General features: G+C 44.6%; 2 protein-coding genes and 1 long non-coding RNA gene across 7 annotated transcripts in view; 1 reads left to right on the forward strand and 2 right to left on the reverse strand.

The window, feature by feature from the left end:
• LOC121057411 (organic solute transporter subunit alpha-like) overlaps positions 1 to 9,889 on the reverse strand; it is an 11,081-nt gene extending 1,192 nt beyond the window's left edge. Inside the window, exons 1-8 of one of the 3 annotated variants that reach the window (XM_040531578.1) lie at positions 9,652 to 9,889; positions 8,213 to 8,364; positions 8,024 to 8,097; positions 6,369 to 6,527; positions 3,491 to 3,602; positions 2,763 to 2,909; positions 1,321 to 1,426; positions 1 to 871 (exon numbers count right to left, since the gene is read on the reverse strand). The exon at positions 1 to 871 is cut by the window's left edge and continues 1,192 nt beyond it. In XM_040531578.1, the coding sequence (XP_040387512.1) occupies positions 684 to 871; positions 1,321 to 1,426; positions 2,763 to 2,909; positions 3,491 to 3,602; positions 6,369 to 6,527; positions 8,024 to 8,097; positions 8,213 to 8,364; positions 9,652 to 9,730 (1,017 nt within the window). In that variant the 5' untranslated portion in view covers positions 9,731 to 9,889 and the 3' untranslated portion in view covers positions 1 to 683. Of the gene's footprint in view, positions 872 to 1,320; positions 1,427 to 2,762; positions 2,910 to 3,490; positions 3,603 to 6,368; positions 6,528 to 8,023; positions 8,098 to 8,212; positions 8,365 to 9,050; positions 9,423 to 9,651 lie in introns of those variants that run through there. The other 2 variants (XM_040531596.1, XM_040531587.1) reach the window with 2 other exon arrangements.
• Positions 9,890 to 34,185: 24,296 nt separating this feature from the next.
• Positions 34,186 to 57,433, reverse strand: ZFX (zinc finger protein X-linked). Of its 3 annotated transcripts, none has more exons than XM_040531627.1 (8): positions 56,650 to 57,433; positions 49,435 to 49,523; positions 48,422 to 48,988; positions 40,739 to 40,888; positions 40,398 to 40,541; positions 40,171 to 40,305; positions 37,453 to 37,593; positions 34,186 to 35,980 (listed from the first exon to the last, which is right to left on the reverse strand). In XM_040531627.1, exons 2-8 carry the CDS (start codon positions 49,493 to 49,495, stop codon positions 34,794 to 34,796), a joined length of 2,385 nt encoding a protein of 794 aa, XP_040387561.1. In that variant the 5' UTR covers positions 49,496 to 49,523; positions 56,650 to 57,433; the 3' UTR covers positions 34,186 to 34,793. The 3 variants fall into 3 exon arrangements, with proteins under 3 accessions (XP_040387561.1, XP_040387551.1, XP_040387542.1); XM_040531617.1 differs by lacking the exon at positions 56,650 to 57,433 and adding an exon at positions 55,481 to 55,783; XM_040531608.1 differs by lacking the exon at positions 56,650 to 57,433 and adding an exon at positions 54,041 to 54,808.
• On the forward strand, positions 56,082 to 58,443 carry LOC121057437. Its single transcript, XR_005813791.1, has 2 exons — positions 56,082 to 56,672; positions 57,389 to 58,443. It is a non-coding gene; the product is annotated as an uncharacterized LOC121057437 (long non-coding RNA).
• Positions 58,444 to 60,948: the final 2,505 nt, after the last annotated feature.

The raw sequence follows: 60,948 nt of genomic DNA on the forward strand, positions 1-60,948 counted from the left end.
ACCGGCTCCTACTTTCTTTTTCCAGACCAGTGACAGAGATCTCCCTTCTCTAAGAGAAGCATCAGCTAATGACATATTTAAAAACAGCAACTGTGTATTTACCAAGTTAGGAGGTGAATTGACAGGGAATGTAAAAAGTCTTCCCATAAAGAAATTTCCATTTATATAGGTGGAGAGCCCAGGCAGGTTTGGGGATTTAAGAACGAACTTGCAAATGTATTTACTGATCAGAATTAGCTACGGTGACCTTGTGACAGAGTGAGAGCTGATAAATTTTAATGGAGGAAGGATAGGAAAATGTGGCTTGGGACATATGACAGCAATCCAGGCTACCTGAAAGAGGATTAAAAGAATTCAAAATAGATGATACAAGAATGGCTCTGGGTTAACTCTAAACCACAGCAATTCTAATAGATAAAAAAAATAAAAATCACATTTTGAGACAGTTTGGCTACCATCCAGTGCTCAATCACAGAATAAAAGACCATGGTGTGAAAACATTCACACCATGTATGTATCACTGGAGAATAAATAGGGTTATCATTCCACTCATTGGTCCTTTCAGTGTAGCACACACGCATTTATGCCAGAAGTTGTTCTGACATGGACAGTGGCTATTTGTGGTGAAAGAAGCTCCTGAAGCTGAGCTTCCAGCTCCTGCAGAACAGGAGCACTGGGGGCTTCTAAAAGCCTGGCAATCCATCTTCACTAACTGCACCATTCAGGATAATCTTAGGAGTCTGCTTGCTGTCCCCATCTTCTTCACAGGCACACTCTGGAGGCTCTAGTTCGTCGTATCTTCTCCGATAGACCACCCTTGACATTAGGGTTATTAGAAACATTTCCATGATGAGGAGCTGGTGGGTTATATCTGAAGAAAAAAAGAAAAAAGAAAAAAGACCATCGGACAAGAAATACCTATCTTATTCACCACGGTCTGTGCAAAAGGAACAAATGTTACCATTCTGCCTCCATAACAGATTGTCTCTCACACTGGGCAATAAAATCAGTTACAGAGTTACAGTACTGCCCACCAATAAGCATGCAGCTACTTAGGCATCCAAAACCCAAGAGATTTAACAGTGATCATGCATGTTGATTTCTTTTTCTTCAATTTCTGATCCCAACTCATGTTTTTCTCTGCAACTATGACGGCTATAAAAGTTGTGTCATTGTTTTTTAAATAAAAGCTGAGATTCTCCAAAAGCCACGTAATCCCAGGAAATGCATATTTTGGGAAAACACCAGATATTGCAGTTAGCAACACTGAACTGACACCTTTATAAGTCAATGAAGAGCGTCCTTCCTGACAGAACTTACATGCTCCTCTTGCTGAAGAGGAGAGTGGTGGAGCACAGGGGATAATTCTTTGCATGGCCAAGATGTTGATAATAGCTGCTTGCAGGTGGTTCAGAATCAGGACAAACTGTGCCAGAAAGAGAAAGCAGATGCCTTAGCTACCAGGAAAAGGATTATTGTTCACACAATGATTTTGCTTTCATCATAGACCCTCTTTCACCTCATTCCTCCTTTCTTGCCCTCCCTCTCCTCCATCCACCACCAGGCCACTTGCCATTCTGCAAAATTCATCTTTAGGTCAGGAAGATATTGCTCTGAATGTGGGCATTAAATTAAACCTCCGTTCTAAAAGTGTTTTCTCAACCCTTTATTTGGGAGGTGCAATATACAGAGAGCTCCCAGCTGGGATTTTAAGCAATACTGAGCTCTGAGTCATAAGCAACAATGTCTTAAAAGCTTCCTGTTAATCTAACTACGAGCTATGCTGTCCTTTAGTGGGGGGAAGCATTCAAAGAATGCTTTTTGGGGTTGTCTCATCTTTTTGCTGCAACAGGGAGATGCGGTGCTCCCCAAAATATACACGAGTGCCTTCTTTGCCAAAGGGGCTGGAGGATTCTGCAGCTTGGGTTCAGCAATAATCACACATCACAGTGCCTGCTATTCACTGAGCTAGGCCTTTGCTGTCTCAGAGATATCAGAGTGTCTCTCTGGTGCAACTGCCCGAGTATAAACCCTCACCTGCACAGAGTTTGCCACCTTAAACGTGGATTCACCTTGATGCAGCTTTGCATGTGCGACTATCCTGCTGATTGCTTTTATAAGGGTTTAATGATCTACTTATCAGAGCTCTTAGTGCAGCAGCTGTGCTCTGTGTCCTGTACCAGAAGACACTGTACTACCGTTCTACAGTACCCTCTTCTCTCTTCTGGGTGACGTGGGAGAGGGTGGCCTTGTCCCTGTCCCACAGCCTATCTGGGTCTGTTCCTTACTATGTAATGAGTCCCAGCCAGTATTTTCATTATTATCTAACTCCGTAGTGAAGAATGGCCAAGAAAAATATTGTCAAAGCAGCACATTATGACATGCCAAAACAGTTCAAACAAAAGCCACCCACACAATGCTCCACATCCTCTCCTCGTTTTTAAAAGTACACACTAGCTTTTTAACATTGTGTTTCAGGATACGGCATCGAAAAAGCTTCCTTCAAGGTGCTGTTTTGATTTCAGCTGCCCAGAGATGAATGGATTTCACAAAGCTCTCACATCTCCAGCACTCCTGAAAGACTAGAGGTAAATTGGCTCAAACTGAAACTGAACAGCAGCCAAGGAAAGTGCTTCAAGTGGATGCAGCAGCATTTAATGGAAAAAAAATACTGTAATCTTTAAGCAAAGGGTCAAGAAACAGAGAGACGGTGTTGCATCACCAGCAAGAGAAATTCTTACCAGAAATATTAAACTTCTCACCTGATAAAGAGCAAATTTAGGGATGATCTTCTTACAGTTAAGGAGAACCCTGACTTGTTGAAACATGATTCCAACTGGCCACAGAGCAATAATGGTAAGGACTGCAACGAAGCAGCTAATCCATATCGCAGCTCCTTCAGGAGACAACTGAGAAGAAAATCAAACAAATGTACCAATAAAACTTTACAGTGCAGATGTTACTATTTCCAGGCAGAAGCTGCAAACTGGATGATGCAGGCAATAAAATGTTTGTTTCTATCTCCACGAAAGCTGATGCCAGCAGTGGTCGCTGGGGCTTGCATGGGGAAGCTGCACAGCCCTGACTGGAGTGCTACCACCGTGGAGCTGTAATGGATGACAAAGCCCCTCCATCTGACCCCAGCAGCTCTTGGGAATGCTCAGCAAGCTCATGAGAGTGTACTCAGCATGACATCTCAGAGGGGTCACTTATTTTACTACCATGAAACAACAACTGCAAAAATACTACTGCTACTCTGAATTATCCAGGAGGTGCACAATTATTAGCAGATACAGACCTCTCCATCAGCTTGCAGCTTACACAGTACAAAGCAGAAGTACAGTACATGCTTCAGGGTCTCAAAAGAACATGGCAAGGACACACTTGGAAATGCTCCCAAATTCCAGACTTTCATTGTAGGCTAAGATACTAAAATCAAACCAAAAGCCATGGACTTTGTGGACCATCTCTGTTTAAAACATTTACTTACATTAGAAAGGCTGTAATTGCCATTGGTCCAAAGCACTATTGACAGAAACATGAACACGGGTCGAAAGAAAGCAAACTGGAAGGTGCCCAGCTTCAGCCAAAAGAGGGTTTGCCTGGTAAAAGATAAAAATAAAATAAAAATCACATAGGCCAAAATCTTATTAGCAACCTTAATAACATTTTTGGATGCTGTTAAGCAGTGAAACTTCTCTACTCCTACTGCACATGGCTAAAATCTGCAGAGAAACAGCTTCAAGATTAAAAACTTTCCAAGAATTACCCAGATGTCTATTTAGCAAAGTCTCTCCAAAAGCAATACTTTTCTAACCACAGCACTGGCAGAAGCATACCCAGTTTCTGAACAACGCCACTTGCTCTTGCCTTGTTGCCTCGCTATTTCAGTTCTCTGTCAAAATTAGGCAGAGCAACCTTCAGCTGAAAGGCAAAGTACTAGAGAGCTTCGATCCCTGACACAGCCAGCCTGCCTTCAGCAGTGATGCTGTCAGACTCTACCTTCCTGCTCAGACAGGCCCAGTCTGCCAGTCCTGTGGCAGATCAAGACAAGGAATCATGCAGACCTCGGTGAAAAGACTAGCAATTTTTCAGTGCATCGTGAATACTGCCATGTAAGCATCTGGATTTTCTCCTCCGTACAGAAAGAGGAGAAAGGGGCTAATTAGCACTTGGCAAGCTGGCAAAAAGCCAGGAGCACAGCTCATGATTTCCCTACTACTGTCTCTCAGTATACAGCCCCTACACAATGGCCTGGCCAGCCAATACTAAAGGTCACCAGAAAAGGGGCAGATGCCCTTGCAAACTGAGGACATGCAAGCTGACTGACACAAACTCTCCCCCAGTCTTCACAGGACAAGCTGCGGCAGCTACTGCTGCTCATGTTTTAGTCCGCTGCTATGTACTTCCCACACTGTTAATGCTGTCTTCACTGTAGCTCCTTGGTCCCTTGAGACTGCCATCAGATGTGCCTCAGCAGACAACAGGCTGCCAGTTAGTGTGCTACGGGAAACAGACACGAACCAGGAATTGCATGAATTGCTCAATTAATAGAGCTAATAACCACAGAATTATGAAGAGCACAAACACGTAGGGAAGGGCCTACCACTGGCTGGCCGTTTAGTGCCTGTGCCTTTTCAAAGACCCGTTATTCCCAAAGGCCTTTGAAGAATAACATGACAAACAGTGCAGTCCCTGCAATGCCAGGAGTTGTTTTCCTTGAAAGTGCAGGTCTGCCTTTTTTTTTTTTACCATCAGACCTCTTCTGCCACCTCTCTCTGCTGGACGGCTTGTTGCTTTGCCTTATCTGTCCTCTGTACCTCGTTAGCTTTCCCAGGACTACTCAATAGTATATGACACACGGTCTGATTTTTGGGTGGTCCTTTGGGGACCCAGGAGTTGGACTCGATGATCCTTGTGGGTCCCTTCCAACTCAGATATTCTCTGAATCTATGATTTCTTTTAAAGTAACGAATCCCTCCCTTGGAGTAACTCTGTCTCCCCAGAAGGTATCTATGGGAGGAATATAAAAGACTGATCTTTCTCTGGCATAACTTACCCATTTTACATCATTGTATCACATCTATTTCTGGAGGTATATTTTATGTGTTTTTTTTTACTACATGTTCTTCTTGGTGTCCCCTCCATGTAAATGAACACTGTTATCCCATTAAAATAAATTCATGGTAATAAGAGTTAAAATTATAATACCAAATTAGGTAGTTTAAGGAAAAATTATTACAATAAAAATGAAGATTTTATCAAAAGCATACTGTAAGTTAAATTCTTCACATATTTTTCACTGCAGCTTATGCTCCATCAGTAAACCTCCCCTTCAGTCCCTTTCCCTCAGCACTGTTTCCCGCTCGTTCCAGGATCCCTCACAAACCACCGCACTGCTTTCTGTTTGCCACTTCCTTGTAACCAGACCAAAAAGTCCCTAAGATCCCTTCTGACATGAACGTACAGACTCTCATAGAAACGTCTCCGTGTTGGACATTCAGCCGTTGAGATTTTGCTGTTAATGGGAGAAATGTTCTCATGCTCTGTGCCAGTAGGAAAGCCCTGGAACATACGAGGCTTTCGGGCTGTGGAGCAGCATGTAAATAGCAGGGTCTGAGCTCCTGCCAGAAGAGGAGCCCCACCAGTCAGGGTTTATGTTACACTCGGTGATTCCTGGAGGTGCAGCTCTCCATCCTTACCACGCTTCTCGAAGGTGCCTTGCTATTTAGTTTGGCAGAAGAAAATATTTGGTTTTCCCGCACCAGACAACGGCATTTCATTGAGATCAAAGCTTTCCAGGAATTACATCTATTTTTGTTTAAAAAATTATTTTAATCTGAGGTAGTTTTAAAGACCAAATCAGAAAGAAACATTTCAATTTATCAAAGTAAAAGAAATTTTCTTTCAAGACAGACTCAATTTGATGATTTTGTTTGTGAAAAATACCCAGTCTGGAGCCTTTTGTTCCCTCCTGGAATGAAAAGAAACCAAAATCCCAATTATCGGGTTTTCTAGAGTGGAAATTCCTCCTCCCACATACCACTGCTTACAGTACAAATGGTTTCTTGGAAAAGAACGGGATTAGCAGGGCAGATACCACAGTGCTCAGCACTACTGCAGAGTGGGAACGCCGCACTGGGTTAAAGTGAGTTATGTTGTGCTCTCGCCTCTCATGTGCAGCTCCGCGTTATAAAAATGAAAGAAATTAGCGGCGGCGTACAGCCCCGAGTGACAGCGCCGCTTAAGAGACAGCTTGAGAGTGGCTTTCGGGAAGCAGGGAGGCCCTTTGCTGTAAGCCTGGCTCGCCAAGCTGGCTGAATTCCAGCTGCGGTTTTCCAGCTGGGAAATCTTAAAGGGCAACTCACCTAGTGATGCGCACGCTGGGGAGGCAAAGGCAGCAGCAGCAGCAGGGCCCCGTGCTGATCTTGAAGCGACCATTTTCAAACCGCCTGAGGAACAGCTTTTGGCCCCCGCACTCTTTAATCATCATCATCAGGAACTTGTGGATAACTATGGCAAAAAATCTAGGAGAGGAAGAAAAAGCCAGCTTGAACGGACTTCCTGCTTGCCTCTCGCACATGCCTGCGCAGGCCAGTCCTGTCCTGGTTTTTTAAACTTTCTGTCCGGGTTGCTTAAAGTTCGTGATTTGCAATCAACAGAAAGTCTGGCACTTGCTGTGAAAAACCTTCAGGTTTTCCCCAAGGCATGCGGGTGGCAGTCAGTATCACGGGCTTTTTAGCCCAAGTCATTGCAGCCGTATTTTTCTATCAGTTATCTAGTCCTGACTGGTGCAACCTTTTCAAAACAAGTCCTATTCCTCCTCTTAAAAAAACAATAACAATAAAACCCACAACAGAAAAAAACAACAACACATGGCTAGGTTTACATATGCATTTAGCCAGCATCATGTGCTGCCCCAGTCAGGGTGCGGTTCCTCTGCAGCCGAAGCAGATCCAGGCAGTGTCTGCTGCAGCCCCTCCTCTCCCTCCTTCACCAGCTGCACATTCTCAGCCCTTCCCAGGAACTACAGATTGTGCAGACACCCTTTCCTCCTGGCCCCACACAGATTTAGGGAACCGATTCACTGAAATCCAGCCCCACCAAATAAGAGAGGTCCTCTCCAGCTGCACTGCCTCCTTGAGGGAGCTTGCTGAGCAGCTGGAGAAGTGAGAGCAATGGAGCAAGGGAAGGGAGAGGAACCTGCAGCTTGGGCAAGGGAGGAGCGTGACTGAGATAGGCTCAACGTGCCATAGGACTGGATCCTGAGAAGTTTCTTGTAGCCTGCACTACCTGCATAAACTGCAGCATGCTAGAAGTCCCACTGCTTTGCTTTCCATCTTTTTTACTCTCCTCTCTTAGCAGACGCACTGTGACACGGGGTGGGGCAATTCACAAGACCGTGATAGCGTCCCGCAGTGGGTTCCAAAACCATCCCGGCCCTCCTGGTGTGCCCGTGGCCACAGTGTGCCCCCACCAGGCTCTGCCTTGAGGGCTGCCCCATCACCTCCAGAAAGCAGGGGCTGCGCTTCTTCACTCTTCTCTGTGCATGTCAGAGCTGCCATGCGTGCTCGGAAAGTGCTTTTATCAGGACAAGTGCAGAACATTTTTACATTGATATACTCATTGGAGGTTCACTTGCCACCATTAATAATAGACCTATAGAGCTCATCATTAATGAAAGCACACAGAAGGAGCCACAGGTCAGAATCTCATTCCACATGACACTCAGAGAGAGAAAAGAAAAGAGTGCTACTTCAAAGCTCCTGTCAGTCAAGGCGATCAATTACATGCAGGTCACAGTTCTTTCATACTGACGTTCCCACACTAGGGGGCTGCAGCACTGGGAACTGCTTCAGCATTTTCCACCTCCCATAAAAGAGCTGCCAAGAGATTTCAACTCAAACCAAAAATTACTAAATTGTTAAATTTACAAAATGACTGTGTTTACCAAGACTAGCAGATGTTTAAAGGGAAGAAATGCAGGGTTTGGGGCAACATCTAGAACAAGCAGAATACTCACACTGCTGCTGTGAAATCTGTAAACATTGTTGAGCGAGGAATCCACATGCCAATGCATGAGGTAGTAGCAATCACCTACAGAGAAAGGGAGGAGGGCTGTGTGAAGGGCAGAGATAAGGCAGGCTCATGCAGATTTTCAGGGAAATGCTAATTTCAACATTCAGGTTCATGTCTTTTCCATAATACTTACTGGAGCTGCAGCATTTATCCAAATTAAGATTGATCTTTTGGAGGAGGGGATTTTCCTGTAGATGTAGATCACTTCCTCTATAAATACCAGATCAGCAATTAGCGTCATCAGAGTCAAGATTGCAAAGAGAAATCTACCAGCTAGGTCAAGGCCTGCAGAAAGTGAAAAGAAAAAAAACAAACAAACAAAAAATCTGATTCATGTCATCGGCACTCCAAACGTTTAATGTAAAAAGAGCATCTTGGAGAGAGGCATCTTAGTCCTGTTCCTGCAAAGCGTTGCACTGAAGGGAGGGTGCAAAGAGGACGGAGCCAGGCTCTTCCCAGTGGTGCCCAGTGCCAGGACAAGAGGCACTGGGCACAAACTGGAGCCCAGGAGGCTCCCTCTGAGCACCAGGCAGCCCTTCTGTGCTGTGTGGGTGACGGAGCCCTGGCACAGGCTGCCCAGAGAGCGGTGGGGTCTCCTCCCTGGAGATCTCCAAAAGCCGCCTGGGCATGGCCCTGGGCAGCCTGCTCTGGGTGTCCCTGCTTGGGCAGGGCTTGGAGCAGGTGGCCTCCAGGGGTCCCTGCCAGCCTCAGCCACGGTGTGGTTCTGCGTGATTCATCCTTAGCTACACACAGGGACCACTGACTCCACGGGATGATTCAAGTACTTAAATTTAAGTTCAAAAATAAATCTTCTCGGGATCCTCAGGCAGCATATGGGAGGAATATGCCTCCATGTTCCCGAAGCATTCCGCAGAAGTCCCCTTCAGAAAGGGAGGGATCTAGGACCAGCGAGCTCAAATGGCTATAAATAAACAGAAGACAGAAACCAGAGGATGTTCTGGGAGCTTTACCAAGCACACTACAAGCAACAGTGTATTTGCTTGGAGTTAGTTCTTTGGTGCCTTCGCAGGTTCAAAGACGTGCCTGTCCCTAACCCCCTAGGCGTGCAAACCTTCTCGGAGTCAGCTTGTGGGGCGTGCAAGCTCCTGATCTTTCACGCCTCATGCACTCCGGGTGCGCAGGTCAGCATTCACCCCTGGCTGGGGTGGATTTTCTCCCAAGGAAGGCGCTTCCAGCGATGGAGGAAAGCACGGCGCTGAGGTCACGCTTCGTTTCGGAACCGTTTGCGGCCAACCAACACTGGCAAGGCCCACGAAGAAACAAAGGCGTGCCGCCTTCCCGGCTCTTTGACCTCCCCAGCCCCACGACCCGAAGCCAGGACCCCCCTCCCCGCCTCCCCCTGCACCCCATGCCCGAGGAGCCGCCGTGCTGGGCGCCCCGGCTCGGGGTGGGCGCCCCCCGGGGGTCGCCCCGCGCCCCCTGCCCGCCGCCGCCGCGCTCCCTCAGCCCCGAGGGCCCCGCGGCCCCTTCCCTGCCTCCCCGCCTGCCCCCTGCCTCCCTCCCCGGCACCCCCAGGCCACAAGGCGGCGGCGGGCAGCCCCCGGCACTCACTGCCCAGCAGCTCCCGGGCGAAGGGCGGCTCGCTGGCGCCGCAGGGCGGGGGGAGGGTCGCGTTCCCCTCGCCCTCCATGGCGCCCGGAGGGGGACGGGGACGGGGAGATGGCCGCGGGTGGGAGCCGGCCCGCGGCTCCCTGCGGAGCCCGGCCCTGGCGAGCGGCGGCCGGGCAGGGCCGAGGGGCGGCTAATGATTAGCCCGGGCCGGCGGGCGGCCTCCGAGCCTGGCCCGGCCTCCGCGCTGCCTCACGGCGCCGGACGGCCCCGGGCACGCGGTGCCTCCCCGCCGGGCACCCCTCGTTAGCGGGAAGGGCTTCCCCTGGAGGAGCCTCAAATCTTCTCCTCGATGAGCCTGGCTGCGCGGAGATGAGACCCGCACCATCTCGTGTGCCAGCAGACAAGAGGGCAGGGGTGCACGGGGGGTTCTCTGCTCCCCGTGTTTGTTTCACCCGCTGGTAGGGTCCCTGTAGGATCTTCTCCGGGGTCTGTGCTGTGCAACGTCTTCAGGCTGTTCCCTGGGAAAAGGGAACGGGTAATGGAGCCCGGTGGTGTTTGGTGACGCTGCCTCAAGGCCAGGCTGGATGGGGCTTTGGGCAACCTGGTCTGGTGGGGGTGTCCCTGCCCGTGACAGGGGGCTTGCAACTCGCTGGTCTTTGAGGTCCCCGCCAGCCCAAAGCACCCTGTCCTTCTGTGATACTACCGAGCTGGGGATGGTCAGAGGGAAAGGCGGCTGCAAGAAGCAGCAGGAGGGCTGGTGCAGTGCTGGGTGGCCAAGCAGCAGGTGACACTCAGTGCCAATAATAAGCGCAAGGTGGTGTTCAGGGAGGGGATGACAACTAGCTGCCTACACCATGCTTAGCTATTGCCACTCAGGAGGAAGGTCTTGGAGCCACTGTGGATAGTCCTCAGAAATGACAGCTGAGGAATCAGGGTGGCTGAAAACACAAAGTTAGGAACTGCTGGACGCAGGACCACGCACACAAAACAGCTAAAGCACGTATGGAGGCCTCCTTTCATCAAGGTGGTATTCCGGGAACTTGGACAAAGTGTGTGTGGGCGAATTTAGGGACTGTGGGACATTCATAGGCACCACAGACCCTTGTGGTAAACCCTGCCATCTTGGAGGATTCACAGAGGTTTTACAGGAAGGACAGGTTGGACGCTGGGATGCAAGAAAAGGATCTGCTCAGTGGCTAAATGACAGCAGGGACTAGATCCAGAAAAGGCAGAGCCCTTCCACTGTGGCAGACTGGGGAGCCAGACAGACGAGGCTACCGACAGCCTCTTCTGTTGCTGTCAGGGGGGCTTGCCTTTAGGTCAGGACGATTTATTGCGAGTCCTCCCTACCATTGCTCTCATTTTCACTGCACTGAAACGTGCTTTGTAGTTTCACCAGGCGGGCTGCAGCAGCGGCTGACTGCTAGAGTGTGGTATCTGCGCAGCCTTCACAGGCTTTCCAGAGCATCCAACACCACGAATGTCTTCTGCCGTCCAGATGCTGAAAAGATGCAGGCAACATTTGTGAAGCACAGTTCCAGCACATTCTCTGTTTAGAAGCCCGTTCACTCATCCTGAAGAGACAGTTGCTAGTGGAGGGAGAAATACCCATTAGTAACCCTTAATACGCCATACTTTTTCTCCCTAGTTTGCTTGATATATTTTTTTTAATTTACATGTTTGAAGCTGATCGCATTCTGAAACGTGACTGGGAGCTCAAGTTAGCCTTTGCTGAGATGTCTAGATAGCCGAAGGTCTTTGAAGGTTCTCCCTGAGCAGAGACAACAGGATTCCCATCTGCTGCTATTTTATTTGCCAGCTTCTCTCATTCCCTGAAAGCTAAAAATAACTATTCTTTTCCTGGGAATCCTTTTTTTGAGTGAGGCAGGTTTGTCAATGCTTTTGTTAAAGAAACTCGCACATGAAGTATGGGAGTGGCAGAACTCATGGCTATTTTATCATATTTAGAAGAAACCCAGAGTCTGCTTTGACTTCACGGTTCCTTGAAGAATTCATATGGTAACAATTTTGGATTTGACTGTCATATTTTAGTTATTCAGCAACACCAGTTTGGAACAACTACTGCAGCATACACTAAACATGGCGTTAGAGAATTTCCTCTCATGAACCTATAGGGATGTAACTGGTGTAAATATAAAGGTTAAGGATTAATCAACTGCTACTGTGAGAGATCCATCCTCCTCTTCTGCCAGAGTATCTAACACAGGATAGAGTCTAAAGACCACATATCTTCTGTAATTTCTTCTTGTTAGAAACACCATTTGCCGTGTTTGGGTCAAACATCATCTCTTCTTCACATTCTGGGCTCTTTCTTAAGAAAAAGACTTGCCTGACGGACCTTAAATTTAATAAATCAAGCTGAAGAGCACACCACGATGCCTCAGCTCCCACAGCTGGAGGTCTGCTGCTCTGTGCACACTTCCTTAGCCCCAGCGCTTCATCAGTGCCCTCTCAGCGCTGGCCTCTAAGACAAATGCTGGGCCTCGAGACCAATGCAAAATCCTTCAAATCCCCTCGAGCTGAAGTACATTTCGCTCCCAGCTCCACTAGTCCACTTTTTAGTTTAACCCTTTAGTTTCATACATGGCACTTGCCACCAAAAAAAAGAAGAAAAAACAAACAAACAAAAACCTACTTTAATTTCAGCAGCAGAGAGGCATTTATAGATCAGTCACCTATCCATTTAGATGCATCAAGAGATAAAAACCATCTGTGAATGCAGTTCCCCGTGTCTGTTTACTGGGGGCTTTCAAGTACCCTGTGGCTCAGCGCCCTTCCAAGCACCATACTGCTCAGATTTCTTCCTTAAGGAACGTGCCCCCTCGTTGCTACTAGCCTGCTCTTCTTTCAAAGGTCGGCCCAGATGTTTATCTTTCCTCCCTTTTGATGATGACTTTCACTTTCACCTGCCTCACAGGAATAACAGCATTCTCTCCACTCCCCTGAGCTGAGTACATTGTCGTGATCGCTGCCCTCCCAGTGCGCGGCCCCTATTGCCACCTGCGTTTCTCCCTGCCGGAGGCACGCTGGCCTGCAGAAGCTGACACGGCCCCTTTATTGCATATTGGTGGGCCAAGCCCGTACACAGGTGTCCTGGCTCATGAATTGACCAGCAGGAGGTCCCGCATGCTCTCAAAGGGCAAGCTCCAGGCTCCATCGCACAGGATATGTAGGATAGGATAAGGGATTTTGGTAGTAGGGAAATCTAGCAGATGTCATTGTCATCAGTGCAGTCAAAGACCTTTTCTGGGGGACAAATTATGTTCAGTTGAGTTCAAGCTAATAAGAAAAGTGTGCATTAGAAAAATAAATCATCAATTTTTAGTGCCATAGGACTGTGCATCAGATTTCTCCCAAGTTGGGTTACCCAGCCAGACAAGAAAAGTCAGCTAAAATTTTCCAGCTTCCAAAAGCCTGGACAAGTCTAGTAATGAAATTAAACCTGATTTCTCAGCTACAGCATGCTATGCAGTTGAACTTGAACGTAGCTTACCCTTTTCCACTATAAAGCCATCGACTTTTCACCTCCTGCCAGTAATAAGTTGGCAATTTCAGAAGGGGTGGCTCATTAATGTGAGATAAGACCTATATCACTGTTAAATAAATTAATAACGGGATTTGCTTGTTATTTGGCTTCTGGCAGCAACTGTAAAAATCAAGAAGTACAGTGACTACAGTGAAATAAATTGGGATAACAAAACAAAATTGTAATTTTCGTGCCTATTCAGATGGACAGATTTCCACCAAAAAAAAAAAAAAAAGGTATCCGGCGTGCCAGAAGCTTTACATCTGTGCTTTTAATAGGAAAGCTTAGACAAAGACTTTTATTCTACGTCAGTACAGAAGTAGTGAAAGAGGAAAGAGAGGGGCTTTCATTAGAGGTGAAGATAAACAAGAGTTTTATCTCACTTGCAAAATAGTAAATCAGTTTCTGGCAGTCAATTATAGGTGAGAAATATAAAGATGCGCAATCAAACCCTTATTTTTGTAATATGTTGCTACACTTTTTTCCAGATATAAGTAATTATTGCCGTGTCTTACCTTTTTTAAGTAACTTATGAGCCATTAGATTTGGTGGTAGAACAAGAGAAAGGAAATTCACAGCACTTAACAGTAGAACAAAGAGCTGAAAGAACCTTATAAAATTAGGACCCTAAATTGGTGGTGAGCGCGGGTAGCCAACAATCAGCATCCTGAGGTAGAATAGAGGCAGGAAGTGCATTTTCCCTGCCGTTGCTGTGATAAAGTACATATATTTGATTGCAGAGCTTTTCAGCACTGGGAGAAGTTGTTCTCCAAAGGAGTGTTGATGAGCAGTAAGACACGTACGTCTTAAGGACCAAGTAAGTGCCACTTTGTGAGCATCTCATATGTGTCCAAGGGCAGTGATGGGTAAAGACAAACCTCACGGACCTTCAGCATCAAAGAGAATAGATAAGGATTAAGAAGTTCTTTCACTAGGGTAAGTTTCTGTAGATTTTCTCCTTCCCAGTCTTGATTTATGATCCCCAATTTCTAGATGAGAGCTGACAAGAATTTTGAGATTATTTTTTTTTGTGTCAAAAACGTCAGATCGTCTGAAATGAAGCTTAGGAGGTGCAATTATTAAAAGATTTCTTGATGGGAAACTATTTTTTAACCTTGGATTATGTGGAAGTATTTTGACTGGACACTTCCTACATGAGCTGTTCTGTACCTGCTGTTCAAAAACAAATTTTGAAATCTCAAACATTTTGAAACCCCTTAAAATAAAAAAGTAAAAGTGATGGAAATCAAAGTGCAATGTTTCAAAATGCACACAAATTGGTTTATTTATTTCCTGTTTATTAAAGTTTCTGCTTTTCCACTTGATTTGGGACAGCAGACCTTAACAAAAGCTAAGGACCTCTTTATGGAACAGGTTGTGTAGCATCAACACAGCTATGCTCAATTTCATGTTTTACAGCTGCTTCCTGGAGGGGAAAGTAGGGGTCTCTTTGGAAGGCAGCAATGTTATTCTGACTGGAAGACGTCATCAGGCACGCTGCAGTTAATGACTAAGTCTGCTTTTACCACAACAGTCAGGCGCTGGGCAAGATAGGTCATGCATTTCTTCCCACAGGTTGTAACATGACAGAAATTTTTTGCTCCTTCTGTATTGCTATTACTGGGAGGGAAAAAAAAAAAGCAAAAACCAAAAAAAAACCAACAACCAACAACCAAAGCATACACACACAACACAGAAATTGTAATATAATAATAAATGAAACAAGACAGAACAGCCTTTAAAACTACAGTTATGTTGACTTCTGTAACAAGCAGACCACACACCAGAAAACAAGGAGAAACAAATACACATGTATGAATGCAAAACGTTGTCAGCCGCTGCCAGTGAGACTGCCTGTGCCAATAGCCTAAACACAAGCAAGAGCCTGGACAGTGTACGTACAAAATCAATGCTACATCCTGAAGCTCTGCTTTTTACCTTTATATAAGCACAGCCTGTGAAATTCCGAAGCTCGGTTTGTAAGTAATGTTACAAGTAAATGTTAGGGAAATTATGCTGAGTGTTTATAGTGTCTGTTTATTCCTCCTCCAGAATGAAGAACCTTGTTGGTTTCCAAGTAGTGTTGGAGATGAGCTCATAAGTCAGAAGAAAAATGCTGTTTTCAGTTCGATGTTTTTTGAAAGCTACCTCAATTTTACAACTGTCCCTACAAGCAAGGGAAGTCCGTGGTTTTAAAAGCATTGGAAACACACAGGCAATGTCTGAGTTTCACTGAACTGTGAAGGTAAAAGGAGAGCACAGACATGAAGTGTTTGGACCATGCTCTCAGACACATGGTCTGAGTTTTTGGGTGGTCCTTTGGGGACCCAGGAGTTGGGCTCGATGATGCTTGTGGGTCCCTTCCAACTCGGGATATTCTATGATACCGTGTTTCAAATGGCATTCAGTTCTGAATTTTTGTCTTGCAGTTCATACACAAACTGAGCCAACAGGAGCAGCAGGGGAGATTTTGGTAGAGATGCAAGACTGTCTGGAACATGGCTTGTCTGGAAAGGAAAAGCAAAACCAGTCAAATAAACATTAGGCACACATTTGTAATAGTTGAAAGATTTACTGTCTCCAGACGAGAACTGGAACTTAGGCTTCAGTTAAAAAACAAAACTCAACGGGAACAACTGGAAGGTTTGAGAAATTACGAAATAATTCAGAGGTCTTGGAAAACTAGAAAAAAAACTGTGAAGTTGTTAGCAAGCATGGGGTGAGAGGCTGTGTAGATGTCTATAGCACAGCCCTCTTCTGTGTGCAAATGGTGTCTGCACCTCTGGTCTCTGTGCTGGACAAATGCCCAGGGACATCTCCTGTCTTGAGGACGGAAGGTCCATCCTCTCCAGGACCTTGCCAATTCTTTGTGTTTCTACAGAACAGAAAACACACCCAAAACACCAACTTGGAAAAGGCCCTGTAGCTTTCTCCAGTGTACCACTACAAGTTTTTACAATGTGCAATAAGTTGTTGCAGCACGTGAGGGGTTTCAGCGTCTGGACTTGGTGCATAGGAGAAAGCTGCAAGGCCCTTCACAAGGGGATGGCCAATTTTTGTGTTTTCCAGTGTATGACAGGAAAATATTCACATCTTATTGGTATTGCCTTGATAATGAATAACCTGTACTGTTCTTGTTTGTCGGTTGGTTTGTTTAATGATATTTTTCTCTTAAGCATCCTTTGCATTAATGGGCTTGCACGCATACACACACACACACACACAAAGAGCTGTAAATAAAAACCTCAGTTGAGATCTCCCCTACATACAAAACAGGAGAGCTGCCACTGTGTTGAGCACTACAAGTTGTCTTTAGGAACAACAGGTTAGACTGTAAATCCTTGCAGGCAGGAAATAAGTCCAAGTGTTTTGTTGCCATTGCATCTGCATTTAGACATAAATATGGGTCTCGTGAATACAGTGAAGGAGATTCCGCGGTAGCTGTGGTATCTTTTTGGTTTTGGCAAGGACTTCTTCCATCCTATCGTAGAAGTCAAACAACCAGTCTAAGTCTCAGTCTGTGTGATGGCAAAACTGTGCTTACCTAAAGAGCAGAGCAGTGAGCTGAGGAAACCTCTCAGCTGATGTTTGCAATGCTTTGCAAAAGGACAGGAAACATTAAATTACTTCTTGATCACCAAACTAGCGGGCAGGTGAATTCGTTTGACACTGTTGATATTTGTAAATTTGTTGTCTTTCAATAATTCTTTAAAAAGCAGTCACCAAATTCAAATATTTAGATTTGTTAGGCAGATTGTTATGATTTATTCCAAAGTACAGGGTTAAAGGCCTCACTTACAGAGAGAGGGAGACACTGCGTATGGGCATTATCTGGTATTTATAGTAGACAAAAATGGATTCAGATCAGCTCATTTCTTTAACATAATGAACTACAGTGACTATGTATCTTAGCAGCTGTCAGGGGTTACAGCAAGAAACCTGTGACTGTCCAAAGAGCAAAATGGAGTCTGAAGTAATACAAAAAGTCATCATCAAATAACTGAAAGAACAGATTGATTCATGCCAGCCTTAAAAGAAATTGCACGGTTGTAGTGAGCGTATATAAATATATAGAGAGAGAAGTTTCAGTTTCTGTGTGCTTCTGTCCTCTCAAACCTTTACCTGAAATCTAATAGCCATCTTTTCATTCCTGATGCTTTAAATAAATATGCTACAAAAATGTCACCTTCTAATGCAGTTCTGCCTAAGCAGCACTGACTTCTCCTGACAGACTTAACTCGTGATTCACGGGTACAGAAGATGATGCATTAAGGAAATTAGAGAAGACTGCTAGAAATAAAAAACTATTTGAAGTGGAATATCTGTAATGAGTATTGTCCTCTAATATCTACTTATCTGGATTTTATCTTAAGGCAGGTTTCTACCACTCCTCGCACACTTTCATCCCGCTTAGTTCAAAATGTCCATTTGTCATCCCCTTTCATTGTGAATACATACACACTGGACAGACACACACCATAGTCATCCTGACTTGAGACTCAGGCTGCCGAGTGGTTGTGAATAAAGGCTCCAAGTTGCAGAGCCAAGAGGGACTTTCAGGACATCATAACTCGCTTAACTCAGAAGGGCTTCCACCACCTGTCCAACTACGTGAAACTTGGAGAGTCTTTCCATAAGGAAGGAGAAGTAGTATCTGCCAGTAGGCAGCTTGGGAGTTCATGGTTAAATCTTTCCAGCTATGACAGAAATTCACACTCTAAATGTCAGAGTTTTGGTACTCCTGCATTTCCAGAAGTTCCACATCTGACCTGGTGGGGAAAAAAAAAAATAAAAATAAATGGCGGAGGTCTCATTGAAGTGGCATAAGCTGGCCAAGGGCAAGCTCCTAACCTGTGAGGAGGACATCACCCCCACATGGCGCAGCACCCCCCGAGGTGATATGAACGTGGTTATTCACCTCAGCACGGGTGGGACAGGAAGGCTGGGGCCAAGGAGCAGGAGGAGAGATGCCTGCCGTGCTTCCAGCAAGGGCTGGGACCTCGGGGCTGCAGGACTTGGTTGGGGCTCGGGGCCAGCAGCCAGCAGCTGAGGGGCAGTGGAAGACCGGTCACATCCCTCCGAAGTCTCCCTGCTTTCAGGCTACTCTGCAGTTAGCAAGCTGATTTCTGTGGCATTCTGCTTGACTGAGGATAGCTGCTGCAGCAGATCGCAGATGCCCAGCTTGTTTTCATATCGGCAAAGCCATTTTTAATGCCTGTCCCAAGGCGTTATTCTCTGATTCTCCCAGACAAACCTGTCAATGTAAATGCACACACCCTAGCAAGGTGAATTTCATCAACATCTGTTTCAGGAAGGAGGGAGATGCTCTAGAGCATCTAGAAATAACACTGCTTAATGCTTCGATTTTGTTTCTTGAACCATTTTCAAGGCAGCTGTTACATATCCCTCCTGCCTTTCACCATCTCACTTCAGGACATGCAATAAATATATTCCAACGTTGCTACCAGAATTCCTGAGGGGGAAAAATCATTATGAAAAGATCACTAAAAAAAATGATACAAAGGAAAGAGGAAGAAAACCAGATGTTTTGCATGCTAGTGAGGCAAAGTTTGTAGGGAAAGATAATGGATGTTATTCGCCCAACTGAGGAAGCTAGGAAAAAATACAGGAAAGCTTTCAAATGTGAGAAACCTTCAGATCTGCGACAGCAGTGTGCTGGTGACATTTTAATAGATATATTTGCTTCCACAGGAAAATTTATGGCTCAAACACAGCAACCTTAGGCAGCTTTTTAACTGCAGGTAGGCTTAAAAGGCAGAAGTATTTATAACGCACTATGAGCTGGCCACTACAGAAACCTTTTCTTATGTCTTTCTCCTGAGTTTGATGAATTCTAAATATTTTCAGACACTGCTTACATTCCCAGTGGCCTCCTTCTGTCTTACCTCCACTTGCCTCTTGTATTATCTCCTCCTGCCACCAATTTCCTCTTTCCTAGCATTTGACTAGCTGACTAGCACCTTCATAGAGCAACTATCGCAGCTCCCCCAGCATCTCTGTCAACCTTGCTGACAGCCGAATAATGTAGTATCTGTCCTGTTTCAGAAACGTCATTCCCACATAATAATTTTCAGAGAATAATTTATCTCATGCCCTTTGTTTCTTTCCTCTGTCCCCCCATTTTACGTAGTCAGCTTCCAGATTCTCCAGTCCTTACTCCCCAGCAGTTCATTCTGACTTTGTAAGTGGAAGCTGAATGAGTTCCACCTGAATGCTGAGCTGTGTATTTTTTGGGGGGGAGATGTTCAAGTCCCACAACAGAAAATGGTTATCTTGTCTGACTGACAGGTAATACTTAGGGTCAGATTTCTGCAGGGCAGACATAATTGCATGGTCTGAAAATAATTTATATAAACATTTGACAACATTTGCATGGTATTTACTATGGCTGAGAACATTAGTGTCAATAAAACTAATTCAGTGACATTGTTCTCTCTCAGAAAAGTATGGAAACTTCATAACACTTGGTTTTGATTTTTTTTTTGTCTAATTTTCTGCAAGAATCTCAGATTTTCCTCAAAATAAATTTCCACTTTAAAAACATTTTTATTAGTTAAAAATATTGCAAATGTGATCTATACACTAAAGACCAAAAAAAAAAAAAAAAAAAAAGAATAAAATAAAACACATATATGTCTTTTAAACTCATAATTCTGTGAACCAGTCTTGTAACAGCTTAACATTGAATACTGAAGAAAATATATTCAAATCAAAACTATGCTTTTAATGATTCTTGGGAAAATTTTTCCAACATTTGACAAGCCTGTTCCCTTTTTAAAAGTCAGGTATAATGCCTCTGGTGTTTAAAAACAGACATAAAGCACGGCGTTGTTACATACTCAGTACGGTTCCCAAATGCATTAATATGTGCTTCTGGTTCTTGCAGCACTGGAAGAAGGGGTGTCTCCTTGCTGTTATTTGCTTGCTGCCTGCAGTTCCTACTGCCTGTAGCAGCCTTTGTGGAAGCTGTTTCTACCCCACTGGAAAGTTACTGACCAACATGCAAAGGTGTGGAGCCAGCTGAAGGCCGTCTCTGGTAAGCCACGACACAGCAAAGGCAATACCCATTTCTGGAGCTTAAAGGTGTGCCCGTGCACGGGCAACTCACTGCCTTTGCGTGCCCATGGAGGACATCTATATCTCAGCTGTGTTCCAGTGCCTGTTCTCCATCCACTCCTTTCACCCATGTGTGGGACACCCAGAAACCAGCAAGAGACGTTTTAGGGAAACACCAAGCTGTCAGCGTGGGTCAGACAGAGCTGCAGGATGGCAGAGGTGGGAGGGCTCCTCTGGTGATTGCCCAGTCCAACCCCTGCTCAGAGCAAGGTCAGCAAGAGCAGGTTGCTCAGGGCTGTGTCCAGATGGGTTTTGAAGATCTCCACAGATGGACACTCCACAGCCTTGTTGGGCAACCCGCTCCAGTGTCTGACCACCCTCACAGTGAAAAAATAAATAAAAAATAAAAAAATCTCCCTATGTTTAAAAGAAATTTCCTGTGTTTAATTTTGTGCCCATTGCCTCTCATCCTGTCACAGGGCACCACTGGGAAGGGGCTGGCTCCATCCTCTTTACTCCTCTTTAGCCATCAGGTATTTATATACATGGAGAAGATTCCCCCCGAGCCTTCCCTTCCCCAGGCTGAACAGCCCCCGCTCTCAGCCTCTCCTTGTACATGTGCTGCAATGCATACCCGCCAACCATTTTAGATGCTCAGACCATCCCTGGAATATTCTGGTTTCTAGTTCCCTTTTTATAGAACATGGGTACTTCTCTGATTTATGAGTGTATCTCTGTATGTTTTTTATGCTCAAATAATTTTAAAATGCCACTGTGGTCTTAGCTTTACATCTACATCAGACACATACTGGTCAACAAGAAGTAGGCTACAGCAGCGGAGTCTTCCTGTATGCCTGAGAAAGGAAAGAAAAAGGGCTCATGTTGTATTTTGTGCATTTGATACAACATCGGTGGCAGAGGTCTAAAGCAAGAGTGAACCCTTCCTTACTCCACTCTGTTCCCCGAAAGGCTTTCAGAAGGGAAGGGAAACCTAAAAAGGAGGGAGACCCAGCTGATATGCTGTGGAGAAGAGAGGAGACAGAAGGGAAAGACAAGGCAGGCCTGAAATGTGCCAGCAGTGCTGATGCTGCTTCATGAGGTCTGAGAGAGGTTTCTGTTAGGAGTTGTTCCTTAGGGTGAAGCAAAGCTTTTAAGGGTAACAGGGCCAGGAGCCAGGCCAGCTGGCGGCCTGCACGCCTGGCGGGGAGGGGAGAGCCCCAGCACTAGGGCATGGCAGCCACAACCAAGGAAGGAAGGAAGGAAGGAAGGAAGGGCTGAGGAAGGCTGGGGTGCCCCTGCCAGCTGCGAGGAAATGGGTGGTTAAGCTGCTTATGTGATCTGAAAGATGACAGAGGAGCTGAGGGAAGGGCCCTTTGCACGGCCGGGGCCAGCACAGTGAGAGCCAGCAGTCCCAAACACCCAGGCTAGCGTTGCTCCGGAGGGCACAGGGACAGCTGCCCCACCAGAGGGGCAAAAAAAAAGTGTAAAATAGCTATAGATAAGCTTAGGAATAAGGAACTGAATGCTATCCTTTCCATCTACCTTGCAAATGTCTTCTTTTTGGTCATCAGCTGAAATAATGTTGTTAAGGCAACTGATTTATGTTTGAGAATGAGTTGGGAAAATGAATTCGCTGAGCCGTAGGACATTTCCTCATGGAGGGTGAGAAGAGGAGGAAGGGAGCTGAATCATGCCGTTTTAATGTGGCCCTTCTTCCTCCCAGCCAGGTCCTGGTGGAGGGCTGGGTGGGAAAAGGAGGCACCTTTAGCTTGCATATCCTCGGCTATTAGCTCCGTTTAACTTTGGCAGGTCCCTTGGGTATTACAGGATGGAACCACTCCCTGCAATCAGGGCTGCTCTGACAAAATCATCATAAAGCCATTAATTGTACAATCGAGCCTATCTGCTTCTTTGGGAGCATTGTTTCCCTGCGTTAAGGACGCGTGAACAAATATTGCCTATAGGTTGCACAACCTGGGTAAAGTCTCAAAATGAAAGACATCCTGTAAGGAGCGGCAAGGCTCAAAACCGGGGCTAGCGCTGTGCCAGTTCCGCATGGGGCTGTGCCTGCCCCAGTGGGAATTAAACCTTGGCTGAGGAGAAATGTGTCCCAATGCACCGGGTAGATCAGGGATGGAGTAACTCATGCACATGCCCGGGCTGTTGGGCTTTGAGGATGACATGGGCAGTGTGAAGTTGGCCAACCACGGCCCCTCAGCTGAAGGAAATACTGTGCCACGAGGACAAGGCAGAACAAAGGGGACATTTCTTCCCCAGAGGTGGGCCGCTGGCCCTGAGGCTGCACAAAGGCACCGCCGCGCCCAGGCTCTACGACATGGCGGCCACCGAACGCATGCAGGCAGAGCCAGGCTGCCTCCCACAAGGGGTGGCCATCACCCTCGTCACGGTGATTACGGCTTGTCACGGTGATCCATCATCATCATCGCGGTGGATGGTGCTCATCATCCATGACCACAGCGGGCATGGGGTGGGGACGGATGGAGACAGGGAATTCGGCATGCCGCCATCCCCGGCTTGCTCACGTGCACACACACACACACACAAGGCACCCAGCTCCGAGGGCCCAGCACCAGGGCCCTCTCCTACTTTTTGCTGATGGAGAGGCCCTGGGGCTCTTCTGAGAACAGAGAAGGGAGGCTCTCGCTCCACCTAACCACAGTGAAGCCCAAGAAACAGGCACAGAAGAGTTGTCACTAGCAAGTTAGTGCCACACTGAAGATCTCCCTGGGAAACCCAGGCCCAGTTCTTGTTTGCTAACAACAGGAGTACCCTTCAGCCCGCACAGGGCCTCAATGGAGCCGTGTTCACCAGCAAAGGGGAAATGCCTCACGCTATGTAGGTGTTGCCAAAGGCAGTGCTCTGCATTGCCATACAGTGTTATCACTCTTTGCCTCCTGGTTTCAGTCCTATGTGCACATTTACAGAATGACAAGAGTAGCTTTTTTTTTTTTTTTTCCACATTTTTCTCATTTTCCTTCCCCTAGATAAGCATGTTGGCATTTCACACACCCATGCCCGTACTGCATATACTATTTGTCCTTGAAGAGTACTTCTGTCTAATCACATTTCTAAGATCTCTTTCTTCTCTAATCCAAAATTAAACCTGGACAGTAAATGTTTCTCTCTGTCTCATAAAAACCTTTTGTTATTAAAAAAAAAAAAAGTATTGTTTTTTTCAAGCTTTAGAAAATGAATGTCTTTGAAAGCAAAGCTGAGGACAGAAAAATTAGGTAGAAGACAAGTGGGGAGAGGCTGCATGCAGGCTACACTGAAGCTGAAAAACTGGCTTGTTCCCATGAGAAGTTTTCATTTTAACAAATGCGCAGCTTTTGTATGACAAAATTGTTAAGTAAAATGTCCTAACCACGTGTGCCCTGGATTCCCTTGTTCTATAACTATGCAGTACCTTTATTTCATTTGTTCTCAGAATACCAGTATGTTTGCCTACTTGTTCTCCTTTTCTTAAAAAAGAAATGAAGCAAAATAATATTCACAGCTCTGTAAAGAATATTACTTTTGATCCTATTCCCGTGCATATCATTTTTGTAAGGGTCAGCCATAAATCAATCTCTAGTGCTGCACTTTTTCTTTGCAGCAAAGTGGTAGGATGTGGAGTGCTTTGTAGTTAGAAAAGTAATTGTGTAGACCTGAAAATCATATCCACAACCATCATCAGGTGCTTATCTCAAGATGTGTCTCTGTGTCCTTCAGAGCAATAGCTGTAGCAACTGAGAATGGGACAGAGAGGGCTTAAATGTTATGAGTCAGTTATTTCTAGCACATCTAACACACTTCAGAGAAACCACAGTGGTCATAACATAAGGTACACTCCGATGTATTGGAGAAGCTCTAAAACCTTTAAAATAAAACCCAAACCATTAGAGCTGTTCAAATATTCTTCAACTTCTCATTTAAGGCACAGACACCAAAGATTGCAGTTGTGTTACTCTGTCTGAAGTCTAGTAATTGTTTTAAAATAAAAAGGCCATGCAGTCAGGTTGCCCCTAACATAGGAGTAAGAAAAAATCAACTAAGTTGAGCAACATATTTTTGCGATGAGATTTAAAATATTCATACTAGTTAGTTCATTTATGATGTTAAGCCCTTTTTAAACACGAAATAGAAGTAAGTTCTTTCCTCTTGAAGCCAAAGGATTTTATTCGACTCCAAAAGATAAGAGGCATAACGTGCGTGGTGGAGTTGAAGATCAGGAAGAGGTGTTTGCTGAAGGAGTGCCAGCCTGTGCCCAGCACAGGAGGAAAGGGCCAGAGGTACAGGAAGACGATTTTGAGACTGGACAGGTAGGGAAGGAAAGATGCCTGGCCAGCCTGGTACAGACACTAACTACAGCTGCTGCACAGAGCTTACAAGGAGTGTTTTTGTTGTTGTTGTTGTTTTTAAGTAGTTTAGGAACTGGATGTAATTTCCATGTGTGGTCTACAACATGGATGGAGTCTCTTCTGCAAAAATACTTTATAAAGGATTTAAAATACGTAGATAAACAGAATGTGAGACTCATTAAGTGCACCATACACAGCACATTTCTGAAAGGTAGCCTGTATAGCTGTAGACAAAGATCTGTATGAACACTCAATAAAGTGGACAGTTCTTACAAGCTGTCTTGAGGTGGGCAAATCAGAGTCCTTCAGGAACAGGATGAATGTCTTTTCATGGGTATATGCTGAGAAATGATGGCTTCTGCTTATGCAACACTGCCCATTTTTATGGTGGAGATAAGAGGTTTTCAAAGATGGATGGACTCCTTTGGCGGATCATTCCTTTAAGTCTCTTAATATGACAATGAAAACTGTCACACGGCATGGAAAAAAAAAATCCCTGAATCAGGTATTATTTTTCACTAGAAAGCTATACTGTAGTTAAAATTAGCAAGGTGTTTCTGAACCCTTATTTAAAATGTGTTTGCACTGACATCCCAAGAAAAGAGTTTCTTTATTTAATTGCACTGTCAGTGTCGATGCTTTCAGCTAAAACCATTCGGAGTTAGACCTTTTAATAGAAAGTGACAATTTAAATTGCCACGATAGCAGCATAAATGGTGCTTGAAGTCATTACCGACCTGATGCTGCAGTTGGCTCCAGACCAGTTTATTAAAGCAAAAGAAAGCTGAAAAGAGTAGGAGAAGAGGAAATTAAGTGGTGAATCATTAATTCCTTTAGTACTCGCTGTAACAACACTAGCTGCGATGAACGCATTTGTCTGTATGATGGAGACAACGTATAATCTCACCCTTGCTTTGCATTAACCAACATCCCTTGATAGTGAATCGGTGATCACAGGATCATAGAATCGTCTGGGTTGGAAAAGTCCTCCGAGATCACCTGGTCCAACCATCGCCCTACCACCAATGTCACCCACTAAAACACGTCCCTAAGCACCACGTCCAACCTTTCCTTGAACACCCCCAGGGACGGTGACGCCACCACCTCCCTGGGCAACCCGTCCCAATGCCTGACCGCTCTTTCTGAGAAGAAATGTCTCCTCATTTCCAACCTGAACCTCCCCTGGCGCAACTTGAGGCTGAGCTGCCACCTCCCCTCCCTCCCTGCAGGCCGGGGGCACCGTGTGAGGGGCCCGAGGCCCCGGGACGCCGCCTGCCGTCCGCGGCCCTGCCCGGCATTGCCACCTAGCGATGAGGCCTCCCCGGGCCGGCTGGGGGCCGGGGGGACCGCTGGGGGTCAGGGTCCTGGTCCGGAGCCAGAAGTGCCCGGGGGTGGGCAGGCACCGGGCTGGAGGCAGGGGGGGGTGGGGGGACACAGCCCAGCCGGGAGACCCCCGAGCCGCAGCCCCCTCCCCAGCGAGACCACCGTCGCCCCTGCGGGTGCTCGCCGTGCCCTTCGGCGGTGACTGGGGGGCTTTTGCTACCGGCGAGCACGGGGGGGGCTGCCGGGGCTCCGGGAGCAGCAGCAGCAGGAGCAGGAGGAGCTGCTCCCGCGAGCTCTGCGGGCAGGGGGCCCCCCAGCGCCGCTGAAGCGGTGCCCGTGTCCCTGGATCCCACAGCCCTGCCTCCGCTGGGGGGACAGGGCCCGAGCCCAGCCTGGACGAGGTGGGCGATGATTTCTTCAGGCTATTCCTCGCTTTCAGTAAAGGTGGTTGTTTTGTTTTTTTGTTTTTTTTTTTTGTTTTTTTTTTTTTTTTTTTCCCTCTGAGAGCAGCCCCTGGGTGTGATCTGGGGGCAGGGTGCCTCAGGCAGGGCTGGGTGAGGAGGCGCTTCCCTCAGCAAGAACCTGGTAGGTCGGGAGCACCACCAGCTTCTGGGTGCACGTCTGCTAGGAGTGCTGGATCATTTGCTAGTTTGGGGTCACTCCTCAACACCTTTCCCCAGAGATTTCAAAGTATCAGGGTTAGGAGAGGGGGTTTGGTTGGTTGGTTTGGTGTTCAGACCTCGTCCCTGCAGCCAGAAACTTCACACACCTGTGGCAAGGGAAGAAGAGTCGTCCACTCCTCAGAAAGCTCAGTTGTGTCATCGTTTGGTCAGTCACCAGGGTTTAGCTTGACTTTTTCCAGGCAAACTGAAAAATCAAAAGAAAACAGCCCCTAGCGATCTCTGTCTGTCCCTTGAACAAAGCAGCGCTAACAGACAACAGGACTCCTGAGGCTCAAGGAAGCTGCAAGACCCCCCAGAAAAACACAAAGCTGTTCAGCCTCCCATCAAAGCTGCTTTCCAAAGCCAGCAGGGCTCCTGCAGCAGGGGTGTCCCCTCTGGGGAGACCCCACCTCAGTGGCACAGCCACGCTTACCACAAGGCCACAGCTCCACCATACGTTCAGCTCTTCCTAAGGCCATGTTTCCCTGAGCCAGCTCACTCAGGGCCACGCTGCAAGCAATCACACCAGACAAGGCTGCAGGGGCAAGGCTACAGGACAGCAGCTCTTTTCCTACAAGGAACATCCTCTCCCAGACATAGTCACTAAGCACTTGCCACTGCTGGTCCCACTAAAGGGATCACCAATTAAGGGCTCTCAAGCCTCTTAGTGCTAACGAGCTAAGCATGGTTAGGTCTGATGAGGATTTGGATACAAGAATTTACTTAAGCCTGCGATGGGGAAGAAAAGCCTAATGTGTGTGCCTAGGGATTGCTGGCACAGCATACAGCATGTGGCTCTGGATTCCCCTCTTCGTGAGGTTTCAGGGGCAGAAGAGACGTCCCCAGCTCTGCAGGCTGGGCAAGGGCTTTTGCAGTGAGTCCCCCACACCTCCAGCACCTCGCCCAGCTCCTGCGGCTGCTTTTGCAGCACCAGAGCTGAGGCCTGCCAGGGAAAAGCAAACCTGGAAGGCACAGACTAGGGGTGACCCTGATGGGCATCCAGGCTGAAACGCACAAAACCCATTAAACTGAGTACAGGGTGGACACTGCACCCTCACCACTGACCTTTTTCCTTTGCAGGTCCACTTGTAGCAATCCAACCTGCTGGTTAAGGTAGGTGGAGCCTTTAGGACTAGTTACATGGTACCTACCGTATGCATTACTGTTCATTGTAGGGTCTTCAAAAAATTAAAATAAAAAGGAAAAGAAATGCTATTTTAGGCACTTGAATCTCAAATCTAAGAAGCTTCTGTCTAAGCCAAAATTGTTTTCATGTTTCAGAGTCAAGATCAAGTTAGTTTAGTTTTCTTTCAAGTAAACTCTGTGACACACTGAACAGACACGACTTGCTAATTTTTTATTTTATTTTTTTTAACCTCAAACACTGATGTGTTTCATGGGAGTGTGTGTGCTCTAAGGGACATCTCTTTTGCCTCTTGTGTGAATTTATACAGAGGCAGAGAGTCAAGCCCTTCCCCTCTCTGGAGAGCTGAGGGAAGTTTCTCTGTGCTGGGAATGCACCTTCTGTGCCGGGAAATGCAGTGCAGCTGGTGCCTAATTGCTGATTTCCCCTCCCAAGCCACTGTCTCCTTGTTTGCCTACAGCAGGAAGGAAATCTCCCTTATCCCTGTGGGTGCCCAAGTAGATCCTTGCATTGCATTAATTTGCCTGCAGGTCATTTCAGAAGCTCTCAATGGCAAAAGGGACATATAGTGAAACAAGGGATTGCCCTTCAGCTTTCTAATTCTTCCTGTCTTTGTGCCAGCCCTGTAGCTGTCCTTCCAGGCCAGAGCAGGGGATCAGGCTACTTCTTTTCCCACAAGCGGCCATCTGGAGGGCCCACCACCTGGCACAGCCATTGCGACAAGTGGGAACGTGGCCAAGCAGGGATCCTGCTTGCTGGCTGCACCACAGCAGGCGTTTCACACCCACGTTATGGGGCAGGTTTGGGTCCGCCTTTGTGGATGAGACTGCACCAGATTGCTGGTGCCTACTTACAAGGTATACATTGGATGATGCAAAGGTCTGTTGAATGGCCATGTAGATGTATATGTTTCCCATGTACGTGTCAGCTTTATTGTGATACTGTTGAAGTGCCCAGTGAGGTGCCAGCTTTGGGTGCTGCTGAAAGGGGGCTCAGTGGGTCTGGTCAAGTATCAGCATTGCTCCAAGTGGCCACAAAGAATTTGAACCTTGTCAGAGGCTGGCTAACAGCTAAGGAAAAATACTCTGTTGGTAGGTCCATGATAGATATGCAAAATGGTATTCATAATACCATAATTATGTTTTAAAGTATGGTAAAAATATATTGTACACATAAATTTCCTCAGCTTCAAGTATTTCTTTCCTCTTCAGTCTCTCTGCCTCTGCCAATCATTTGACCTGCTGTAACACCCCAGCTCCCATACCTGTGAGTACTTGTTGAGAATGATTCATCATTTCTGATGGATATAATCCTCACATTCCTTGCTTTCCTGGGCTATGTCAGACATAACTTGTCCCAGTTTTCTTAAAGCTACCTTGACAGTATCAGCTTTAACAAAGTTCTTGATTCATGCCAGTGCAAGAGAAAAATGAGGTCTGTTATCTTGTCTTTTGCATGCCATCTAAGTGTCACTTCATCCATACATTTTTCAAAGGACTCATCTTGCCGTCAGATGTGAGTAGGAAACATCACTGGAATGTGTGGCTACACTGCCATAAGCTCCACATGCGGTGGGAGGAGGTCTAGCTCCTGGCCACCATGCCGTCTGGGTGCTGGTCTCCCCTGGGTCCTGCACAGCACCCAGCCGCCCCGTGTCAGCATACATGTAGGTTGCTGTCTGAGCTTCCAACCAGCATGGTAGACTTTGGTTGAAAAATCTGAAAATGAGCACTTTGTGGGGCTTTACGTTTCCTAATACATGAAGAAGCCCGTGGTCCCTGCAGGCAATGCCCTCATCAGTGCCGGTGCTCTCAGGTGACTTCTTTTGGTGTTTGGTCCATTTTCAATCTGCTTGTAGTGTTCTTAATTACTGATGCTAAGTTTTTCAGTCAAAAACCTAATTTCAAGCGCTTGCCTTCTCAAACTAGATTCCAGGATGCCCAGTCAGGCACCAGCATGGGGGCATTTGGCACCTCAGGGCAGTGGGCCAGACAGGCCAGCCCCCGAGCACGGGGCAAGCAGAGGAAAACACCGTCCTGGGAGGCTGGTTGGAGAAGCTGCCTGTCCTGAAGCTCACAACATCCCACTCTTGACTCCATGGTGCTGGCTTAAATCAGCCTAAATCAACAGTTGAACCACAGCTGAAGCTTAATTTCTGTCTTCAAAGCATTTTGGGAGAGGTTCATAACCTCCAGACCCCGCCTGAGGGCTTCCAGCGCTCAGCCTGGGGCCAGGCCTCGCTTCTTGCCTGCATGGGGTGGAGAAGGGGCTTCTGCTCACACGGCTGCCCTGCAGAGGGCACAGACGGAGTTGCCTTCCATACCGTGGCAGTATTTTTCCAGACTCGTGGAGCTTCTCTGGAATTCCAGTAAATATTACAAATATTACAGACACCTACATGCTACATGGCCCCTGAACTGGTTTGTGCACAAGGCATCTGTGCTTGCTGTTGGAGCTGGGCTCGATGCTCCTTGTGGGTCCCTTCCAACCCGGGCTACTCTATGATTATATGATTCTGTGACTATAAAATGCTTGTTGCCTACAGAAATGAATTGCATTCTTGATTGCCACAGGTCCGGAGTAGACATCTCGCGCTTCTTTTGATACACAACACTTCTGCTACTTTTAGAAAAGAAAAAAATACTGAAACTCTTCCTTTTTCTGCATCAGCATTTAAAAGAAACCAAACCAAACCAAAACAGACAAACAAACAAAAAACTACCTCTGTGCCTTTCCACCTAGTGCAAAGCTTTTAGTGTGTATATTGGTGTATGTGTATTGTACATTTAATGTATACCGGCGGCTGATTCCTTGCTCCGAACCACTCTGTTGACTTATTGCTTATTGGCGTCCAGACATCCACACCTTGATCAGTCCTCTCCCTGTCCTAATTGTTAACATATTGTTTCTTGGTAATTATATATAATTTAATTTTAATTACTACCTTTAATAAGGCAGTGAACCACAGTGACCTGTTAGCTGGCTTATTTTCCTAATGAGAGTGAGGCAGCCTTTTGGCTCGCAAATAAGGCTTTCAAAGAACTCTTAAATTGCCATCCAGGCTCTTCTGTCCCCTGACACCCACCGGGTGCCTGCCTTTGCCTAGCGAGGGAGATGTCACCCATGCGAGTAGTGGACACCTAACCAAGCTGGGAAGTCTTCAGCAGAGTCTGGCAGCAGAGCGGCGAGGCCGTCACAGCTAGGTAAATCGGAGATGAGGGTAGGGTTTGGTAGTCTGCGGGAGCAAGAGGAAGCAATGACTGCTCCTGCCTCGTTCTCACAGCGGCCAGAAAGAGACGCGTTTATTCTCCCGTGGCCTGAATATCTCTGGTACTCGACACACGGCTTCACGACAAGCCGCTGAGGAACACCAGGTCGACGGAGAACACAAAACGAAAAGCAGACTGCGGGCAGCTCAGCGACAGCTTATTAGGAAGGGTTGCCCAATGCAAGTCTCGCTGCCTAATACGCCAAGATTAGGAGTGGATGAGCAAGCATTTCCCAAAGGTATCAAATGCGTTGGACTGCGTGTCCTGGAGATACCTGGCCAGCAGCCGCCACCTCCACACCCCAGCTCCTCCCGTCTCAGCCGGGCGGGGAAGGCAGGGACACCCCGCACAGCTCTGCCATCAGGGCTGGGGGATGACAGGCAACACCAGGTTCCACGTGCCGGTAGAGCAGGCTGACCTTCGCTGCGGGAGCTGTTGCCAAAATAGTTCCCACGCGCGCAGGTTAATTTAGCTGGGTTTAAGCGGAAAGGGAGCAGTGGGAAAACACGTTTTGGCAGCCACGAGCCCTCTCTATCCCCAGCGCCGGTCAGCGCCAGCCCTGCAAGGAGCAGCGGGCCGAGGAGCCGGGCACAGCCGTGAGGAGATGTGGAGGATGGAGGGAGAAGGTGGCTCCAGGCAGAGCCACCAGGCTCCGGCCGGGCCCTGTCCCAGCCCCGAGTGTGGGGGAGGCAGAAGGAAGAGATGCTGGGAAATAGTTTATTAACGTAAGCGACAGTGGTACACCTCCTCTGGCCCGAGGTTTGCGGTTTTTGTTTGGTTTTTTGGACAGTGTAGTAGCACTTAATAGGCAGCCACCTTGCTGAAAAAGATTAAGGCGTTATAAGAAGTTTATCAGACATAAACCTTCAGTATAAGAACAAGCACGAAGACGGATTTCAAAGACCTATGCCTTTCGCTTCCGTAGACTTGCTCGTAAGCGCGCGTTTCACCAAATGAGGCTTTAATCGCTTGTACCCCAGTACTACACAAAATGAGCTGAAAAAGTGGGGGAGTCGAAAAATAAACTAAAGTGCAGCAGATTTCAGGACGAACGTATCCCTCAGAACAACACTTAGTCTCAGTACTGGCATCAAATAGACTGAACGTTAACAGGAAAATACTTTGAATTTTATTTTTTCACGTTATTATCAAGTACACAATTACAATAATGTCACACATCCCTATATGATTCTATGTATTTTGTTTTTTTCTTTTGTCTTTTTTACAAAGTGTACAGAGGGAAGGACGTATACAATATTTAACAGGGTATTTTCTACAGAACAATAATTTATATTATGTCCTTGTAAAAATCTGTACCTTTTTTAAACATTAAACTGAAACATCCATTTCATAGCATTTGCTAAGCAAATTATTTAAGAATTAAAACTAACCTGTAACTAATGTCAGTACATTAACAATAACTATATTTTCATTTTCTCTTTATACAGACAAATACATTTTACAAAATCCACTTGACCAAACCCTTAGTTATTAAAAAAAAAGTTTCAACATTGTGCTTTAAAAAAAAAAAAAAGCGTGGGTATGATTCCAAGCTACGTAAGAGAAAGAAAACGTGTAAAATTGTGTTCTTTGTCTTTCAGCTTATTTAAAAAAATAGTTAAAAATGGCTAAAGTCCTCAGCAACGCTATGGGAATTAATGCAGATTTTGTATACATTTTAGGTTTCCAGTTAGAAAATGCTTGAAATGTAAGGGGGAAAAGAAGTCGAACGAGGGTACTCGGTGAGACGCGCGTGGAAAACCTCTACTGCGTTTGAACGCATCAGATTTGGCAATCGGTAGGCAGCGGCCAGCCAGCTACGGCCGCGTAGAAAATCCACTGGCTCCACCGTGGGTTTCAGCGAAGGCAGGGAGCAGCGCATCTCCGCGGTACGCACTAAAGGAGGGTCACTAGCAGGGCTGTGCGAGCGCACGCCAGACGAGCCTGGGGGCACGGGCAAGCAGGCATCGGAAGAAAAAACATTGCAGGGCAGAGCAGGGTAGCGGCATGGCATCTGAACTGGTGAAAGCGAACTAAACACAAGTATTTAAGCTTACAGTGAAACAGAAGGGCTGAGCAAACCGGTGCAGGGCTCAGTAACAAAACCAAATACAGAATGTTTGGATGATGCACATCTGAGAGGAAACCTTTGTCCCTTTATGGCCCCAAACCTGCAATCATTACTGCAATTCCTGTTGGACAGGACAGGACAGACGGCCACCTGCCTAGACAGGAGAGAAAGCACTGGGACAGGCTCTGAGCCTTTTCCATTAGGGAACTGCTGGTTACAAACCTATCCTCATCTGACCGTCAGTCGGGTGGGTCCGAAAGCTGCAATCCACAGCCAACTAGTGGCTTCAGGGGGAACTTGAGACAGGGGAGCGGGGCCAGGTCCTACGAGCTGGCATGTAATCGTATGAGGTTCTTTGCCCAACAGTTGCTGTTAACGTACGTGACTTCATGCGTTGTACATTTATTCTGCAATTAGCAAATGATACAGCACTACTTTATAATAGACTTCAGGTGGCAAAATTGCATATAATAATTGTAATGTTCTCCCAGCTGTTTATAAACAGATTAAAAGAACTGGGTTAATTCTGGATACTGTACTAATTAATAAACAGCAGCTTAACACGGCTGCTAATGGCTCAGGAAAAACATTCAATTTAGAAACAGTTCTGTTACTATCATAAGGGTATGCTACTATCGTTAGGGGTATCTACATTAAAACATCTCTACTCTTCATGAACGCAACTGCTCCATTCCACCCCCTCCGACGCTCTCAGCGTAAATATCTAGTTTCCAAAATCGAGGCACCTCTTGGTCTCAAATTTTATTCTAAATCAACTCAGAATAAAAATGTGACTTGAACCACAAACTGTTCTTTCAAAGAAATACTAATATACATAAAACCATTACATCTGAGGTACGTTTACCGGCACGTACAGACAGCTGTGATCTATTAACTCTGCAAATGGAACGACAGTATTTTATGTTTCCAACATCAAGTAAATTGAAAAGAAAAACCAACTCATTTGTAACACACGAAACCTTCCAAAGACAAAGAAGCACAGAACAATAAACATATTTGAGCATACTTTTAAATTTGTCAAAGATAAAAAATGCCCCAAACCATTTTTTTTTAATTTTATCTTTGAAACCTGAATTAAAACGCAGAATAGTTTTCCGCAATAAAGTTAGACGTGTAACTCCTTAAACGTAAAATAGTTAACTTGCCACAGTCTGTATAGTCAAAACAAGACAATTAGGTGGGCCCTAGTGACTTTATCTTCAGCATCACAATTCCCCATTTCATACACACCTCTGACAATTTTAGCAAGAGAAATTTAATATTTTTAAAATTCACGACAAAACTGCATTAACATGGACACTGTGAGTATCAACGAGGTCAGTAAGATAAATATACTTAAATAAACCATTACGGTTGAAAAATTCATTAAGAGACGGGGTTTACTTTATTAAATGCAACTTTATTGTTGCCATCTTTTCTTCATTTATTAAACAAACTGAATAGAATTCAGAACACGCTATTGAACAAAAGGTATAAAAGTCAACTAGAAGCAATAATCCTATTTTTATACAGCAACAAATCAAATGCACAGTATGGTTTTTTTTGTTATTTTTTTGTTTGTTTTTGTGGGTGGGTGGGTGATCGCAGGTGATTGGCTTTAAAATAAGCTAACTGCCTGAAAGGCAAAATTCCTTTACAATTCCAGCCATAAGTCTGTGAAAGAGACTTTAAGGCAGCCCAACATCTTTATGATGCCGCATAATGTGCTGGTTCTTCTCTGAAGGCCTTCGGAAACCTTTCTTGCAATACTCACAACGGTGAGGGTAGTCTTTTGTATGAATGGAAATAACATGCCGTTTGAAGCCTGAGGCGTCTGTAGTGCTATACTCACAGTACTCACATTGATAAACTTTCCTGCCACTGTGTGTTTTCATGTGTTTTTTCAGCTCATTTTGTTGCCTAAAGCCCTTTCTACATCTCTTGCACCTGAATGGAAGATCCTTTGTGTGAACTGAGAGTATGTGGCGACTCAGAATAAACGGATCTGCAATCTTAAAGTCACAATGTCTGCATTGGTGCAATTTTTTACCCTTGTGAGCCGCCACGTGTTTTTTCAGTTCCGAAGGCCTATGAAAGCCTTTATCACACATATCACACTTATGAGGATAGTCTTTTGTGTGGACTGAAATTATGTGTCGTTTCAGATCACTCGAGTTTGAGCTCTTATGGTCACAATGCAAACACTGGTGTGTTTTACTTTCTTGATGCATAAGTGTATGCTGCTGTAGCTCTTTGGTATCTGTAAAAGTCTGGAAACAAATATCGCACTTGGACGACGTTTCCTTACTGTGTTTAGTCTTTACGTGAGTTTTCAAGTTAGAAGAGTCGGCAGATCGGTATTCACAATATTGGCACTGGTAGGGTTTTTCACCAGTGTGGATTCGCATGTGCTTCTTGAGCTCCGACGGATGACGAAATCCCTTGCCACACTCTACGCAAATGTGAGGAAAGTTCTTGCTGTGGACAGCTAGAAGGTGATGATTCAGTAATCCTTGTTCTGCTGTCTCATAGTCGCAGAATTTGCACTTGTGCATTTTATTGACTCCTTTGTCCCTGTGCACCATCTTGTGTGTAAATAAAGCTCCTGCGTGAGAGAAGCTTTTCCCACACTCATCACGCTCAATAAGCTTTTCTGTTTTGTTGGTCAGCTTATGACTCTCCAAGTGGTTATGTAAACTTATTTTCTTATTCGTAGTGTAATCACAGTCTGTGCATCTGTATTTTTTCTTAGTAAGAAGGTGCTCCGGGTGGTTTTTCATGTGCCTTTTCAAGAAACCTCTAGACTTGAACTTCTTTCCACAAATCATACAGGGGTAGACTGTCAATGGATGACCATCGGGGCCAATGATTATTGCTGGAAAACAAACAAAAAAACCCCACTTTCATCAATATTATACTTCAGTGAATTTTTTATTTCAACCTTAACTCTAAGCTGAATTGCTACATGAGATCAAGTCAGACACGCACACTATACTATGTAATAACCAAGCTTGTCACTGGGCTAGGTAGAAAAAATGAAGAGAATTAGTATTTAGATTTATTATCATCATCAGGAGAAAGAAAATACTGATTTTAGATAGAGACAACCAAAGCATCACCCAACTGTTCTTCACCTCAAGTAATTCTACTTTAAAGAATTCTGAGTTCACGCAATGAATTCATGCAGAAACCTATGCTAGCACAAAGAATGCTTGTTGAGTATTATATAGTAAGCATACCACATCATCATCTCTGCCTTTCCATGAATCTGCAGATCAAGTTTGATTTGGCAGTTTAATCACCTATCACTGACTACAATTCACATGTCCCCAAAACTAACACCTCCTTCTTGTGCCATCTGTCACAGTTACAATCTGAAGAGGTATCAAGCAGGCATCAATGAGAACACATTTCACAGACAGACACCTCAAAGCCTTGGAACTTGTTTGCACTGATCCATCAGCCTGTTTTGTTTATCCTGAATTTGTCTAGGCATGCTAAAAAGCTCTCCTATCCAAAAATGTTTTAGGAGAACTGAGTAGGTAGCTGGAAATAGAAAAAGCAAACTTTAAAATTAAATTTGCCAGGTTTACTAGTTCAGAGCTAGACAAAACAGAACTCCTACAGTTAAGCCATGATTTGGAAAGAAACTTTTAGTATAATTTAAAACAGGGCTATTAAAAAAAAAATCATGTGTTTTTTCAACTTTATCAGACCAAATAAATCCTTCAGACCATAACACAGTAATAGCAGAAACCAAATAATGCTAAAACAGCATATCTGTTCTTACGGATGCAAGCAAGAACACTGGAGTGAACATCAAGACAATCTGTTTCACAATTAAAACACGAAAGGGCATAGAATTTACATTGGCTAATGTAAACATATAACATTCAGATTTTCCAGTCACTAGTTGAGCTGGTGTAATGAAATATATTGTTCTGTGTAATTCAATAAAGACAAAAAGTTTTTTTTAAGTACTATTACAGAGTGCTGTTAATCTGTCTAACCTTACCTTTAAAAAAGTTACATTAAACAAACATTAAAATTAGTGTAGCAAGTCAAGTTTAACAGTTTTTAACCTTTTGCTGTGACACTGGGGTTTTTCTTATCCCTTGACATAGTTTCCCTAAGAAGCAAACAGCAAAAACAACCCTAAACCCACAATCCACACCAACTATATTTAATTTTTTTTGAATTTTTACACACATCTATGATGTAGAAGTGTTGCCAACAAAGTCATCTGCAAAATATTTTTTTTAAATAAATTGCACACCCTCTCAGCAAACCACATTTGTTTATGGGTAAGTACCTACATGAATGAGAACGCAGACAGCTACTACCCACCTGTTTGATACTGCCTAGACTCAGGCCTCCTTTTCTTCTTTGGTTTTTGCTTAGCCAGTCTCCCAAGTCCAGCTGACTCATCTATGTGCAAAAGAGCACTTGCAGTGCCATTCCGACTTTCAATGCCATCACTATTATTACCTAACAAGATAAGTTAAAAAGTTACCCCCTGTCATCACAATGGAGATTATTTGAGCAACAAACTCTACAATGATAATTAAAAAACCGATAAACAATTGCCTTGACATTTAATCAAACCATAACAACATACAGGATGAGTCAAAAAACTGCTCTGTATGGAACTTATGATTTTGTTATAATTCCAAATAATTGGTATTACGAACCCTGAAGCCTTGGCTTTGTAAAAATAATTTACAGGAGTACACAATTTTTAGGAGTAAATGGGTTTTCTATTTCACAAAGAGTTTAAGTGCAGCACTTTTTGCATTCCTTTGATTGACAATTGTGCCCAAAGTGTCTAACATCACTAAACAAAAATGTCACAATATTTCTGGTGCCTGATGGTCTTCTCAGCCCTGAATACATTCCTGTGTGCTCTCAGTCGCTTCTGGACATCTGAATTCCGCTTACCAAAGCTCCTCACACACCAAATTTCAAAACAGGAACCGTGATCAATGAGTTCTTCTCAACAGCCCATAAACTTGCACACAAATACTATACACTACATACTATTTGCACACCTAAAATTTTAACACAAATTATTTCCTCTGATAACAAAGAACATGCTTGGTATTGTCTAACACAAAGAAGGAAACAATCTTTACCCCACAGAGCTTTGTGTTTAATACACAAATGGTATCACAGGACATAAAACAAACACAAGAATTCCAAGTAAATATATGCATATACTTGGGAAGGTACTTACTGGCAATTAGTTTAACATTAGTGGTTTAAGAGCCTAAGTAAATTTTAACAACAAATGTTGTGGACAAGTATTTACTTGAATCAATAGAAGACAACAGCTCCTAGTCAAAGAAGAGCACACAAACGAGACAGAAGACTCAAGTGGAAGACAGCGCAAGAAGCTCAATAGCTGTTCCCTTTGTAGAGCGCTGTGAATGAATATTCATGCTTGAATATAAGAAGAGTCAGAGCCAGGAACAGACATGTGCAGAGCCTGGAGATTCTGATCTACGTGCTAGCTCAAGTGTTGAACAGTAAACATGGTGAGTGACATAAATGTTGAAAACAAAAAGAAATTTCACATCTTACACAGAGCAGTTACAATTTGCAACAGATGCATGACGAGTCCTTCTAAGTGTAACACAGAACAGGCCTGAAACATTTTCTAATACTGGAATAAAATGGCAGAACTTGCTGGAATATAAAGCACAGTGGAATGGGGCTTTGCTACAATATAGCAACAAAACACATCCAACATTTAAGATCCCATTTGTTATCAGCCTTTAATACCTCTTGAAGTGCAGGAGAGTTCTGAGAAGTGCAAATAACAAACCTCTGTCAAACTTCTGCCATTATCATGCCTTCATTGCTTCATTATTTCTTCCCTTCCCCACCATCTCTCATGCTGCATGGTAGGTTGCTTACTTCTGATAACAGGAGCACTCTACTGTTTCCCACATTCTTAAATTCCACTTGCAATTCCACCTCTTTGTTCTTAGTAGTCTGCTCCATTTTATCCTCCTTCTCCACAGTCACTGAACGCTCTGTCTACAACTGTTCTCTTAATTTAATTTTGTGTTCCTACTCAACCTGGCTTCTGTCCTTTCCTCTACACTGAAGCTATGCTCACCAGTATATGGCCAAAGGCAAGGCTCTGGGTGTTAATATCCATCCCCTAAGCAACTTTCAACACACACTACTCCTTGAGATCTTGCCCTCCCTTGACTTATGTCTATGATTTGAGACCCATGATGCATTCTCAGCACTTCCCTGTCATTTGTTCACTGGCACCGTTACCAAAATTCACATCACACAGACACATAACCTGAGTTTTGTCCCCCACTCCAGTATTTCTTCTGCTTCACTTACTCAAAGTATGCTTTGGAGGATGGGGGCAATACAGAAACATTTCTAAGATGAGATTTTGCTCTACCAGCTTATGTAAGTTTTTAAGCTTATGTAAGTTTTGGAAATCAGTTTGTGCACCAGTTGGTGCCCAGATACTAATGCTCACAAAAAACAGTTCTGCATGCTAGAAATATTCTCAAGGTTCTTCTATAATTTTGAGATCTATCCCTCCAGCTTATTTTTCATTAATTAGTTATTTCCATCAGTGAAATCTCATATGTATATGTTCCTCCTAGAAAACACTTAAATCAAGCTAGAGGCCAGTGTTGCTTTTCACTGTTACACTGAATCCTACATATTCCCATCTGCTTTTTCCTTTCCAAATAAAAATATTCAGCTCTATTCCCTAGCCAACACTTTCTGTGTCCTGAAACTGTGAAGGACAAATGTACTTGAGATGCAATTTTTCAGCTGAATTCTTGTGTACCTCCCCTTCCACATCTTGACACTATGAAGGAAAATGCCTATTAAAATAGCAATAAAAAGAAGCCTGCTTTACCGCTTCTCCCCTCTTCTCTTTTTAATTTTAAGGCTCATTATGCCAAGAAACCATTCTTAAACAAGAAGCACAAGCACAAAAAGCACAGATACTCCTCTACCCTCCAAAACCAAAGCCCGACACTTTGCTGTAGTGTTGCCAGGAAGAATTCTTTGAATGTTACTTACCATAAGCTGCTGCCCATGCTATGGGCATGAAAGTTTTAATTTCGTTGTCATCAATTTGCTGTTCATGGGCCACTGCTGCATCCTCCTCTCCTACAATTACTTCCATATAAACCTCATCAGCTATTTCCGCAACATCTAAGAAAAAAAGAAATCAAGAAAAAATTAGTAAGAACACTGTACTGTTGAAAGTGAAAATCCCCGTTCCCAAATGAAAGCCACCTACTTACTTAAATCTTCGTCTTCGTGCTGAGAATCATTTACAGTCATGTAAACCATTTTCTCCCTTGGAATACGAATACTGCTATTTTGATCAAGTAAGCCAACTGCGTGATCATTTTCTGGCTCACTCTCGACAACATCTACCGTGCCCCCTAATTAGGAAAACCAGAACAAAGTATTTTAATACATTTTGTTCAAATTCTATTCTAAATTGCAAAAACCAAAAGGTTGCAAATCTTGAGCGTTTAGACCCACAGCTCCTTACAGATGACTTGAGAGAAACCACTATCTCTACTTATGCGAGATTTCAAGTATCAGGTTGGAGTATTCTAAAATGAGCACGTCTTACCTAAATCATCTTCTCCAGGATCTGCTTTGAATATATAGACCTTGATGACTTCTGGACAAATGCCATCCACTTTACAAGAGCCGCTTTCTGACTCTGCCTCCATGGTAATTTCAGCAGAACCTTCGTGTTCTATCTTACCGGCATCATCCACTACAAAAACAAGTTATTACAATTACCCAGTCATATACAGACAGACTCATGAAAGACTTTATTATTTTATTACTCAAAGTTGGAAGCAGTTTGAAGTTACATTGTGATAAAGAACCTACCCATAAATACTTTTCTCATATCACTGACATCAACAATAAACACATAAAACTCAAGCCGTATCTTCTAGTTAAGGGGGAAGTGCGGGAGCGCTGCAGTGATGTGACTAGAAGCACGAGCACCACACCAGGCAACACTAATAGGGAAACAGTGATCTGCAGCAAGACGGTGGTAGCAAGAAACAGCACGTTAGTACTTACTCTGTGGCATCATTTTACTTGTTCTCAGTTTTAGGCGCTTTCTCCTTCACATCTAACAAGACGTTATCTGCTTCTTTTCAAAAGCATTACCTGTTCTTGAACCCCGTCTCTAGTGCAAGTGGTACTATTTCCGCCAGGCCAACCCGGTTCCTTGCAAGGTGATGTTATTAGCGCTTTTTTCTACTGACTAGAGGGGAAACCCAGATGAAAAACCTCCACCTCTTCTCATCCACTCACAGTTTCAAAGCACTGCCATGACGTTGCAGCACTGGTGAACCTAATTAATTGCTCACAGCACCCTTACCAACAGGGACTTGCACTGCATTTTATAGTGTAGCCATATACATTCTCCTGACTATCATCTCCAATTTTGTTCTCTTCCTCTCAGCAGTGCAATTTGAATTGCTGTAACTTGCCTGGGCCTCCCACGTAAGCGTGGCTAACAGCCAGTTTTCTAAGGAACACATTTCTGATTTATAAGACACATTCTACATAGGCACGTGCACACACACATACACCGTCTTATTTTACCAAGCCTGGGCTTTCAAGAAAAAATACTAAATATGCACTGACATAATCAATTCCAGTATTTCAAAACCTTTACAGAATCTTCCAACTCCAAAAGCTCCAGAATTTTCTCACAGTGTTGAGATTATTTAAGAATTCGTAATGTGACAACACACTTTTGAAATCTGTCACTTTATTGTTCTTTCTTTAAGTTACTTTTGGAGGCTGGTATGGCTCCATCAGAGCCACGTTTAACTTTGATTCATAACAACAACGTGTCCAATTTATACTAAAGAGAAGTGTAAGAACTGTCCAATAACTGCTGCGGCATTTTTGACTACCATGCCTAGCACATACAAAATCAATAACGCAGTATGCTCACTCTACTGGCACTCACAAAACTATCCTCATAACTACATCACAGCTTGCATAACTCAGTACCTTGGCAACTCCTCTATTCACTTGAGGATCTACCTAAAAATAAAATAAAATATGCAAGCTCCGAACATTATTACAATTGCTTTCCTGCCAGGAGGTCAATAAACTAGCCTTTAAATTAAATAAGCTAGCATGTGCTCTGTCTTGTGGCTGAAATGCAACTGTACTTAAGTATCATTTCTCAATGAGGCATCATTATTCATGAAGAAATATGAACAACATTAAACAAATTCATGAACACTAAAATAAATTAGTCCCCCTCTCCTCACAAAAACGGCAGCAGAAAAACCTTTAATGTTCTTATTCCAAGTTCACGATCAATGGCCACTGTACAGAATGTATGGAGTAGTACAATATTTAAAGAAGGATTTTGTGGCAAGGGACACCATAACATCCTGTAGCTGAACCCCGAAGTATTTCAAAAGTAAAACCCTTAAGATGTTATTCTGAATCACATTAACATAGCTCTACAGTACACATATTCAGTTATCGAGCAGACTTTTATAAATTCTTTGGCACAGGCATGAAACGCCAAACGTCACTGGAACTCTGACAAAAAGAAAACTTGCTCTGGTTCCTGCACTAGGTGTATGTAGTTGTTCTCCTTCAACTTGGCTGTTCCCAGTGTCACGCACGTGTACTTGGAAGGCTTTCAAATGAGCGTAGACTGATTTTACACTGCTGAAGCCAAAGGGGAAGTCTGCCGCCAAGTTCAACTGATGCTGGAACAGGCTCAAGGAAGGAAAATTACGGCTGAAGCAATTAAAGACAAAACAAACCTACACGCACCATATGAAACGGGCTGGTTTCTTTCAACAAAAACAGAGTATGTATGGAAGTATCCATTGATAACATTCACACAACAGAAGAATTCTAGATCTTAAAAATATGCTCCAGCCTTTGAAATAAGTTCTCCAAGATTCAAAGTCACCTTTTAAACATGATTAAAAAAAAATCCTTATACAATTTCTAGTTTGTTTATCCCTGAGTTCCCTCTATATCCAACTGTATTTTCAAAACTAGTTTAAATACTCTTTAATGGCACCATTAAATTATGATGAAATTGATTTGTAGAAGCACTAGGCCAACTTTCCTCATACAAAAGGGAAAAAAAATAAAGTCCTTGAAGGACTTGAAAAGGTAGTAGTATTTGCACAGTATAGTATCAAATAGGTAGCAGGAAGAAAAATGGGGTGGAAAGAAAAAGGAAGAACAGAGAAAAGAAGAGATAAATGAGGCAAAAGAAAAGGGGTATCTATCACACAAAGCACTACTTCCATAGTATTTTGTCCTATGGATATATGAGCATTTATCTCTATTGATTCATTTATGCTCTGGCAGCATTTATGAAACCTGATTTCTATTTAACACTTTCCCTATGTTTCTGCATTCTCCACATATCTCATTCTCACAACCAGAGAAAATGATTCATAAATAACTGACCGATCAGTGTTTGAAACTGAAACTCTGGTGATGTTCAAATTTTTCATTCAAATTCACAGCCCATCAAGGGATCCCACAGAAACCCATCTCACCCATGCACAACTGGTATTTTCTTAAATTCTTAGTCTTGGAAACTACAAAACACACAAAAAAACCCAACCTGACCAACCTTAAAAGTATTAGTTTAGCTTATAAGAGGCCATTACTTTTCAAGTACTAGAAAAAAAAATCCGACTAGCATTATTCCAATATACTTGTCTGCATAGAAAAGAAACAACCCTATTTAGCCATTCTTAATGAGAAAGGACACTGCTTAGCATCCCGTTTTTGCCAAAATAGATTAAAAGCACGCTGTATTCCCCAGACAAACTGCTCAGTTATCTGTGATACAAACATTTTACTTGTACTTCACTTGATTGCAAAGAATTCCTGGTACACTAAAGAAGTTATTTTTACTGACCAGTTATTTCTTTAATGGCCAAGCAGGTTTCCTAACCTGTGGGAAAACAGAAATCTGTTCTATTTTGATTTTAATGCCATTCCCATTACAGAGGGAATGCCCCTCAGGGTAGCAATCAGTGGAGCATTTCCTTAGTGTTTAACACCCATCCTCATTCTACTCTCCCCAGACCACACAAGGGACCAAGCTCTGAGACCAGCTCATTCCCAGACCAAGGGAACTCTCCTCTCCCTCACCTCTCATGGGGACTGCCTGAGCAGTTTTGGCTGCACTAACTGTTGGTGCCCTTCTGATGGTTGAGCAGAAGGCACAGCAACAAGTTCTGCTTCACAGAAAGAAAAATGTGATTTCCTGCATCTTTAAGAACCTCCAGGGAAAAAGAGCGAGGTATTTACTTACGCTAAAAGAGCAAACAAAAACATTTTGTTTTCCTGACTAAAAGTCTACTGTATAGCAGTAACACAGGCAAGAACATTATGGCTTTGCTGGTCAGATCCGATGCTTTCAACTTAATTGTGTTATCCAAGGACGAGGACAGATACGTTTCATCTAGACCTATGAAAAGACTATTATAATTATACCTCTTTGAGTAGCCCAGGTTTTGACTCCTGTAATGGAAAGTGTTAGTTCAGGTCCAACAAGGACAGACATGTTTAACTCAGTCAAAGTAAGGGTATGGACATGGCATATCCCCTGTGTCTGGAAACATCGCATAACTTCCTAAAACTCCAGCTTGAACTTTGCCAGGCTACCCTTCCCTCTCTCCAGGCTCCATTTATCAAACCTCCTTTGTGCCTCACTGTTTTTACTTCAATTAATACAAGTACACCAGAGTACAACTTCTTTGTCTTATGGAACTAGTTCCTGCCAGAGGATACATCCCATTTTGCCAAACTGAAAACAAATCAGACAAGCAAAAACCTTAGTTTCCATCATATGGCACTACTCTCCTTCATTAGCAAGTCCTGTTTTTTCCTGGTTTTGCTAAACATTAGCTAATCTCACTGTTACCGTTTCACTTAGGGAGAGATGATTTTACAAACCTTAAGATTTGCTACCCAACATTTGGGAACAGTATGAGCCAGAACACAATTCATCATTTCCTGACCAAACGTTATGGGCAATCCCCATGAACTGGCTTGTTATGCCTTACGTGAAAGAAGAACCAATTTATCAAACCTCCTTCAAACCTTTTCAAGCTACTAATTAGTAGCAGTTTGCATTCTCTGTTGAATGAACAAATACCCGCCTCAGCCCTGCTCTAAGTGTCCCAAATCCACCACAGACCACAAAAAGAAGCTTGAGGGCAAAGACAAAGTATGCATGAAAACAGGTATTTCAAATGACAAGTGATAATATAAGTTGTGCCAAGAAACAGTATCTTGAAAATGAAAAAAAAAAGAAACAAAGATATAGAAATGTAGAAACTAAATTAAATCTGAACAGGAAAAGGAACATTAAACTACCCAGTTTCTTGAAGGAAAGTCCCAGAATGGAACTCAAAGGGACGGTACTCACTGAAGAGACCAAACAGTGTGAAACCAAGAAAGGAGGCAGAAAGACAACATTTAAGAAAGTAGATATATATTAGTCATTTCAAAACAGGTATTTGCAGGATAAAACTACAGAAATGATCCTATTTGAAAAAAAAATCTGTGTAGGCTCCACACATCAGGAACAAAAATGCAAACTTTTAAATAAAGCCAAAAGATAGGAAGAAGAAAGCAAAAAGGTTTTGCCTAATTTCCACAGGAGAATACAGGCTGAGAAGCCTACGGCCACAGAAAGAATGTGAAGTGTCATTGCCCGCTTTCCAAGTGACAAGATAAAAGAAGACAGGCAAAAACATCCTGAAGAACAGAGTCTAAGTCCCAGATCTGGGAAGCAGCTACATGTGGGTGCTGTAATGGCAGACAGAAGTACACTCCAACATCTGCCCTAGCAGTCACAGGAGTTCTGCCAGAACCGAGCATGAGCGTACAGGTTAAGATGGAAAAATCAAAACCAGTGTTGATTTTACTTCCTTTTAAAAACCACCTACTACTGAGGGCAACTGAAGAACCGAGACAGTCAACAGAAAAGATCAATAAACACACATACTGCTGATGCAAAAAAAATGGAAATGAATTCAGATGATATTTTCCACACAACGAAGGGACTATTTGGAAAGACTGTCTCTGCTTGACAGGAAGGCACTAGCCTCTGACTTTGCAACTAGAAGAACTCGTTATGCAGGCTTTAAACACAGTAGGTGGTAATAGGGAACTTCCCTTTCAAATGAACTGTAGCACATATTTAACATTTTAAACACAAATAACGAAGACGCATGTTTGGTAATAAAATGAACGTTTTAAACGCTGGCTTGCTTAAGGTCCTGAATCTAGAGAAAGTACTTTGCAAGACTATCAGGAGGAGTTTAATGCTAAATAAGGTATCAAACTGCAGAAATCCATATGCAGGAACACGTGACTGAAAATGGAGACTCTCCCAGCACAACTGAACAATCACCTTCTCGTGTTTTCTGTCAGTTACCACCTGTTGGCAGCAGGTACGACGCCTGAGAAGACTTCCTAGCTGGCTGGGCTTTTTAGGGATCATGCAACATGGCGTCTACCACAACTTCAGTCCTCATCCCTCTGCAAGAGGCTACGCTGGCAATGGCTGAAGGGGCCGCGTACCTATCCGGCCCTCTCCCTTAAATTTATGCAGACCACAGTTTGCGAAGGGATCCTGCGACAGCGGCCTTGCTGCTGTCCATGCTGCAGGATGCTAACCTGCAGGGGGAGGGTGAGCAGAGAAGCAGGAGCAACAGCATTTTAAAGAGCTACAGTCAAGGATAAGAAACAGGTTAAGGATCACCAGCAGAGCCCTTACACAGTCAGGTCTCAATTCCATGGGTGGATTATCCACTTTGTTGCCTAACTATGCTGCAGTGCTTGCAGGTATTTGAGCTGCTTTCATCTGACCTAAGTGGGGACCAGAATTAGAAAGTTACAGCTGTACCAAACTGCACAGAGAGCATTTATTAGTTTGAATAAATATCACTTCAGGGAGCAGCATCCCTGATCCCTCCTCTATTTCATCTCAGTATGTTCCTACAGCTTAGTTTTACAATATTTTGTGTTATCCATATGTTGCATTATCCCATTTCATTGTTTTCCCAGATAATAGAGAATTAACTGTACCTCATATAAACTCAAAACATGGCTGCACAAGGTTACGCAAGGAACTCAAGAGATGATAAATTAAGAAATGCAGTGATCCTAGGTAAGGAGAAGCAACATTAAAATCCATAAGCACAGAATATAAAATTAAATTATCATACATTTCGAAAGAAGTGTCCAAAGCAAAAGAAAAACATGGGAAAAAACAAAAACAAAAACAGGTAACTGAAGCAGAGCATAAAGTATGCCTCATCAATGGAGTCATTTAATGCTAGACGAAACTGAAGTGCCTGAAATGGCAATTAAACAAATCAGCCTAACAAAGCTTTTCTATTTCTATGACAAACAAACGTTCAGCAGTGACACTCTGATGTTCCCAAGTGCTGTACCAAGTAAACATTACAATAGGTAACATACTTCAAATATGTAACACACTTAGAATAAGCTCCACTTCACACTAACGGATATCCTCAGTAGAAAAAGGATTGATAATATGCTGTGTTTTTTCCCCACCCTCTACTTTAAGCCTTCTGAAATAGGATTCGAATGAATTGTGCCACTGTTTCTAGGGAAGACTAAGATATTCACAATTGCTTCTCAGCTACGAGCAGCAACAGCTACTCTTTTTATTAGCAGCATACCTCTGTCCTTTACTTAATCAAGAAAAGAAGAGAAAACATCTTAAAAAGCAAAGAAAAATATACTGTTGTCTGTATCTATGAGGGGGGCGAAATAACAAGACAAAGACAACGAATTGTCGTTTAGGCTTCCAAAAAACAATTTTCTGACTCCCTTTTCCATGAAGTAAGCGTTTGGTTTTCTTAATGGCTTGGCAGTAATTTTAGTAACCTGCATAAAAATGCATTTTCATACAATGTCACATTTATTTTCTTTCACTTCTTAGTAAGTATATGGCATTTACTTTACAGGAATTCTTACTCTGTTATTTATACGCCACAAAATGCTACAGAAATAGCTTATAATCAGACGTGCATTTGCCAGTAGTTCTCTCCATTAGCTTCACCAGAATTTTTAGCTGGTACACATTCCTAAAGATACCTCCATTTGAGTACATTTGTGAGACTGGCACTTCACTAAATATAGAAATCTGGTTTTGGTTCTGTTGTAAGCCTTTGCTCAGGTATTTCAAGCATCACCCAAACCCGTATTGTAAGAATTTCGATGGCTTTACCCAGACACTTACAAGAAATCATCAGGTAATCTTCACAGTTGCCCTTCTCGTCTTGATGTTCCACAGGGATTCCATTGGCATCAATCACTGCTTCTGATGCACAGTCTGCCACCAAAACTTCTTCAGAAACAACATCTGTTCCCAGAGTATCGGTGACAATATCTGTTTCTTCAACATTATCATGAACTACATGTTCTACATGTCCAACTTCAGGTACATGCATTGACTCGCTCGTCAGTACATGTTCTGGTATTGACATTGCTTCTGCTGTTATGTCAGAAGCTAGAACATCATCTGGGACAGTGCAATGAGCCAAAGAAACCTCTTCAGCTACGTCTGTGTCCAGCACTTGTTCAGGAATAATGACAGTTTCAGATACGTCTGGCTCCTCCATAATATCTGGGCACTGAACATCCTCGATAACAACATCCTCAATGACATCTTGGATTACTACAGAATCTGGATCATCAGGAACAAAATTATGTACGGTTATATCTGAGTCGACTACATCTGAAACAAATACTGTTTCCTGTACTTCCACAACAATCTGATCTCCGTCCATATGTGCTGCATCAGCTCCTGAAAAACATAATTAAAACAATGTTTAAACCGTAAAACTAACTCACGTGAAGTGGTTAATATTGAAATTGCGTCTATTTTACTTCAACTTTTACACTATGCAGCCATTTAGCAAAACCACCGTAATAGCCTATAAGCAATTAAGACAGACAGATAAACAGGAGCTGATAAAGCACGTTGTCAGTAGATACTAACAAGATGAACAACGTAATGAACAAAAGGCTACCAGTTTTTAGGATCTCCCCCAGTATCCAAATAATTATTACTTCACAGAATGGTAGCTCATTTATATTGCTCTGAGTAATGAAAACAGCCGAAAATCTCAAGTGACTACTCTATACAAAAAGCATTGAATTAGCATAGCACCTTTAAACAAAGACAACATAAACTACAGTCAACAGCATCTCATGTGTACAGTCTTATCTACGTATTATCTCCTGACAGACCTGTTGGATCAAAAAACGCATTTGGCTCATGTGGCTGCAATTCAAGCCCATCTTCATCCATGGCCTTTAACTCTCATCAGTCACAGTGTCTGTAGAAGGTAAAGAAGAAAAGTTATTTAGCTCACAAGTATTATGCTAAGAAGGTTGCCTCTGCCCATACAATACTCATTGTAGGAAAAGCTGGAACTTGGGGTATATGGAAGTGAACAGAGGACACCTCTTGACTTGAAGATGGCCCAGATATCACTCAGAGTAAACCCACTTGGGATTCAAGAAATACTATTCTAAACCACCAAACACCCATGGCAGAGTATGAGGAGTGTAACCTCTGACTATCCCAGGCCACTTGTCAAAACACCAGAAATACAGAAAACACAGAAAAAGCTGATAAAGGGATACGGAAATGTGATTTCCTTACAAAGAAAAAAAAATATATGACAACGTCTAGGCAAGTTCACACCCAAGTCTTTTGGGATGGCAGGGGATACAGTGTTCTCAAAACAACAAATCTTGAGAAGGTTAAAGTTAAAGGCAGGCAGCTAGCACTCTGAAACGCACACCACTTTTGATGCCCCTGTGTTCATAAACTCGGACAGTCAGGAGGAAGTTACTGCTATGCTACTTGAGGGATTGAAATCATTAATGCAAACTGGTTCCAGAATATAACACCATGGGTTTTCAAATCTCATGTGTGTGAATATTTAAAAAAACACCAACCTCAAGACAAAGTACCTATTTGTTTTTATATTTAAAATATCACTGGTTCTCAAAAATTACCAAATTCTCGAATTACCAAATCATCAAATTCTACCAAGTTTCTATGGACAGAATGTCAACTTTTCTTCAAAGCATAAAGGCTTTCAATCTTCTTAACAAAAGAACCAAACGATACTACAAAGTCAAAATACCAAGTAGATCTGAAACCCCAATCTAGATTTTGCTGTTTATATAAAAGTATTATCATTAGGAAAAGGCAAACCTACTTTGGTAAAATGTGAGCTAAGGTGAACTTGGACTAGTCCCTTGCACTAATGACAACTAGCTATTAAGTGCTGAACCAGCAAGAGGCAAAAACAGCTTGCTGCTCTGTTTCTGCCCAAGTTTCTGTACAAGCAGACAATACAGACTTCAGCAATTCTCCTTCCTCTAACCATTTTTCAGTGACAGAAATCTCCCCATGTCCGTGATACCTTCATAAAAGGCCTAGAAAAAAGATTAAGATTCTGGCCAAGGTTTTCACAAGAATCATACCCTTTTCAAAATTGTGTCAACTGACATTTGCATTATTTTTTATGGGGATAATTGCTATATACAAAAGAAATAAAAAAAAACCTACTCCAAAATGCAAAGCTACAGCTGTAATCTGTAGCAAATATTTTCTAGACTTCATCGTTCTTCTAGCTCAACTTCTCAACTCTTCACAGTTAACCACCTAATTTAGGTGTGAGAAGGTGAATTTTCAAAAAGTGATCACGAAATATAGCCAGATGTTGAACTACAGGAAAAACAGCCACAGTATAATAATTTTCCAAGGATTTCCATATTTGTGTGGCGTTCACTTGTAAGGCCCCTGTACTCTAAAGACAGTGGTGCTAACAGGTCGCTGTGGTGTCCAGCTGGACATAAATCACCTTGCGATTATTCTGGATGTCAACCTTTTCTGTCAGAGACTCTCACTATTATGAACAGGAATATCTATTCATGCAGATGCCTTTTTTTTTTTTTTTTAAGGATTAAGAGCAGAAAGTAAGTGTTTCTTAGCCTGAGATATAAGATATAGCTTGACTGACGGCGATCAACTTCTGCCAGGCCAAAGAAAAAAGAACAGAGTAAGAAGGATTCATACAGTCATTTAAGCAAGAATTATTCATGCCCAAATTTGTTTACTTCTATCTACTCAGTACGCGCCTTGTCAACCATTACAAATTTCTTTTCTAATGATGTTGTCTTTTGAGTTGTTTTCAGTGTTTAGCTTTTCTGTTACTCCTTCTCCAACTTCTTGCATCTCTGTACCTGTACGACATTCATTACCTTCTCACCCACTCATTTAATCTTTCCAGCTTACAACTACAAAATACTCTCATCATTTACACAAGACCATGCTACTCCAAAATTTGTAGCTAAGATTATACCTGTGTTTCACAGATTTTTTGGGAGAGACTGGGGGGACTGACTAAGGGTTGGTGGAAACACACCGCCCCTCTCCTCAGGCCCACATCAGAAGCTAGCGCTCGCTGTCCAGGTTCCTGGGAAAAGTCAGGACGCTCTTTCTGACTGTGCTTTTGAGGACTGTATTATCATACATGTTGGCCTCTGATCAGCTGGAACCCAACCAGCTTGAAGTGTCAGTTCACCATGAGCCACTGGAGGAACTGGCATTCGTTTTCTCTGTTTCCTGCTTTCATCACCCACCTGACCAGCACGCCACCACAAATTCCTACTTCTTATGATTCATGCATGCACTTTCTCTACCCTAACCTCTCCCCAAATTCCTCACTCTCCCTATTACTGAGGCTCTCCCTCGTCTTCCTTTTGTCTCTCTCTTCCTCCGTGAGACCCAGAGGCTGCCACCACTATGTCCCAGCTTCTAGAAGGAGCCCACTGACACTATTTCTTCGCTGCTGCCCAGATTCCAGGCGCCAGCTGCTAACACCAGCAAGTCTCTGTGGTGCTCGTGATGGTGCAACTTCATAAAGACGCTGCCACCAGCAGAGACAGCCCAGCAGACCTTCAACTGCATATTCTGCATACCAGCATGGTCTCTTCTGTATTAGCCAGCTCTTTTCACCAACAGGGGCATAATGTTATGCAAAACGAAGGCTCATGTTCTCCAAAAATTACTGGAGAAGCTTCCCAGGCAAGTGAGTTTTCAAGACTGAGTCTTTAAAAGGCCACAGATTTATGCTTTGGTACTTGTTCAAAAGAAGGAAAAGAAAAAAAAATCTGAACGAGTTTCTTGCTAAATAAGGTTTCTCATAATGAACTTTTGTACACAGTTCCAGCCAAAAAAAATCACGTACACAAAGCTCTACACATGTGCAGAGCCGTAAAACTGCTCCACTAGGGCACAGACCCCCTCCCTCATACAGAAATGTAATTTGGGAAGAAGACCAAAAGAGGCAGGCATTTAAAGAACAATTTAAGTAAACTGTTTAAATTGATAAAGGTGCCTAAATCAAAATCTGCAGTCTAAGAATGCATTAGGGCATTTGTCTGTGGATGGAAAAAAATAATCTCTAAACATTTCCTGAAAGCATTTCAGGGTTTGAACTTTCTAAACGGCAGATGAGAAAACACTGTATCTCTTCCTGCTTGCTCTTCTGATCAGTGGACCAGCACAGCGGCCCCAGATTCAGCCACACAAAGGAAGTTATCCCCAGTGGCTCTGCACCAGCCAGCAGCTCTGCGATGAAGCCACTCTTCTGCAACTCAAAAAACACCAAAGCTTCTCACTTCTCACAAAACGTCTTCAAATTCCTTGGCAAGCGCCCTAGGCTCTGTGATATCATGAGGTTAAGAAGCAATAGCAGCAGTTTGTTTTCCTGCAAGATTTCAAGAAGGGCAGAAACTCCTCTCGGTTCTTCCAAAATATTCCAGTGGACACTTACCTCAGGAGCAGGTTCTGGCAATGAAGCAGACAGAAGCAATTTCCAGTTCTCGTTTGGGAACCGAAACTCTTGAAGAGAAGCAGGTGCCCAGAAGGACTACGCTTAGTCCTTTCTCAATGGCCAAATCTACATGGCTCTTTGTTCAAATCACTGTAATTCGGGAACTGCTCTTCTAACTGCCACTAGAATGGGAAAAGCCAAGGCACCGGTCCCCTGAGTTTCTTATCTCTGCAAAGAACCAAGCACCTACATCTTTTACTTGGCTTGGGTCTGTCAGCTTCACGCGGATTTAAAATTAATATAACCCTGAAATACACCCAATTCAATTTGTAAAGGTAGCTCTTACAAATTGATTTTTATGTATTTATTCAGGGACTTGGCTGGTTTTGATTTCATGAACGTCAAGGCAATATTTTTAAGTGGAAGGACAAATATATATATATATATATATATATATATATATGTATGCATGTATTTGTGGAAGAAATAGTATTAAGCCATTAGCAATAGAGCAACCTCCTAAAATAAAATAGGGTATTTTCCATAAATTTGATCTTGAGTACAATCAGTCAAGAAAAGCAATGCAGACATTGGAAATAGTCTTGCCACACAAATATCCTTGACTTAATAGGCCTAGCAAGGTAATCAAGATGAAATAAGAAGAAACGGATGAGCTGTTACATTTTAAAGAGAGAGCAACTTTAAAAATAGTTACTTAAGAGAAAAATCTTTAATATGCCCCAGAAATTATCACTTTTTCTGCTTTCTCACAAAAAAGGGGGGGGGGGGGGGAAAGAAATGAAAAAAGGGGAAACCACAGAAAAGCCATCCTTTTGATACAGAAATATACTCCCCCTGCCTAAAGAAAGAACAGTGTATGTGTTCATTTGCAATCAGAGGCAAAAAACAAGTACCCGCACAGCAAACTCTCACCCATCCCAGAAAAAGGCAAAGAACAGTGAAATTTCCCATTTTCACCCAGCAGCCCCAGCCCCTACCTCCACTAAAAACACCGAAGAGCACAGCTACAGCCGAGCCCCTCATCATGCTTTGCTACACCACATTAAGAATTGCAGCACGCCTCGTATGTCCCAACTGGGCTGGAGCCTCGAGCTACCCGAAGCTTTGTGGTGGTTATGAGCGAGGCTGCTGTGGGTTCAGCCTCCATCACTGCTGCAGTGTCATAACTCTCCCTACATGACCCACTTCTGGAGAATGCAGTGTACACACACGCTCTCAATCACACACACGTGAAAGGTTAAAAATTATCCTTCTGCATCGCCTGGCCCTCATCTTGGAAATGACCCCCACCATTATCGGGTGAATAAATGGAAGAATAAAAACAATGTTACAAATGCGACGGTGTAATCAGTTAGCCGTTTATTTCTTTACGCGTCTCCCTCCGTTTTGGCAGGAGGATCCGCACTGCTGGTTTCACTGCGATTTGGGAAAAGTGATAAAAAAAAAAAATTAAGTCTTTTTTTTCTCTTTGTTGTAGTTCAGTGGCGTGGGTATTCGCAGAAACTGGTTAGGAAAAAAGAAAATAGGCCTTCTCCAGATTTCATAGAGATGCTGGGCATCGGGTGACGCCTAAGCTACAGCCCGACAAAACCTAAATTAGGGAATAACCGGCCCCGGGAGCCCCTCAGAAACTCCTTCCCGCCCTGCAGCTGAGGGACAGCCGGCACTGAGGAGGCCAGGCGGGCACCCGGGGGTGCCCCGGAGGCGCCTTCTCGCGGGGCGAGGGGCACCGAAGGCTGCCGCCCGCCCTCCCTCCGTCGCGGTCCCGCTGCGGTCGGCTCCCGGAGGAGCAGGCGGTCGCGGAGCGAGCTCGGCGGGCGCCGTCCCGGCCGGGAGCCCCGGCGCTGCAGCGCAGGCAGCCGCCGCGGGCCGGAAAGCGCCGAGCTCCGCCGCGAGGAGGCAGAGGCGGAGGAGCGGGGGGGCGGCGGGGGTGGGCAGCCCGGCGGCTGTCCCTCGGCGGAGCCCGCGGCCCGGCGCCGCGACGAGCGGGGCCAGGGGCTCCCCCCTCCGGCCCGGCCCGGCCTGCGCCAGGCGCGGGCTGTGGCGAGCGATTAATTCAAGATGGCGCCCGGCGCCCTCCGCCTCCCCCCCCCGCGCGGCCGCCATTTTGTCTCCTCCTCCAGCCGCTCTCCGAGCCCCCCTCGGCCGGGCCCGGGGCCCGGCACCCACCTCGCCCGCCTCCCCCCGGGCCCGCGGCCGCCCCCCGCCGCTTCCGCCGCCCTCGCGCCGCCGCCCCCCGCTCCCGGGGCCGCGCCGGGCGCCCGGAGCCCGGCGGCCGGGGCCCTGCGGCCCGCTCGGTTGCCGGAGCCCTGTCGCGGCCTACCTGCGGCCTCCTCGGGGCCTGCGCCGCGGCCTGCTGCGGGCAGGGGAAGGCCCGGGCCGGGCCGGGCGGCGGGGCCGGGCCGCGGGCTGCTTACCGTGCGGGTGGCGGGCGGCGGCGCTGGGCGCGGCGCGGCCTCTCTCGGCGCGAGTGGGCCGAGCGCGGCGGCGGCAGCAGCGGCAGCGGCGGCGGCGGCGGCTGCGGCGGGGCGGGCGGGCGGGAGGGGAGGGAGGGGCCGAGCTCGGAGCTGAGTGGAAGCGGCCAAGCTCCCCGGGCCGGGCCGGGCCCGCCGTCAGCACGTCACGTCACTGCCCGAGAGAGACCCAGGAAAAGGCGGAAGGCAGCGCGACGCCGCCGCCCGCCGCCGCCCCGCCGCCTCGGGACGGCCGCCCGCCGGGGACGGGGCCGCCGGGCGGGCCGGGGGCCTCCGCCGGGCGAGGCGGGGGGGGAGGCGAGGCGAGGCGGCGCGGCCGCGCTCCGCTCCCCGCGGCTCTTCCTGCCGCCGCCTCCGCCGCCGGGCCGATCCCGGCGCCCCCCGAGCGGAGCGGCGGCCCCGGGGACCCCGCTGCCTGCCCCCCGGCCCGGCACGGCCCGGCCCCTCCATGGCGAGCCTCCCCGCCCGCGGCCTCCCGCGGCCGACAGGCCCCGGCCCGGCCTCGGGGTGCGGGCCCGAGCGCTGCGGGCTGCGCGCTGCGGGCTCGGGGGGCGCCCGGCGAGAAGCCGTGGGGGGGACGGGGCCTCGGGCATGGGGGGCGCGGGGCCCGGGGTCGCCCCAGCGCGGGGTGCGGCTGCAGGCCGCCGTTATCACTGACAGCAACAACAACAGCAATAACAACTACAACAATAACAACTACAGCGGTGATAATAGCGATAACAAAGCAGCGGGGCCGGGTGGGCGCAGCCCGAGCCCCAGATTTTCGGCGAGGAAAAGTGGCTCCCGCACACGTGATGGGAACGGCGCTTCCCCCAGGGCTGCTGGCACTTATGTAAGAGGCCGCCATGGCGCCCCGGCCCGCCCGGCGCGGCTCCTGCCGAGGAAACAAAAAAAGCGAAAAAAATAAGGGGGGGGGGGGAGGTCTCCTTTCATAGACTGTACAGAATTTGAAAGGAGGTACTGTCACATCCAGCGTGCTTGGCTGGCAGTGTCTTCTAGTCCTTACCCTAAAACTTAACCCCATTTTATTTTATTTTTTTAAAAAGAAAATAATCACTGTTGACCCATGAAATATGCAACCTAAAGCGTTGAAGGCACCAGAATATACGTACCATGAGCAACCTCATGGCAATGAGTAGGTACATTCAGTTTGGTTGGAGTTCTCACATAATTGTGGGGTCAGGGTTCGAGGGGACTACTTCTTGTGCTGTTTTAGCCATTTAAGTAAACTGGAAGTAAACGGACTGTTGCACTTATCAGCTCAGGCAAATGTGACTTATCTGGCCCTGAACAGCACCCGTGCAGTGTTTATGCTGAGAATGAGGCTTGGGGTTCAGTTTTGACTCAGCTGCAGTTTTACACACTAGTTTCCCATCTTAGCGCACAAGCTTAAAAAGTAATTTGGTTGATGCTTGTGAAATGCTTATAGTTTATTTTGGTGTAGTATATGGTAAACATGTATCCTGAACAGTGCAAATTTTGACCACAATACTTCAAAAGTTAATTTATTTCATTTTATGAAGGTCATAGTTTAACTACTGTAGAATCAGCCCAATCTGTATTGCAGGAGAGTTTCCTAAAATATATACCTTAAAAACAGTTATTAATCTTGACCATAAGTATGATATTGCTATAAAATAAGTTAATATTCTTGTTAGAATGGAAGAAGCTAAAGGAACAAGAGCAGAAAAAGGTCTTTATTAATTCGTAATCAACAGCAAGGTAGATCTCATAGAAAAGTGAAAAAAATACGTTCAAAGTGTTGTTTTTACTTACGTTTTACTTATGTTTACTTATGTTCCTTGGTTGGAACATGCCTCTGATAGTTTATATTATGTAATACTTTCATAGAAGCTAGGCCACTGAAACAGTTACAGGACTGGAGCATCTGATACATGAGGAAAGAGGAAGAGCTGGGACTGCTCAGAAAGAATGGCTGGAGAAAAGGAGATTCAGGGGGATTTTATGCTTATATATAAATACCTGATGAGGTGGGTAAAGATGAGGGAGCCAGTCACTACTCAGTGGCGTTCAGTGACACGATGAGAGTCAATGGCACAAATTGAAATACTGGAAATTCAATTTAAACATGAAAAGAAAATGGCTGTGAGGTTGGTCAAACAGTGAAACGTGTTGTTCAGAGAGATTGTGAGTTCTCCATCTTTGGAGATACTCAGAACCCAACTAGACAAAGCCCTGAGCAACCCTTTGTAGCTGACCCTGCTCTGAGTAGGAGTTGGACCAGACGATCTGCAGAATACCTTCCAACTTCAGTGACTGTGTTTTTAAGGAGTTTTTCCAACAAATTTAAAGTGTTTATAATGAACAGCACAGTACACTGTAAGCTTTTTGGTTCCAAGGATGGACATTAAATCAGTCATTCACATGTGGAATGGAAGTCCTGAATACATGGAACATTATCCTTGAAAATTCAGCGTATCCATGTGTTAGGTCATTGCAAGGAGAGACATCAGAAAAGCTATGATGTCGTTGAAAGGCATATGCCCAGATGTTTTGTGAAAGCCTGAAGCTTAACTTCTTGTCTGGTCATTGTTGGTCATTCACCCTGTCTGCATATAACCACTGCACCTTTATCCCGTTGTTCCCTGCTACTCAAGAGTCAGATACCTGCAGCTTTTGAGTTATTAAGGAGAAACAATTTGTCCCGATACAGCCGTGATCTAAGTTTAACCCCAACCACTAACGTTTCTGACGCCGACCAATAGGCCACAAACACCCTGGTATGGTCAGGAAGAGGGGAACTCCCATCTGTTGAGCTGCCAGAAAGGAAGCCATGTTTACAACTGATACTCACAGCCATTTCTGCTCTCGCATCTAACAGAGGAGTCCAAGGGCAGAACAGGCTTGAAAACTGCAGATAAAATAAATGTACTTGCACCACCTTGTAGAAACATGGGTTAACGTGTTTGCAGAAATGTTTTTGTGACTTGCACTTTTTGGAGTAGAGTACACAAATGGTAAAAGAAAAAATACATTGTAAGCAATAGGATTTCAGACTTAATTAGAGATTAGTCTGGGTCAGATTTAATACAGAGATGGAATATAGCTTGCATATAAAAGTTTATAGCTCAATCGTTCCACGGTCCTGTGAACAGAGCCCTTCTGATACTAATTTTACCTGTGGTCCAGCGTTTTGTTTTTTTTTTTTTCTATGTTTTTTTCCCTAGAGCTTGTTCTAGTGTTTGTCCCTCAGCAGTAGGTAACCTTGCTGTATCTGACTTTGCCCTCGCAAAAGCAAATTAAGGCCATGGCTTTTGCTGAAATATCCTCCTAAATTCTACTCAAACCTAGCCGTCACTGGGTTAGTTCCAAAGATACATGCTAGTAATTTCTTACTTGGCATTGGTTATCAAGGTTCCATCTAGGTTTTCTTAAAAAGAGTCAATCTGTATAATACCAGCTATGTGTGTCCCTCAAGTCAGGAAGACCTGGTGTGGCTGTAGGTCAGAATGGCTAATAATGTTTGCATCTATCTTTCTGATAATTTACATGCAAACAAATTCTAAAAATTAATAAAGAGCCATTTTCAGTCTCAGTTCCTTCCTATTTAATGTCTTATTTAGAACCCTTCCTGCTTATCGGCAACATGCTCAGCAAACACAAGTGTGCCAAGTAACACTGCCAAATTTCTGATGCTCTAGCTCCTCCATTGCTAACTGCTCTAAGTTGTAGAAATGGGATGCTAAGTTGAGAGTCATCAGCTCTGTGTCGGCCGTTTTGTAGGCCTTTCCACATAGATATGTTTGCTTCTCGATCTACAGCCATACTGAGTAATTTTACTGGGCAGTTATCATGTTTCCTTTAACAGTAGCAGTTTTTCAACCTGGACAAACCCGTCAACTGGTGACAAGTGGTCACTGAGTTAAATCAAGCACTGTACAGTAAACATTCTCAGTGTTTTGACATGATACGTTCAAGTTTTCCCTATGCAGCCACAGTGAGAGAGGGAAATTAGAGGCTGGGTAGGAAGGGAAGGGGTGGGGGCAGTTCTAATTTCTCCCAGAATAGTTAATATATATTCACAAAAAAATTACAAATAAGTTTTCTGTCGTCCTGTTTCCATTTGAAACTGTTTCATAAAAAGGAAGTACAGTTGTCTTATCCAAGGGTCTAAACTCTGTCACACTTTTTTCTATTTTAGTTACTAATAGTATTGCTTATGCTTCATTACTTACCTGCAATCATTTGATTAAAAAGAAGCGACTAAGGAGGATTAAGGAGATTGCTCACAGCAGTAGTAAAAAGGTTTACTTCATAATTATGGTAGTTGCTAACGTACTGAAAGAAAGAATTGGAAAAAAGAACAAAAACATCTTCTCATTTTAGCTGGCTGTGGTCCACTTTTGAAACTAAGTGCATACCTATTAGAATCATAGAACGGCTTGGGTTGGAAGGGACCGTAAAGATCACCTGGCTCCAACCCCCTGCCATGGGCAGGGATGCCACCCACTAGATCAGGTTGCCCAAAGCCCCATCCAGCCTGGTCTTGAACAATGATGGGGGCATCCACAGCTTCTCTGGGCAACCCGTGCCAGTGCCTCACCACCCTCTGAGTGAAGAGTTTCCTTCTAACATCTAACCTAAATTTCTCCTCTTTTAGTTTTAAACCATTCCGCCTTGTCCTGTGTTATCTGCCTGAGTAAAAAGTTGCTCTCTTTTTTTATAAGACCCCTCTAAGTATTGAAAATCTGCAATGAGGGCACCCCAGGGCCTTCTCTTCTGTAGGCTGAATGTCCCCAGCTTTCTCAGCCTTTCTTCATAGGAGAGGTGCTCCAGCCCCTTGATCATCTTTGTGGCCCTCCTCTGGACCCGCTCTAACAGCCCCACATCCTTCTTGTGCTGGGGACCCCAAAGCTGGACACAGCACTCCAGGTGGGGCCTCACAAGGGCAGAGCAGAGGGGGACAATCACCACCCTTGACCTGCTGGCCACTCCTCTGTTGACGCAGCCCAGGATGCAGATGGCCTTCTGGGCTGCAAGCACACACTGCCGGCTCATGTTGAGCTTTGTCCACCAGAACCCCCAAGTCTTTCTGTGCAGGACTGCCGTCAGTGAGTTCTTCCCCCAGTCTGTGCTCATGTCTGGGATTGCCCCAACCCAGGTGCAGCACCTTGCACTTGGCCTTGTTGAACCACATTAGGTTCACGTGGGCCCACATCTCCAGCCTGTCCAGGTCCCTTTGGATGGCATCCCTTCCTTCATTGGACCAACTGCACCACTCATCTTGGGGTCATCTGCAAACTTTCTGAGGGTGCACTCAATCCCATCGTCTATGTCATTGATGAAGCTATTAAACAGCACTGGTCCCAGGACAGACCCCTGAAGGACACCACTCATCACCATCCTCCACCTGGACATAGAGTCACTGACCACTACTCTCTCAGTGCAGC

Source organism: Cygnus olor, chromosome 1 (genome assembly GCF_009769625.2).
Source record: "Cygnus olor isolate bCygOlo1 chromosome 1, bCygOlo1.pri.v2, whole genome shotgun sequence".
Lineage (NCBI taxonomy): Eukaryota > Metazoa > Chordata > Aves > Anseriformes > Anatidae > Cygnus > Cygnus olor.

Excerpts from the sequence above, each read along its gene's own strand:
- ZFX (XM_040531627.1), bottom strand. The coding sequence starts at position 49,495 with ATGGATGAAGATGGGCTTGAATTGCAGCCACATGAGCCAAATGCGTTT. Across the intron at positions 40,542-40,738 it reads TCCTGGAGAAGATGATTTAG|GGGGCACGGTAGATGTTGTC; the intron begins GTAAGACGTGCT and ends TTTCCTAATTAG. Across the intron at positions 37,594-40,170 it reads AGCATGGGCAGCAGCTTATG|GTAATAATAGTGATGGCATT; the intron begins GTAAGTAACATT and ends TTATCTTGTTAG.